General features: G+C 33.3%; 2 protein-coding genes across 4 annotated transcripts; one reads left to right on the forward strand and one right to left on the reverse strand.

The window, feature by feature from the left end:
* Positions 1-2,199: 2,199 nt before the first annotated feature.
* Positions 2,200-46,007, reverse strand: LOC127787901 (tryptophan N-monooxygenase CYP79A68-like). Of its 3 annotated transcripts, XM_052315987.1 has the most exons (3): positions 44,977-46,007; positions 44,119-44,617; positions 2,200-2,438 (listed from the first exon to the last, which is right to left on the reverse strand). In XM_052315987.1, the coding sequence occupies exons 1-3, from the start codon at positions 45,958-45,960 to the stop codon at positions 2,305-2,307; spliced, it is 1,617 nt and encodes a 538-aa protein (XP_052171947.1). In that variant the 5' UTR covers positions 45,961-46,007; the 3' UTR covers positions 2,200-2,304. The 3 variants fall into 3 exon arrangements, with proteins under 3 accessions (XP_052171947.1, XP_052171932.1, XP_052171939.1); XM_052315972.1 differs by lacking the exons at positions 44,119-44,617; positions 44,977-46,007 and adding an exon at positions 3,302-4,343 and having other exon boundaries at positions 2,200-2,937; XM_052315979.1 differs by lacking the exon at positions 2,200-2,438 and having other exon boundaries at positions 43,905-44,617.
* Positions 46,008-56,731: 10,724 nt separating this feature from the next.
* LOC127812535 (uncharacterized) lies at positions 56,732-60,130 on the forward strand. The gene is made up of 3 exons (XM_052352988.1): positions 56,732-57,437; positions 57,651-58,568; positions 59,322-60,130. Exons 1-3 carry the CDS (start codon positions 56,906-56,908, stop codon positions 60,128-60,130), a joined length of 2,259 nt encoding a protein of 752 aa, XP_052208948.1. The 5' UTR covers positions 56,732-56,905.
* The last annotated feature ends 3,535 nt before the right edge of the window (positions 60,131-63,665 follow it).

Below are 63,665 nucleotides of genomic sequence, written 5' to 3' on the forward strand. Positions count from 1 at the left end.
GTTCAAAAATTTGGTATGACTGAATGTAAAACTGTCAGTGTTTCCTTAGCTGGACATTTTATATTGTCTAAAATTCAATATCCATCATCTGAATCAGAATCTCTCAAAATGGAAAATATACCATATGCAAATGTAATAGGGACCATAATGTATTCTATGATAAGCACTAGGCCAGACCTAGCATATTCTATATCCCTACTAAGTAGGTTTATGTCCAATCTAGGAAAAATTTACTGGGAGGCCTTAAAATATGTATTAAAATATATTAATGGTTCATTACATGTTGGCTTAAACTTTGAGAAAAGAAATGACACTCTTGACCTGGTAGGATATGTAGATTCATATTTTGCAGGAGATAGGGACTCCCGTAAGTCCACCACAGCATATTTCTTCACATTGGGTGGCAACTGCTTTAGCTGAAAGTCCTAGTTGCAGCCTTTGGTTGCTCTGTCTTCCACTGAAGCTAAGTATGTGGCGGTCACTGATGCATTCAAGGAAGCTATTTGGCTTCAAGGTCTCTTGAGGGAAATTAAATCAATCTTCTACAAGGTAAGGTCAAGGTATTTTCTGATAGCTAGAGTGCAATTCATTTATGTAAGAATCCTGTTTATCATGAAAAAAACTAAACATGTTGATGTGAAGTTTCATTTTGTGAGAAATCTAGTAAGTAATGGAACTGTTGAAATCCTCAAAGTACCTATAGAGGATAATCCAGCTAATCTTGGGACAAAGGTAGTAACTGCAGCTAAGTTCAAGCACTGCTTAGGCTTACTGCACGTTGAAGTTGGTTAATCCAAACCAACTAGAGCAATGAAGGTAAGGATAGGAGTTTGCTGCACTTATCGGTGTTTGGTCCCGTGTATCGTTGATGCTTCAAGGTGGAGATTGTTGGCAATGAAGCACCCAACGACATCGTTTCTTTCTTAAGGACTCGGGCAGGAGGGTCAGCTGCAACCAGTGGCACGTGGCGGTGGAGGGCAGCTTGGCAACTGCTCGGGCGTCCTTCATCTCAATCGTGCTCCTTGTCTCGTCCTTATGCAATCTGGACCGTCAATGCTACCTTTTATCTGGTGGAATCCGAGCCTTTCAAATGCATTGTGCGACCCCTATTTATTTACTGTGCATCGGGATGTGTAATGTGACAGATACGGGAGAGTGTGTGTGTAGTCGCTAGGGCTTGAGGGGGTCTTTCTCATTCTTGATTGAGACTCTCTTCGTGGCTCCTTCTGGTCTTCTCTCTGGTTCGAATAAAGTAAGCCTCTGATCTATTTCTTATTATAATTTTGAGGCGTTTTTGATTGAGAACTTGTCTCTGTAAATACGAGTGATTGTGAAGCTTGTATTCAGTGTGTTTGTAAACTCTATTTTTAACTCCGATAATGCAGTGAGCTCTCCGTTACCGGATCTCAACGTGGACGTAGCCCTTTCAAGTGAACCACAATAAATCTCTCGTGTTGATTCTGCTTTTTATTTTTATTCGTATTTGTTTGTGGTGTATGTTGGTTTCCGATTTTGACTCTGTTATATGTTAGAAAAATGTTTTATTTTAGTGATTCAAAAAGTATGTGTATGGTTAGGTTGCTCTCTGTTTGCGCAACAATTAAGTTTGATGTAGATTGTGTGTTTTGTGCAAAACTCTAATTAATTAATGGTTAAAAAGAAAAAGTCATAGAATAATATGGGTTTAAATGTAAAATTAAAAAAAGTTCTTAAATTTCTAAGAGAATAGCTTGTTGCAGCTTTTTTTTTTAATTTAGATTTTGAGTTTCGTTCGATTAGTCCGCGGACGGCCTTTCTCCTGAGCGGTGAGTTTATGCACACACAAAACAGAATATTCAATTTACATCTTCACATGAGATAAATGTCACCACAAAAATTTAATTTTTGATACTCCTCGTAAAATTTCACATACTTTACTACTGATCCACAAGCTTGTTCGACTTTCTTTTCATATATTGATGATGCTCTTAATTAGCTGATCTGTTGAGGTATATAATTTGAAGAGTAGTTTTCTTTTTTAATTTTTACACCATAATTTAATTGTGTACGTTAAATTGTATTCTTGCTTTTTATTTATACACGTACGTTATTACCCATACTCAAAAGGTAATGCAACAGTACCCATCTTACCACGGAGAGCAATATTATCTTATCAAAACTACACGATCGGTAACGTAGTATTCAACGAAAGATCCCAAGTTTATTTATGTTTAATTTGATTTATTTATTTAACTTTGACAATAAAAGGTCCAAATGGACTTGCATCTTGCTAACTGCTATATGGATGCAAATGGAAATTATCTTTCAGACTGAAAGGTACAAGTTCTCAGGCAACCGGGGCTCTGCAAGAGCAAGCAATGGACTAGCCCGGGACATATTATTGGCGGACTCTTTCATGTCGATCTTTGAAATGTTGGGTGGCAATTTGAAAGTGAAACCTTGAAGAAGCCTAGCCATCAACATTGTAGTCAAGACGGATCCTAGGGTGACACCAACACATCCACGTCGTCCAATGCTAAATGACAAAATGCGTAAATCCGGGTCATTGAGCCCCACCTCGGAGCCGTCTTCTGTCAAGTGGCGCTCCGGCCGAAACTCGAGTGGCTCCTCCCAGACCTTAGGGTTCCGGCCTAGTCCTGGGCGACTGAGCAGCACATGGCTCCCCTTTGGGATGAAGTAGCCAGCTACGGTTGTGTCGGCAACAGAGACATGTGGGACATTAAAGGGTGCCAAGGGGTGGAGGCGGAAGGCTTCTTTGATGCAAGCTTTGACATAGTTGAGGTGCGGGAGATCTGATTCTTGGACAAGCCTTTCTTTTCCCACCACTCTGTCCAATTCCTCAATGGCTCGTTTGAATGTTTCCGGTTGGTTTAACATCTCAGCAAGTGCCCATTCCACGGCGTTTGATGGGTTGTCCACTGTTTCTATCATCAGCTCCTGCCAATATGGATAAACATATAGATCAAGAATCAGTACTGGTTATTATAAATAGTCTTGTTTATTGCAAATGTATTGTAAATATTCATCTAGGCAATAAATATGAGTATATATTATAAGGAATTAATCCGGCCCTTTTATATAAGTAACAATCATAACCTTAATTATTTCACCAAATAGGGTTGATAACTTGAACTTAATTTATACTTTAATCCATTAATTTCTACTAATATCCATGTTCTTTTTAACACCTTCATGTTATCCTGTTTAAGAATTAAATTTTTGTTGTCAATTTCTTCCTTTTCTGTGTGTTCTTTCCTCTCTTTGGCGAGTACAACTTCTGAATTTGGGGAGAGATACTTACCACAATCTGAGCTTTGATTTCTTCAACCGAAAGTAATGGGCTACCATGTGCATTTTTTAGGGTAAGAAGCACATCAAGCAAGTCTTCTTTCTCTTCCTTTGTACCCTTTTGCCATTCTCTGGACCTCTCTTCAATCAGTGGATCTTGGTATTTCCTGCATGTGCCAACGGCCTTTCTCATGATCTTCTCATGGCCGTCCAAGTCTAGTTTGCCTCGCAACCATGGAATATAATCCGAGATGCAAAACGCATAGAGATAGAGAAGAATGGTGAATAGAGCATCGATATGCTCTTCTTCCTCCACTCCGGGCCCGCCATCTTCCTTTCCCTCCCCGAAAAATCTCTTCCCAAAAATCATCTTTCTTATCACATTTCCACAGAAATGTTGCGTTGCGACTCTGATGTCCACAATACCACCGATCATGGAACTTTTACGAGTTTGATTGTACACAAAGCGGATAAGGTGATCGGCTTCTTCGACTCTCATATTATGGAGCCATCGAAATCTCGCCGGTGAAAGAACTTCGGAGACAAGGACTCTTCTCATCTTCTTCCATTGATCTCCCAATGGCGTAAGAGCCGTTGTAAGATATTTGCTTGTCAACTCTGCCGATAAGCAAATCGGCCTGGAAGAGAAAACAGAATCATGCTTTTTCAAGAATTCGCAAGCGAGTTGAGGAGAAGTGACGGGAATGACATGAACATTTCCCAGGCGGACACAGATTATTTCAGAGTCCAGTTCCTCCATTAATTTGTGTATCCACCGAAAGGTGGGCTTGTTTGTGAGCATCTCCGGGAGACATCCAACGATTGGCCATGGTTTTGGCCCCGGTGGAAGCGAGGCGGCCTGGTTTGATCTCTTGTTTCTCTTGGCTTTGTGTTTGTGAAAGACCAGAAAAGCCAAGGCCATGAAGAGAAAAGTCGAGCAAATGAAGAAGGGAGTAGTTGAAACGCCGTCACCATTGCCTGCGCGGCTGCCGGCCATTTTAATTTGGGAAAGATGGACAACAAAATTTATCTGCTATATATTGCTCTTGCACTTAGCACTTTGCACCCTGCGTCCCGAGAATTGCGCGGGCTTCCTTTATATACAAGTTGCGGAGCGCCGGATTTACTAGAGTGACAGCACGTATTAACTTCTGGAAATCACAGTCGAATCAAGCCCACTCATCCAATAGGAACAACATAAATTGGACCGTCAATTTTCTTCACTCTTCACCGACAAGAAGCCATTCGCCCTTGATTTGGATAGCGACCTGTGGATAAAGCCCAGCCGATCAAGTGGGTGAGCAGATGATGTAAAAGACCACAACGGAATTGCATTACCATGCAAACCTCCTTTTTAAGTTTTATACATATATCCCATTTCTCACGTTGGTCAATGAACCTTCCTTCAACGACAAGTAAAAACATTATTTATAAGCATACATTTTATTTTTAAATAATTTTTCTTTTCTGTGTTAAACATTTTACTGATTGATGAAATATTTTAAAACACGATGGATTCATTATCAATTATAAGATTATATTTTATAATTAAAAATAAGATGTGATAAATAAATATTGCACTCCATTAAATACCACTCTAACAATTAAGTTATTTCCGTTAAATAATCAGTGTTTTTATCCGTATATATAGATTTTAGATTTTAGATAGGAAATTATTTTTTATTTTTTACTTTTTCTTTTAGCCAGCTTGACCCTCCATTGTCGCCTTGCCGACACCTTTTCCTTAATATTTTTACAGACACTACACCTTTTTTAATATCTTATTTAATATTATTTCCATTGCTGCCTGTAGACCATGCCATTTGATGCAAATTCCACTGTTATTTTTTGAATGACAAATGATCAAATCAAATCACCATTGCCGCCAGCATGTTGCATTAACAATGAGGGTATTTTATTATTAAGATCACACTTTGATATTTGCTTTAATTTTGAGACATGCTGTCAAAATCAATTTGATTTCTACATATCTCAATTTGATTTCGTGAGATTATAAACTATATTTCTACATATTTCTACATAAATTCCCATTAATTTGATTTCTACATATTTCAATTTCTTAATTTTTTGCTAAAAAACTCATTAAAACAAAGCAACTTCACTAACAGTATTAGAAATAAAAAATTCTAGAGATTATAAACTATTGGATCTGAAAAAAAAATAAAAATAAAATAAAAATCAAAAACAAAAGAATTAACAATACAAAGCAAAATGAATTGTATACAAACGTGTTCCTCGTCCAAATGCCAGTTCAGTTAAAAACAATTGTTTGAAAGTTAAAACAAAACAAATTTCACTGCCACAGAGTCACAGCCTCACACATTAAGAACCTAATGTGTAAAGTTTTCCACAATTTTATTTGTTATGTTATAATTAAATTAAAATGTTATAATATGTAAAACAAATATCTCAGCCCCCTCTAACCAAACCCAACTCACTGGTAGTCGTCGCCGACCACCATGGCTGGTGATTTTTGGCGATCAAAGGCAACCACCCAATACCCTTATCCCCATACGTTGACCAACATACCCAAAAATTAACAAAATCCAACGGCCGAATCTTCGTAGATCTAAGCATAAACTTCTGGCCAAACCCAACACTCACATATATACATATATATCATGGATCTGTGATGAAAAGACTTACCTCGTTATAGATCGAGGCCACTTTGACGATGAAAATACGATTAGATCAAAGATCAGACGTCAATTTGTGGTCGGATTAGAGTGGGTTCTTGTTCTTGCTTCAGTGCGGTGCGGGAGAGAGAGAAAGAGAGAGATAATGGAGAGAGATAGAGACAGTAGCCGAGTGAGTGAGGTGGAGGAGACCCCGGTGACTGGCAGCAATGGGGGTGTCTGACGGACAGACTTCAAGTAGAGTAGGTGAGAGAGAGAAAGAAAATGAGGTTGAGTTGGGTGAGGGGGTGGGGTGGGTGCTGCTACTGCTCGATTTTTAGAAAAAAAAATTAAAAAAAATAAATTATATATATAATAATATTTTTAAAAAAACAGGGTGGGCAAGGGCAATTGCCCACCTTTGGCTGGGCGTAGCTCCGCTCCTGGATATGCATGCTCACTAACATGGTAATTTTCTAACGTCACTTCATCTCCTTTTCTAAACATAAAGTTTAGTGACGAATTTTATGTTTTTAGTGATGGATATTTTCGTCACTAAAATTAATTCTTCTTGTAGGATCAGTTTCTTCTCTCTTTCTCTTTCTAGTCTCCAATCTTTCTATCTAGTTGCATTTCTTTAGCTCCATCTCTTTCTGTAACTATGTCACCTTAGATTTAATAGTGTCTCCGATCTTCATCTCTCAATCCAAATGCGTCTCCTCAACTCTATCTTTTTTCGACGTCTCCTCAGCTTTCTTTCTCTTTGTTGTTGCTTGATTTTGATAACTATTTGGCTATATTTCTCCAACTCCATCTCTCTATGTGACTATGTCGCCTTAGATCCGATAACGTCTCCGATCTTCATCTCTCTATCCGACGTGTCTCCTCAATTCTCTTTCTCTTCATTGTTGCTTGATTTTGAGGACAAGAAAAAATGTGATTCTTCACAATTAGCCATGTATAATATCCGAGTAGCTTTGGTTTGGCCTTTTTCCTTCTTTCCCTTCCTTTTCAATCCTTATCTTATGCTATTAGCTATTCTAATTGTTTGAGCAAGAACTTTGTAGCTTCATTAGATAGAAAGATGGAGCTGAAGAAATGCAACCAAAGAGAAGGAGAGGCAATTGAGGGGATGTAAAAGAGAGAGAAGAGACACTAAAGAAGATACGACCATAGAGAAAGAGGGAGTTGAGAAAACATTGTTGGAGAGATAAACGAAGATGAGGAGATGTTGAAAGACTATCACGTCAGCTCACGTGTATATCACTTCTAATACAAGTTTTAAATGAATAATTCTATACAATTTACTGACACATTTAAAATCACTTAATAGGAACAACACAAATTGGATCATCAATTTTCTTCACTCTTCATCGAGAGGAAGCCATTCGCCCTTGATTAGGATAGCTAGGTGTGGATATAAACATCGGCCGATCGAGTGGGTGAGCAGATGATACATAAATTAAAGGCAACAACAGAATTGCAGTACCATGCAAACCTGCTTTTTTAAGTTTGATACATATCCCATTTCTCACGTTGTTCATGAACCTTCCTTTAAAGCCGTTGGCAACAAGTAAAAACATTATTTATAAGCATACATTTTATTTTTTTTATTTTTTCTATGTTAAATATTTTTACATTATGAAACACGATAGACTCATGATCAACTATAAGACTATTTTTAATTAAAAATAAGATCTGTTTATCTATATATTGTATCTTCGCCATTTATAAAATAATGTTAATTATTATTTTTAGATATAATAAATATAATTATTTTATTTTATTTTTTAAACTAAAATAACTATATTAATTGATGAAATGTTTTAAAATACAATATATCTATCATCAATTAATAAAATTATTCTACTATTAAAAACAAGTAAAATAAATATATACTATTTTTGTGAACCACTAGCTTTATAAAACACCTTTACTTTATACTGGAGGAATGCTAACCACACCTTTTTAAAAACCCTTTATTCTTAATACCCTCATCAAAATTTGTGTTTTTTGGGAGAAAAATCAAATAATTAAAATGAGATAATGAATTTTGTAATAAGTATAGTATCATTATTAATTAAGTAAATAAAGTATCAATTTAGAATTGCTAACAAAATTCTGTTTTTTAGGAAAAATATGTTAGCATTCCACTATAGTCTGTAGCATCTAAAAAATACTTTTAATATAACTGTATGTGTTAAACCAATGATTACAAAATTAACATTTATCAAAAATTATATTAAGAAAAGTGTTTATGTGTCTAATACTATATATTATGGTTAAGTATACGTTTTATAGGAATTGATCGGGGTAATTTTGTGTGTGTGTGTTTTTTATTTACTTAGGGTATTCGAGTTTCGCCTGACTAATCTTCAGGAGTATGTGACTTTCCTTTTTAATGCACTTCAATTCAATTTTGATGCAGGTATAATTTATACATATTCGGATATGAGCGTTCGGTGTAATTTATGGAGAACTTGATTTTCAGCTTTATTATTACCTTTCAACCATAATTCTACCCTTCAAGTAGTCGCATTGATTCAAATTTTGATATTTCATGTGAAATTTAAAGTGTTTTACTGCATCATGTTCCTAGAGACTATTTTTTTATATTTATTTGTGTTTATAAATCTGATCTCCAATAATTTAACTGCCTTTGGCTTAGGCGGCGATAATAATAATAATAATAATAATAATAATAATAATGTATAAATCTAAATCGTTTAGTCATGACGCTGTGTTATAGAGTGACGAATAGAGGAGCGCGATGGTGACGTGGGGCAAAACCAAAGTACTTGTGGAAAAGGACAGCCGTTATTGGATTGGAACATGGGACAGGGCCCACATTTTTGGAGTGGCAAACATTTTTGTTCACTAAAACGTGAATACCAAAAATCCAAGGTACCGCTTTGACTGGGCCCACCTATTTCTAATTTCTTTTTGTTTAATAAATTAATTTTCAATAACGTGTGGAAGACATTAAAGTTGTGGGTCTGCTCCTTAAATTGTTTCATAGCACGTGAAAGGTAGATGATTTTGCATCCGCAAGATGTTTATTTTTGTTTTTGAATTTTTATGTTATTTTTCGTGTGAAATTATAATTTTTTTTTTGTGATTTTAAATATATTCATGAATTATATAAAATTACTCTATTAAATACCAGTTCAATAAGCGATACGTACACAAACTCACATGTTAATTTTCTAATGTCTCTCCATCTCTCTCTCCTTTTCTTTCTCTCTGATATCTCTTCAACTCTTTTTTTTTTTTTTTTCCTCTGATTGCATCTAGCTAGAGTTGTCTTAAAAATATTTATGATTCTAGACAAGAGTTAATTTAGTGACCCTTTAATAATATAAATAAATATTAAAAATTATTTAATTCTTACTTTGTTTACTTTTTGAGGTACAAAATTACTAATTAAATTTTTGTATTCAAGTCTAGAAAAGAAATCATTTTCAATTGACAATATAAATAAGAGAAAAGGATATGAAAATGTAAAAATTAAATAAGTAAAAAATGTGAAGAATTTATAGTCAGGTCATTCAAATTAATAAAATTTCATTGATTTATTTATTTGTTTCTTTAATACTTAGGTCAGTGTAGATTCTCTAGATGAAATTTTCATCGTCCGAAAAATCATTTTATCAAAATTGTATTATTAAAATAATGCCACTTCTTATTTTTTTCGTTGCATTACTAGTTTACACCCTATTATTCATTGCTTAATATTAAAAAATGATATGTAGAGTTAGAAAGTTTGGAACTTTCTCGTTTAAATGATATTTCACTATATATTATTTAATATTAAAAAATAATTTGTGAGTTTGGGGAGTTGGGGGTCTCATCGCTCAAATGGAATAATAAAATAAATAAATCATGAATTTAAAGAAAATCATCATAAAATAAAATTAGTAATTTTGTATCTCAAAACATAAAAAAAAAATTAATTACTTATTAATATAGGGCCTCCTTCATGGGGTCCATAGGCATAGGCCTTAGTGGCCTATTGAAGGAAATCAAATGTACAATGGTATAGGTGAAAATGAAATTTTTAACATATATCAGATACAAGTAATAGAATATAATATATATGCCATACATAATTTGGTATTTAAACAACATGCATATTTAATAATTGAATATAAATAAATGTATATTTGTTGCTCGATAAATGGATGGAGTACAGAAACGATTTTTGTTCAGAGACTGAATCAACCTCAAGATATTGTGGTCTTAGTCGGTCTACACCTAGCGTGCTAAATAATACCATTTCGATCATCTCTTCCCATGCTAGACATAGAAGTTTCATATATCAATAGTACCCGCGTCTCAAAATTATTCACGTAACATTCACACGTATTAATTTCTAATAACAGAAGAAATTATTGAGGAAGTGGAGAAAGAAGAAGAAACAACAAGTGTGGAAAGAAGAAAAATACTAAAGAAGATCCCTTCCCTTTAATTAATCTTCTCCATTCAATTTGAACGTCTTCCTCTACTATTTAATCTTAAATTGATTTGAATTACAACTGAAATCTGCGAGGCCTCTCTCTTTTAATTGATTCTCTCTCAATAATTAATTATCATCCTGTATAACAATTTCAATTTCAATTGAATTGCAATCCACTACCACCCCCATCAACTGCACCAATAATTAAACTTCAATTATTACAATTTCAATTGAATTGCAATCCAATACCACCCTATCAACTGCACAAATAATTAAACTTCAATTATTAAAATTTCAATTGAATTGCAATCCACTGTCACCCCCAATAATTAAACTTCAATTATTAGCCATTAAGGGGTCTAAGGTCAACTTTTAACCAATCACTTTCAAAGACATTTTGGGCACAACTAAATGCAACACTATATAGTGTGTGATTTTTTAGGTTCACTATCTGTAATTTTTCAAATTTTCTAAAGGGTTTAAGAGTAATTTTAACGTGAGTCATAGGTGAAATTATCAAAAAATAAAGACTTAAGTGTAATTTCTTACAGTTATAAGTGCCGAATCAACTACAGAGAATGCCCCGGAGTGTAATTGTCTAAGAAAGCAGATATGGTCTCGACAAGCATCCTGAGATAGGATTTATGGTATTAAAAGTGTAACGACCTATCAGAGGGTTTAGTATTTATTTAGCATTGATTAATTTATTTCATTAATTTTCAGTTTAAGATATTGCGAGTTAATTACTTATTGTGGCAATTGAGATTTTATTTGAGAAAATAATATTTAAATAACATTAGATTCTTATTAAATTGTGAGGATTGAATATAAGGACATAACAGTTTTTTAGAGGTTTGTTAATTAGAATTAAATTATTTAATTAAGAGTTATTATGTTGAAAGAATCCTTGCAAGAAGAGGGATTAAGCCTTTATCCCTAAAGGAGTGTGAGTTATGGGATTTAGGGTTGTATTTCCTACTTATATATACATATATATAAGCCTTTAAACTCTAGCATAGAGTCACGCTGTGAAAAACAAAGAAAACAAATTGAAGAAGCCTAGAGTTCATCCAAGTTCCATCCATTGGTCTTCATCGGTTGATTGATCAAATCAAAAGGCAAGTTCTTCTCCTTGTAAATCATTCTTACGGGAGCATATGTAGCAATCAAACTCAACTTTTGTAGGATCTATATTGAATTACAGATCAGTTTTTACATACATATATATCAGCGTAACAGTGTGCATGATCAGATTATTCATTGGATCTTTATTTTTGATTCTTCAAGTTTTAATTCGTTGTTCATGCATATGATTGTTTCTTACCAATTGAGACTTGTTTTCTCAAGATTTTTTTCGGAATGGTGTTGTTATTTAACTTTAAATTGAATCCATGGCGTCTCTGTCAGTGTCTCGTTTCTGGGTTTGGAAGATGAAGGTATCCGGATACAAGAATTCAGTCTTCGGATACCTAGCATTCCAGAATGTTTTCGTTCTCTTGCGGGCAAATTTTGACCTTGATGGAGCCAGAATCTCAGAAACTTCAAAACATAAAATTTGTAGGTATTCCTCTTGTCGTTCCATATCAATTTGAATCAGCTCAATCGAAGTTCAGAGCAGAGAGTTATGGCTAAAATACGAAAGGGTATCAATCTGTCCAGCCAGCATTCCAGAAAGTTTTTGTTTTCTTACGGGCCAATTTTGACCTTGATGGAGCCCGAATATAGAAAAAATCAAAACATGAAAGTTTTAGGTCTTCCTCTCGTATTTCAATATCAATTTGAATCAGATCAATCGGAGTTCAGAACAGAGAGTTATGGTAAAAATACAAAAGGGTATCAATTTGTCCACTCAGCATTCCAGAAAGCTTTTATTCTCTTGCGGGCCAATTTTGACCTTTATGGAGCCTGAATCTCGCAAAATGTAAAACATGAAAGTTGTATTTATTCCTATTTTATTTCCATATAAATTTGAATCATCTCAATCGGAGTTCAGAGCAGAGAGTTATGACTAAAATACGAAAGGGTAACAATCTGTCCCGAATTCCGTGTTTTCTTAAAGTTGTCTCTTTTAGTATCTGAAAGCCTTTATCCCAGATTATCCAAATACCCTTCAAAGTATCCATATGCCTTTTTTCTAGTATCCGGATGGGTCTCCTCAGAATTTCAAGTAGGCTTCCAGAAAGTCCAATTCAAGTTTAACTTCGATAAAATAGTCAATACACCTATTGAATTTAAATGCCAGATTATATTGAGCTAATCATGCCTATGCCATAATACATAGTTCATGGAATCTTTGTATTCTAATACATTGAAGATTAGATTACATGTTTAGTATATTATTATGACATGGTCAGCATTATTTGTGAGATTATGTGCATACATTTTTGGTATGAACATTTAGCACGATTTTATATGGAGCACTACATATTGTGTGCCAGCATATATATGTGCACAACATTGCATTAAGCGCGCTAGGCGGCTTGTCCGCGGGGATCCCACTAGTTTAGTTTTCAGTTTTATTTTGCTCGCCTGTTGTCGACCAGGGAGCCAGGGGCATATTGCCCACAGTATGTGCTTACAATTTTTGTGTATGCAGGATTCAGATCAGCCAGGTATGTATTACAGTTATGTGGGCCTACGTGTCAAAGCTGCATACTTGCATTTAGTTTACAGTTTATGTGCATTACATCTTTTAATGCCATCCAGTGATTATTATATCTCTCAGTACAAGTTCAGTAAGTTTTAATCAGTATCGATATTTCTCGATTCAGCTTCAGTTTTTCTTTTCCAGTTTATTACTTGCTAAGCTTTGTAGCTCACCTTGTACTCTTCACCATTCCAGGTCCTAGCGGGGGAGTACCAGATGTGGGGCCTAGCAGCAGTGTCCAGTAGTGTGTGTACATGGAACCACTCAAGACCAAAGATGTCTGGGAGTTGTCAGTTTATTAGTTAGCGTTTGAGCAGTTTAAGTTTATTTTATATTCCAGTTTAGGGATTTCCCTTAGATGCAGTTTATGATTTCAGTTTTTTGTTAACTCAGAGTTTTATTACAGTTAATTGACATATACAGTATTGGTATCAGAATTCAGTTTATTAGTCAGTTTATTTTCTTTTTCCCGTAGCACCTCTTCTCGGGCAGATCTAGGAAATGGGGTGTTACAAAAAGAAATCAAATTGAGATAGTTTTTGGTACAACTAAAATACAGCTTCGATTTAGACTAAAAAATCAAATCATTGTAGGAGACTCCCAAGAAATCAATGGAACCTTAATGGGACTTCAGTTTTTCATAACGATCAACCTTGAAGTGGTTTTGGGATTAAACAAATGTCTGGTGATGGCGCATGGACGAAATTGTCCTTATTAAGTAAGTTTGAAATTATTAATTTTGGATTTATTGTATCGTAACGATAATTAATTGGAAATTAGAAGGTGTATTTGCAATTAAAGAAATTTCCAAGGTAATAAAGATGTAAAATGGGGATTAAATGTGTGAAATATATATAATATATGTGTATGAGACAAGGAGGGCAAATTTGTATCATTGAAGGACAAATTTGCACCATTTAAGGGCATTGGGCTGAGAGAAGTGCCGAAAGAAAGAGTGATGGCCAGAATTGCTGCAAATTGAAAGCTATTGGCTGACAAATTTGAGGAAATTTTGTAAGTAAATTTGGAGCAATTTGAGGAAGAAATTCGGGAGATTAATGTATATATATATATATGTACATATTTGTGATATGTGTGTATGTGTGTGTGTGAAGAAGTAGAGGGCTAAGAGATTTGAAATAAAGCAATGGCAAAAAGCATCTATGAGAGATCGAGAAAGATTGAATGAGAGTTATGCAAGAAGGAGAGGCTGGAGTTGGCCGGAGCAAGCGGACAACATCCATGGCCCCAAGCCGCGGCCATGACAGCTCGGGCGAAGCTTCCAGCAAGCCGACAGCAGCTATGGTGAGGTCCAACGGGGCAGCTGCGATTCTGAGGCAGTGGAAAAAGCCGGTGGAGGCCGGTGCGGCAACCAAAAAGGCCTGAGACGAGGCCATGGCCATGAGCAGCAAGCGCGACGGAGCAGGCTGCGATAGCGATGGCTCGCGGAAGGCTGGGGACAGCCAGAGGCAGCACAACAAGCAGTCGAAGCGGTCAATGGAGGCCCAGCTGGAGGTGCCAGCAGAGCTAGTTCTCGCGCGGGGGCTGCGCGAGGAAGAAAAAGAAAGGCCGAAGAAGAAAAGAAAAAAAAAAGAAAGAAAATAGAAAAAAATAAGAAATTGAGATTTATTAATATTTCAAAGATTTTGAAGAGAAAAATTGTTTGGGCTCGCATTTTGAAATCGAGATTGTGTGCAAGAATCAAAGTGGTGCACTAGAATTGGGGATTTGAGAAAATTAAATAGAAATAATTTTGGGGGTGTTTGGAAATTGAAAGAATTTCGCGCGGGGGTTGGGGGGAGGGGGGACGCGTGGCAGAAAGGGGGGGGGGGGGGGGGTGGTCATGTGGCTTGGCAGAGGGGGGGGAGGTGGGGGACGCGCGGGGGTGGGGAATTTTTATAAATTAAAAAATATAAATAATAATAAATTATATAATAAAATATAGTATTTTATAATATAATATAAAATAGAAAATATTGTATTATAAAATTAAATAATAAAAAATAAATATTATTTATTTTATTATTTAATTTTAAAATATTAAAATATAATATTTTATTTTTAAAAATTAAAATATAAGACAATATTATTAATAATAATAATAAATAAATAAATATTTTATTTATAAAATATAAATATAAAAATCATAGATATAAATTAATTTTAAAAATTAATAAAATATAAATACACAAATAAATCAAATATAAAATTAAAAATTATACTTTTCCTTAATCAAGATTATTTTATTAAATCTTTATGTCCCTTTATTTATGTTTTTGAGTTTGCACTATAAATGTTGGAGGCACTTGATTAATTGCTAGATTTTCAGTTTCATTTTTATTTGGTACAACATATCAAGTATTATCAAATATATGATCTCTGGTTGTGCTGATATTAGGGTTTTTTTTATAAATCTTGATCGATTGATTCATACATATAGAATTATAGAATATTACAAATAAAAATAATCTTAATATGGGTATTACTCAAAAAACTTGGTGCATCCATTCCAATGATAAAATAAATTTCTATATATTTTTTGGAAAGTGTCTCTTGATTCGTATAGAGAGCATATATCAAAATTACTTAAGTAATATTCTGTCCTTTTAGATGCATTTGTCCGTATCATAATTGATTAATATATTAATTTAATTTTTTTTCATGTGTGACTATATATTTTTTCTTTAGGACGTGAATGATCCCACTTATCTCTGCAATTTCATTTAAATTTTAAAATAATAAAAAAATTATTTTGAGATAATGATATGATCCAAATGTTTACGATGGATTTTTTATATTGAATCTCTATTTATAAAATCATTGTAACGTTTGTTGTTTAACTGAATGAGAGTTTATTCTTATTTGAAAAAAATGTTTACTTGTAATGCTTGTTGGATCTATGAGTGAACTTACTTGAACCAATAAAAAAGATGGCAATAAGATCAATAAGAAGACTTTACATGAGATATACAGTGCATAGCATGCATGCTCATATCAAATTAAAAAAGTGTCATATGCAATATCATATTTTAGTCTTTTAATTACTAGTATGTGCTGATTCATTAAATGCATTGAAGATGAGAAAATTAAAGACAAATCAAAAAGCTTAATTAAGAAACATGCCTAGTTGGATCCAAATAATTAAATTGGTATTATCAAATATTAATTTATAATCAAGAAAATTAATGATACATCAACATATTAGGAGAAAATTTTCTATAAGATGCATGATTTCATTTGGACCATAAAACCATTCAATAAAAAATTATTACATGAAAACTTATATTCAATTATATATAATCTTTTTGTCATGTAATCATACTTTGATTTGATGGCGATCTCAACCCGAATGAATAATGTAGTGAATTTTTTTTTCACGCTGCGAATTGCCCATATCTCCTTTTATGCTTGTTTTATTTAGAGTAGATAAGATTTTGGATCATATAACTCATCAAATTGACAAATTATTTCTCATTTTTTAATGCACTATTTGATACCAATTTGTTAAGTGGTCTGATTTATATATATTTAGTACACAACTTAACTTGATGGACAGATTTATATTTAATTTTATTTTTTTAATTATTTAGCAATGGAATATGTAGTCGCTAAATAAATTTTATTTTACTTTTATTTTTTAAATTATTTAGTGATCGAATATCCCATCGCTAAATAAATTTAATTTAATTTTTTTAAAATTATTTAGCGATGAAATATCCTGTTGCGAAATAATTTTATTTTTATTTTATTTTTTTAATTATTTAGCTACAAAATTTCCCGCCACTAGATTAATTTATTTTTTATTTTATTTTTTAAAATTATTTAGCAATGGTATATTTTGTTGCTAAATAAATTTATTTTTTATTTTAAATTCTTTAATTATTTAGCCATAGAATACTTGTCAATAAATAAATTTAATTTATTTTTTTTAAATTATTTAGCGACGGTATATCTCGTTGCTAAATAAATTTATTTTTTATTTAAATTTTTTTAATTATTTAGCAATGAAATACATGTCATTAAATAAATTTAAATTTTATTTTTTTAATTATTTAGCGACGAAATACCCATCACTAAATAAATTTAATTTAATTTTTATTTTTTAATTATTTAGCGACATAATATTCTGTCACTAAATAAATTTAATTTTAATTTTTTTTAAAATCATTTAGCGATGATATATCCCATTGATAAATAAATTTTATTTTAATTTTAATTTTTTAATTATTTAACGACAAAATCATCCGTCGCTAAATAAATTTATTTTTTATTTAAATTTTTTTAATTATTTAGTGTAACGACTTGTTAGGGGGTCTAGACATTTTTGGATATTTTATTTTGGGTTCAAAAATTTTTATTTTAATTAATTGAGGGTTGAAAATATTTTTCTTTACTTATGGAATGAAGAGTAAGTGAAAATGAGAATTTGGTAGCCCATCTAAATGGGATCTAAAAATGTGGGGAAAGTCCAAATAAATTGGGCCATTGTGATGTGTTCAAAATTTTTAATTATATTATGAATGGGCTTAGATGATGAAAATTTATTTGGGTTAGTGAGGCATGGGCTGACCCCAATTGAGAAATGAAATTTGAAACTTTTAAAAGAAAATCATAATAAAATAAATTGGCCATCAAATGTCAATAGTGCCCTTAGTCTTCCTTTTGACCATTGTAAGGGTGACGACCAATTAAGTAATCTGTTATGGAATGCAAGGGCAGACCTGCAACCACCTTTTTATCTCATCTGTTATGCCAAGGATTTCCTCCTTGGTATATCATTTCTGGCGTCCAACTTTTTCACTTATCCTCTCACTTCTTAGTTTACATCTCCTTATTCAACATCCTTTTTCTTCTTCTTCTTCTTCTTCATGGCTCATTTGTTGTGCTGCGTTGCGTTGTTTCCATTGCGCTGGGGGAAGTTTTCTGGATTTTTGAATCTTCATCAAGCAAGTTTCCTTGACCCTCATCTCTTCTCATTCATGCAAATTCTTCTTACACTCATCTTTTATTTTTAGTGCGAGTTTCTATTGTGCTCGTGCGAGCTATCAGCCTTTTCATTTTAGTCATTGTGAAGGATTATATATGTTTATATATATACATGTTTGTTGTTGTATGTGTTTCCCTTCTTACTATTATATCTTTGGATTTCTCTACTTATTTTCTCGTGGTCTTATTGATGTCTCTTTGGGGTTTAAAACACCTCAAGCTTTCTTCGTGAATGACATTTTATATAACTAGGTGAGGATGAGAACCTCTGCTCGTTATGTATCCAAAAAAGCAGTGTTAAATGTATATGTATATATATATATATGTGTGTGTGTGTGTGTGTGTGTGTGTGTGTATCATATCCGAATGAGCTCGATGTTCCAAATGCCTCTTATATATATATGTGTGTGTGTTGTGTCTAAATGTAAAATTCTAAGTCACCATTCGCATGAATTCATTGAGGTATTCAGAGGTCTCGCATCAATAGCAAAAGCTCAACTAAGAATATATATATTGTTTACCTATATATGAGACTCGCTTATAAATACACATATGCATACATGCATAACGAGTTGTTACCCCTCACTGACTTGTAAAACTTATTCGAGCCATGCCTTGCCTAGCCAATCCACCATATACTCATGCTTAAACAGTCGTTCGAATGCCCTTGCTCTGTTCTGCAAACCCAATTATATATATATATATACACGCTCAGATTTATTGATGTTCCAACGAGCTCGTTCCGAGCTCTTTTTGCTTGTCTTTTCCGCGAGCTCATTTCTCAAGCTCTTGGCCGCAAGCTCTTGCTGCATGCCTAACCTTAAGCTCTTGGCGCGAGCTCGTCCAGTGAGCTCTTGCCCAACTCCTTGACCGTGAGCTCGTTTAACGAACTCTTGTTCAATTCATGACCTCGAGCTCGTTCTCAGCTCTTTCCGCTTGTCCTTTTCACGAGCTCCCTCCGTAAGCTGCAAACTCATGACCTCGAGCTCGTCCCGAACTCTTCCCATAAACCTTTGAATGCAAGCTCTTAGCTCACTCCTAATCCATTTACAAGTAAATGTTTGCATTTTTCTTAATTTATATTTTATCTTTCATTTACTTTAATACATAAATGTAAATAAGAAAGTACCCCTCATTTGGATTCAATAAAAATATCAAAAAAATCAAAATCCATAACAATAAAAAGATAGAATTTTGGTTTTAGTACAAATTCACGAATTTGCAATTTTACCACCCTTAGAATACATAGTTTCCGTTTCTTGAAAAATTTATTAAAAATCATTCTTACAACAATGAATGCTAGTTATCAAAATATTAGGAGTTAGTTTTTCAAAATGAAGACATTTTCAAAATATGTTCTAGTTGGTCCTTCGCCTTAGAAAAATTTCAGATTTATGTTTGACCAGCAATTTGGCGTGGTGTGGTCATTTGATTGCATATGAACTAATCATGAATTTGAGCTATGAGCACAAATGCAAGTAAATGCATAATATCATTGGTTAAATGAAATCACAACAATCATACGATGGGAAAAATAGTTATTAAATTTATAATACTCCTCAGTTGGTGAATCGAGATTTAATATTAAATAGCATCTCTCAAAAATTATTCTTGTGTTGTAAATTATATCAAGCATTTCTGTGTCATAAATTACATCTTGAATGTGGTAAACGTTATGAAGTAAGATATGTTGAGTTTATCTGATGATGAAAAAATACCCAGTATGGGTAAGTGATGTTAATAGTATGAATATTGCGGAAACAAGAATTTAAATACATGTGGTTGGCAAATACATACATGTACATGTTACATATATATATGTTTTGCGCACCTATTATTTTGCGCGGAGGGAGAAAGGGTACCCTAGAACACTTGGTGCGGGACGAGTTGACCATAACCCGACAGATTGGCTCCATATTTATTTGTGAGGTTTGATGGAACTTATGCACTTTTGCATGCATCGATTTATGGCTTGTGAGCCGGGGAAATTGATATTAATAATGAAATGATGCACTCTTGCATGTATTGAATGATGGCTTGCAAGCCTATGAGAATTAATAATGATATTGAAATTTTATGCACATTTGTATAGTGATACATGGTGACATGATATATTAAGTTGAATTGATAAATTCATGATTTATGAATTTTGTATATAATTGTGGAGTCCTTGATTACTCTTCTTGGTGTCATCGTGTTCTTGGATCCTATATATTGTTCCTTGTTTCTCGAACTTGCTGAGCCTTGTGGCTCACTTGATCTTCTTTGCCATTCCAGGTAAAGGAAAGACGGTTATTGGGGGCGAATCTAATAGGACTGCAACCAAGGGATAGTGGTGTACGGAGATGCGTCCTAGTTTTAAAGATCCTAGCTAGTGATTTGGTGAGATTTGTAATAATGAGAATTTATTATATTATGGGCATTATGTTATTGGGAATGTAATTAAATCTTATTTAAATTTTCACTGCTAGAAATGAAATGAGTTGAGTTCAGTTTTGTTCTATATCATCTTTGTAATGACCTTTCGAGTATTCGCAAGCGGGCCTTACATTTAGTGACGGTATATTTTATCACTAAATAAAATTCATTTTAATTTTATTTTTTTAATTATTTGGTGACGAAATATTTCGTCTCAATAAATTTATTTTTTATTTTAAATTTTTTAATTGTTTAATAACAAATTACCCTTCACTAAATAAATTTAATTTTAATTTTTTAATTATTTAGCAATGAAATATTTCGTCGCTAAATAAATTTTATTTTTTAAATTATTTAGCGATAAAAAATTTAGTCTCTAAATAAATTTAATTTTATTTAATTTTTTTTAATTATTTAGCAATAGAATATTTTTCACTAAATAAATTTAATTTTAATTTTTTTAAATTATTTAGCCACGATATATCCCGTCGTTAAATAAATTTTATTTTTTTAATTATTTAGCGATTGAATGTTCCGTCACTAAATAAATTTATTTTTTATTTTAAATTTTTTAATTGTTTAATAACAAATTACCCTTCACTAAATAAATTTAATTTTAATTTTTTAATTATTTAGCAATGAAATATTTCGTCGCTAAATAAATTTTATTTTTTAAATTATTTAGCGATAAAAAATTTAGTCTCTAAATAAATTTAATTTTATTTAATTTTTTTTTAATTATTTAGCAATAGAATATTTTTCACTAAATAAATTTAATTTTAATTTTTTTAAATTATTTAGCCACGATATATCCCGTCGTTAAATAAATTTCATTTTTTTAATTATTTAGCGATTGAATGTTCCGTCACTAAATAAATTTATTTTTTATTTTTTAATTATTTAGCCATGGAATACCCGTCGCTAAGTAAATTTAATTTTAATTTTCTTTAAATTATTTAGCGACAGTATATCCGGTTGCTAAATAAATTTTATTTTAATTTTATATTTTTTAATTATTTAGCGACAGAATGTTCCATCGCTAAATAAATTTATTTTTTTTATTATTTAGAGATTGAATATTCTATCGTTAAATTTAAAAATTTAATAAAAAATTTTAAAAATATTTAGTGACGGAATATTCCATAACTAAATTTAAAAAATTAAAAATTTGGTGAGGGAATATTCCATCGCAAATCTGTTACTAAAATTTAACGATGAAAATTCCATAACCGAGCGAAAAAATTCCGTCACTAAATAATGGATTTTTTTGTAGTGTGTAACGATCCGTTACTCGATCGGATTATATTAATTTGAGAAAATAATATTTAATTAATTGAGTAATGACTTTGAGGCATTATATGTGTTATTTGTAGGTAATGCAACTAAAGTAAAAAGAATGTGAAAAAGTTCAAAGGATTGATTCTAATAGAAATGAGACCCACGACTTTGCAAGGTATGTAATAAGCATTTTATGGAATATGGGGTATTAGACATATTGTAAAATAAACTTTAGCTTAAGTGTGCATAAATATATGTAAGGGAAATGATTTATTAAAATAAAAGAGAGGGTTATTAGTGCATATATATATATATGATATTATGTTATAAGTATAAAAGGAAATTGGGAGAGAGAAGGAAATAGAAGGAAATTGAGAGAGGGAGCCGTGAGATTGAGAAAGGGGAAAGCTAGGGCTCCAACTCTTCTTCTTCTTCTTCTTGGATGATCAAAGTGCTAAAAGAGGTTGGTGTAAGATTTTAGTTGATTTTCATCTTCTCTTTCCTCTCTTAGCTTATTCTTGTTATTGAAGGTAGGTTGTGAACTCTTTTCTCTTGGTGGTTCTTTAAGATCTAATCAAAGAGATAACTTGATAAAGGCAAGTTCTACTCCTCTACTCCTCTTCTAAATCTTTAAGTCTTGATGTTTTGAGAGTTATTGTGTTTTATGCTTTTGGTTGAGATCTATGTAAAGATCTTTGTAAATCTCCCTAAATTCTTGAGTGTGATGGTTGGAATTATTTTGAGACTTCAATAGGGTTTGTTCCACAATATATTTGTTTGGGAATGATGTATTTTGGCTTTAGATATGAGTTTTGGGAGAGTTGGAGGAGTTTGGGGGTGTGTTGCTCGTCATTTTTGGGTTCTGGAGGTTCAACAGTCGACTCTAGGGTGTTAGGAGTTGACTTTGCATGGTGTTAGGAGTTGACTTTGCATGAAGGGTTCTCGGCTAGGTCGACTCTGGGCGTGTGACAGTCGACTTTTCCTTGAGAGTTGACTCCCGGGTGTCGAAAGTGGACTCTCACGGTAGACTACACTCAACACCCTATACTATTTTAGTCATAACTTTTTGTGTAGATATAAGATTGACAATCCGTTTAAAGCTTCATAAACTAGACTCGATAGGATTCGATTTGATATATTATGGGTATTATTTGGACAACATTTGAAGGGTCTCCCTAGGGTGGATTGGGAGCCAATCCACAATCTGTGGCATTTCTTGGTTTGAGTTTTGGGGTCTCATGAATGAATATTATGAGAGGTGGTTGGATTACATATTTGGGGGGGTGTTTCACGCATTATCATGTTATGATATATATAAATGTGTGGATTAGCCTAGGTATTGGGTGGAGTTTATTGGCCTCAAGGGTCGCGTGTGGTCGCAAGCACCGCCCTTGGAGTGGAGCTATCTGGACTCAATAACCTCCTGGCATTTTAAGGGGTTGTAACCTTGGGTGGGAGCTGACTGTCCTCGAGGGTTATTTGTGCTCATGAGCACATCCTTGGGAGTGGAGCTGTCTGTCCCCAAGCGTCCATTGCTAATTGTACAAGCTAATGGGAGTCATATGTGTGTATATATATTTTTTCTTGGTTTATGGGGAGGGGGTACATGACTTATCGGGCTTGTTCCTTTTTCTTTATAGAAAATTACACATGTTGTAATCTGATTTCCGTTATCATTCTTGTTATATTTGCTGGGTCTTGTGGCTCATTCTCTTGCTTCTTACACCATTCTAGGAAAGGCAAAGGTAAGGTTGAAGGCGAGCCTAGCAAATGTGGATCTCCAGGGACTTAGCTGTGTATAGAGACTACTTAAAGACAAGGTTATTAGAAGTCTTTTGTTGTGTTATAGAGAACTTATCACTCTTATATTTTGAAGGCCTATGTATATGTTGTTGTGGTCATGGCTTGGGGTTTTGTATCTAATGAAAGCTTAGAACTTCTATAATGATGTCATGAATGGATGTGCATATGTGTTAATACAAGGGGTGTTTATGGATGTTTCGATGTTATCCCTCTCTTGTGGTGGTTGGGTTGAATGTTTTTAATTGAGTTGTTTCTGTATCATTCTATTGATGACCTCCTTACGGATCCTCCATGCTAGCAGAGGCTCTGAGTGGCGGGCCGTCACATAATGTTAGCTCTCTATCTCTCCGACGTCTTCTTAGCTCTCTCTGTTATTCTTTCTCTGTCTCTTTTTGCTGTTACTTGATTCTAAAGATGAGAAAAAAGATAACTCTTCACAATCAACCATGTGTAGAGTCTGAGCAACTCTGGCTTTGGCCTTTTCCTTCTTGTTCTTCATTTTCAAATCCTTATCTTATGCTCTTAGTTGTTTCAATTGTTTAAGTAAGAGTTTTGTAACTTTGTCAAGTAGAAAGAGAGAGCCAAGAAAATGCTGTTGGAGAGAGAGAGAGAGAGAGAGTTAATGGGATGTTGAAAAGAGAGAAGAGATGCCGAAGGAGATGCAACCAAAGACAAAGAGAGAGTTGAGGAGATGTTGAACAATTTATTTATAGAAGAATGAATTATTTATGACAATTCCTTGTCGCAGAGAGATTGCTACTGCAAGATGAAAGAACCCAAATATTCATAAATCCACCCACCTGATCACATTTACTAGTGAGTCATATTGTGCTCAACGACATTAAACCACTTTATAGTATAATAATGGGTTATTAGAAATATGAAAAAAAATAATAATAAAGCACATTTGTTTAAAGAAGCAATTGTGAATGTATAAAGAAGCAATTCAAGAGTAAGAGAATTGAGATTTCATCTTTTTTAGGCCCATAAATAATTCCTGGTCTCGGTGGGACCACAAATCACGGTCCCCTTTTGCTTAATAAATTTAGCTCATGGGGCTCAACCCAATAGAGCTTGTGTAGCAGACAAAATGTAATAAAATGTTTGTACATTTTTATTTAGTGTTTCATCTACATTGTAAGTCTGATAATCACTTTCATTTTTGGTGCCTTGCATTATATATGGCCCATTTGATAGTCCTACCGCATCCATTACCATCTGTTCATACGGATTAAATCGATTTCTAAAATTGTCTTCTCTATATTATTCATTTTCAACAACCGATAGAGGCATTCCGGGCACTTCTTTACTATGATGCGTCCAGTAATAATAACCCTTCATGAATCCATGTTTGCAAATATCCATTTTCACTTCATTGACTGATTTGAATATCAGACACTCGCATTTCATACAAGAATACTTTAACTTTTCTTCTAGTCTTATGAAACCTTCTTGGGTAGACGCAAATTGAATAAACTCATTGACACCATTCTCACATTATCCCGCCCTTTCTTGGGTTACATCTCTTATCAATTCACTTACGATACGATGAGATTTCTATTTTAAATTCAATAATATATATGACCAAAAAAACTATTATGAAAATCCACAAAGTCATCTTTGAGTAGTATAGACCATAGTCATTGACAAATTCATATTTGAGTAATTAAAAAAAACTAACTTAGGAAAAAAAATAATATTATATAACCTTGTCGCTGATAAATCGCTTTCCATTTGTAGGATCTTTTATTATACATTTTAATTTTCAGATTTTATATTTAAATTTTCTATAATATTCATTTTTGCATTAAATAAGTTTATTTTTCAAGGCGTCGTAAGAAAAAGTCAAATAGTTTATAATTTACCTAAATCTAATTCATTTTTAAATCATCATAACAAAAATAATTTGTAATTTATTTTTAACTATTGAATGAAAATAAATATAATTTTTTATTACCCTTTTAGACATACACTTCTTTAATTTTTTTACCAAGTAAATAAATTTTTTAATCAAATAATATAACATTATATTTGTATTTCTAATTTTAAAATTGTATTTACTAAATAACTAACTTGACAACAATATTTATAACATTATAATATGAAAATTTTAATTTATTTATAAATAATTACAAAAGCCAAATAGTCTATAATCTAGTTAAATCTAATTAATTTTTAAATCGTCGTAAGAAAAATAATTTCCAATTTATTTTTTAACTATTGAAATGTATAAATTTTATTTTTTATTGCACTTTCAGACATACATAGTTTTAAATTTTTTCCTAAATAAATAATTTTTTTATTGAATTTTATAACATTATATTTCTATTTCTATTTTTAAAACTTGTATTTAATAAATAACTAAACTCACCAACAATATTTATAACATTATATTTGTACTTCTAATTTTAAAAGACAAATGAGAACTAATGAAAATACAAATATTAATCTTTTTATTTAAAATCATTATAATATATTTAATAAATAACTACTTAAAATTTTTTTTACAAATAAATTGTATATTCATTTTATTTTTTTTATATAATTAATATTTCATTAACAAAAAAAAATTGACATAATAATTTTTTATTTCTAGTTTATACTTTTTCTAATGATTCCTTGTTTAAATCATTAATAATATATATACAATACACAATAATAGATATAGAATATACAACTATATAAATATAAAATAAACAATAATATATATACAATATGTAAGCACCCCCGCCCAGATATCCCCAACCACCCGGACTACCCGAACGGGAGCGCTTACGGAAGGGAAAATGAATTAAACACAAGACAAAAACCACCTTAGCATGCATACACGAAAATAAGAACAGCGGAAGCGAAGCTAAACACATGCATGTACTACGGATACCCCGCTAGCATAGCGGTCACAAGATAAATAAATGAATACAGACTCCTGTGCCGACATACACGAAACTTGAGGAATAACCTGGTACAGTAAGAATAATAGAGTAAATCCTACTCAACTATCAGAGTTGACAGGAATTGACGGGACTGCTTGTACACCATACCGACTCTGCCGCTAAAAGATGACTCCCTTGCCATGGCCCACGCTGCCATTACCTAGAATGATGGAAAGTAAGGTAAGTTGAGAGACTCAGCAAGCATAAGAAAAGAAAGGTTGAAGGCTGAATAAATCCAATAAACTCTCCCCAGAACACCAACCCCCAAGTACACACAAACCATGAGACGCTATAGCATAATAGCATAGCATAATGAAAACACATACCGGTCATTGGGGCCTACACAAGACACATGGCACCGAAGTCCCATACCAATCTGCTGCTGCCTTGAAAGGCAACATGTATCTCCAACAAACCTGCGTGGGCTGTCCCGGGTCGGTGCTCCCATCACCCGTGCGTCCGTGTCGGTACTCCCGACACCCGAGCCATAGGCTCCCTTGGAACGGTCCTCCCGTCCGAGAACTAATAACTACCAATAACCATGCAATGCACATAAAAATGCAATGACGTAGTAAGCATCAACGTGATACACTGGCGCCCATACATCCAGGCATCAGGCCATGCTCGGCCCACATAATAAACCACACGCGATGCATATGCCCATGCTGGATGCGACCTAACCAAGCTAGAATGTCCGTGTCCAAGCATACTCAATAAATGAATATCCCAACATGCAACCTGTACCCATGTGCATATCAAATCATGAACAGTAATATAATGAATCTAAATGTGCAGTAAATCACATACTGATAGAGCTAGTCAGCAGTGCCTAGCACCGGTCAACATCCAGTGACTAGAAGTGTCCACTCGACGGTCCACATCAGGGCCGTACGATAGTCTACTCCACGTCACTTAACAGCTGACCCCTGCCCTACTGCTTGGTAGCTCTATCCGACGCATAAATAAATTCGTGGAAACCGTAAATAAACCTGCACATGTAGGAACCTAGTCCCTAAGCTGGGTTCAGCATCATTCCGAAAGGAATGAGGGCGAAACAAACCCCCGTAGGCACACAATAAATAAGACTCTAGAAGTCTCGGATTTAATTTAAATTAAAACAAATGAATAATAATTCAATAAATAATGCTAAGTGCTGAATTAGAGTAAGGGAGGGGATAAAATACGAGAAATCACGGGATCTCTCACGGGAATTAAAGAACAGGAGGATAGGGTTAGGAGCTTGCCTTTATACGGTCGTTTCTTACTTTTATTGCACTCCCGCTGCGAAGTAAAACGTTTAATAGCGATTAATAAAATTGTGGCTCACATTAATTAAATCTAACCGTGATATAAATAATTTAACCGTCTAAAATCCCACGTAGGCTCACCACAAATAAAACCCCAATGAGTCTCATATTTAATTTAAATTAAATTATACTAATAAAATTCTCAATTCGTATAATTAATACGTGATACCGAAATGAATTAAGAGAATACGAGGGTTCATAAAATGGAAAGAGATTGCGAAGGATAGGGGGAGCTTGCCTTTATTTAGCTGTTTACAGTGTTTCTACGCTTAAATACTACCAAAATAATACACGCTGTAAAATAGAATAACTCTCCAAATTAATAAAATTGGACCCAAAATGAAATTCTAACCGCACAGAATGTTTAATACATAATTCTTTACTTATCTAACAAATTAAATGACGATTAAATCCCATTTAATCTTGATTTTTCCCTCAAATTTCTCCATTTTCTTCACTGCGGCGATGCTGCTTCTTTTTCATTTTTTTCCCTTCTGTTTGCTGCTTTAGAAACGCCCGAAATGGGCTTTAAAATGGTGCAAAAAGGGTGGGCAGAATGGGGCCACGTGGCGCAACCTGCAGCCGCTCAAGCTGCCATCGCCATGGGCTGAAACGACATCGTTTCGCCCCCCGGCCGAATAAAATGGCAAAATCCCCAGCCTCGCGCACGCACACTTCGATCTCGCATCCCCCGCCCGCGCGCTCGCGTGCGACCGCTCGCGCCCGAGCTCGCCTTCAACATATATACACCGCGCATTAAATTTAAAGTGATTTGCGGCCACTTCTACAAATCGCATTCAACACCCCAGATTTACATTAATTGCACATACGCCCTCAAACTCCAATTCCTCTTATTATAGTTATACCCCAATTTTTTCAGAAATTATACTAAAATGATTTATTTTATTATTTTCCTAAATACTCTCCAATTAATAATTATTTTCTCAAAATAACATAAATACCCATTTTTTCCTTAACTCTCCAAATAATTTAATATTTCCTTTAAATTCCAAAACAAATAATTATTTTCTTGAAATAATAAATACTCAATAATCACCGAATAAAAATTAAATCAATATTTCATTTAAACCCACAAATATTTGTTCATCTCCACAAACACAATAATTAATAATTATTAATCATTTTCAAATTTCAAGATATTACACAATAAATATAAATTACAGAGATATTAAAATTAATAGTTAATGATTAAAAAGTAACTAACAGAGATATTAATCAAGTAACAACTAATTATTATAAATTAACAATTAAAATTAATAGTTAACAATAATATGTTGCGGTCATTTTATTTGTTTAATATATTAATTAAAATGAAACAATCTATAGTTAACATAGGTATTTTTCATCTAAAAAATATTTCAATATGCATTTAAAAGTTAAAATAACAAAATACTAAAAATATAATACACCAAAAAAGAAAAAGAAAAAGAAATAGAAAATACCTTATAGATCTTGGTGATGCTCGATCGTATCTTTCAAATGAAAACTAAATTGCAACAAAAAAATTGAACAGAACTCTGAGAGTGAGGCAGAGAGTGTGGAGGAAAGGAGAGGATGGGAGAAGAAAGGGAGTGCAAAGGGGGGAGGAGGGCGCAGGCGTGGGGAGGGTGGGGGGAATTCAAATAGCAAACAGCTTCAAATATTTTTTTAAAAAATCTTAAAATATAAATAATATATATACACAAAAAAATAATATTTTATATTCAATAATAAACATAAAATAATATATATAAATAATAAACAAATCCCGAATTTGGAGTATCATACTTTCACGCAATACACAGGGTTCAATAAGCAATCGATATTTCATAATTAAGGGTGTAGTACTCTTTGTAGTTGCGGTTCTTATATATCGTATTAACAATCGAAATATAGTTTAAAGAAAAAATCTCTATTTGATAGGACTTTTTCTTATATATATGAATTCCATTAGACCCATAAATGATACATTGGAAGACTCCTTTAAGTTTTTCAATATCAATAGATTGATTGTTTCGCTTCTATCTTCCAAAATGAAAAAAGATCTCTGAGAGTTGTTTTCTGATTCCGAAAGAGAGTACTTGGGTTCTCCCAATAACTAAAAAGTGTAGCATGTTTGAATCTAAATGAAGTTCACGATGGTGGAAGAACTGGATTGAAAAAAGTGAGATTCTAATTGTAAGATATCTAATGAAGCTGTCGTTGGAATTGAGATCTTATTCAAAGAGAAGAATTAATTCATATATAAGTAATATATAAATAATATACTAAATAAAAAAATAATAAACCAAAAATACTATATAAATGATATATTTATACTAAATAAACAAATATATATATATATATGAATAATATTTTTAGACTCCAACTTAATGTTAAACTAGAGAAAAAAAAAATGATTCACAATTTATATGTTAGAGAAATAATTTTGTAAGTAAATAATTTTAAATATTTGATAGAAAATATTTTCAAGTCTAACAAATTTTGTAAGTAAATCTAAGTTTATTTGTAGTAATAATTTTTGTACAGATAAACAATTATCGAGTGCCTTCCATGATATCCGAATATACAAATATATATTTGTGTCTTGTATCCAAATATGTTTTCTTGTTTGTGTTTTGTATCTGGAGATGTTTTATTTGTATTTGTCTTATATACGAATAGGTTTTGTTTTGCTCTTGTATTTGAATATGAGGTTCTTTGTTTGTCTTGTATTCAAATACAGACCAAATATTCTGTCGCTAATTCAATGGATATTAATTTTATTTTATTGCTAATTTAAATGAAAGTTTCATAAATTATTATATTAGCAGTAGAAAATTCTATCCCTATTTTGATTTTAATTTGTAATTTCATGCTTTATTAATTTTGCAACTTAACGATGAAATATTTCGTAACTAATTTTGAATTTAATTTGAATTTTTATAAATTCTACATTTAACTATGAAAAATTTTGTTGTTAAATGAGATTTTAAATTTAATTTAAATATTTTAAATTTTTATTTAAATTTTCTTCTACTTTAGTGACAATTGTTCCATCGTTGAAAAATTTTAAATTTAGTTAATTTTTTGTTACTAAAAATTATTTATATATAGCGGCATAATCTTTTCATCGCTAAAACTTATAATTTAGTTTTTAAATTTGTTAATATTAGCAGTGGAATTATTTCATCACTAAAAGATATAAATTTTAATTTAATTTTTTTTCATTTAGCGATAGAATTATTCTTTCGCTAAAAAATTTTAATGAAGTTTTAATTCTATTTTCTTTTAGCAACGAAATTATTCTGTAACTAAAATATTTTAAATAAAGTTTTAATTTTATTGTCCTTTAGCGACAGAATTATTCTGTCGCTAAAATATTTTAATTTTAATTTAAATTTTTTTCATCGCTCTTTCTTCACTAAAAAAATTTAAATTAAGTTTCCATCGCTAAATTAAAAAATTTAATAAAAAGTTCAAATTAAAAATTATATTTTAAAATTAAAATCACTAAAATTATTTAGTGACAGGTGTATCCGTCACTAAATTTTTAAAATATTAAAAATTATTTAGTGATGGGTCTTCCTTTCGCTAATTCCATCGCTAAATTAATAAAATATTAAAAAAAATTAGCACCGAAATAAATTGTCGCTGACTTGTTGCTAATTAGTGACAGAAAAATTTCGCTGCTAAATTTCGTCGTTGAAAGGTATTTTTCTTAGAATGACCTATCTCCATCTAATAACGACATCCACATGTTATATAGTGCTTAACACATCATCCTCTCATCAATATCCCCATACTGAATGAGGTAATAGCTTCTCTAGAGTTTCTTCTTAGACCTAACCTTAGGTTCTCGATGTATTATATTCTTCCCTCCTTGAACACATGACATCTTCGTTATGTGACCTTACAACTAGTCACAGATCTTCTCCCAGTTGAGGGCTATCATGTTAGAAGCCTGTCAGGAATCGCTCATTGTTTAGGCTTTCACACGCTAGTGCCACTCCCCGCCATTATCAGACCTCTTTCTCCAAGAGTTGGGTTTGATACCACCTTTAACATCCCGCATCGAGTCATAGGAATGGCTGAATCAACTTACCCTGATGGGTCTAGGTGAACTTCTCAGGGGTCATCCATTCTTGAGCTACTCTAACCCAAGCACGCTTAAGCCGAGAGTTCTTTATCCACATTCAACTCAAAAGATATCCAGCTGGTGTTGTTTCATTTTTTACTATCCTTGATATATATATATTAGCTTCTCTAGAGTCCTTTCTTAGACCTGACTTTAGACTCTCGGGGTATTACATCTTATCTTTCCAACTTCTCTTACTCTTTCGGCTGCGTCTTCTCTATCTCTCTTCAGTCTCCATTTTCTCTGTATCTTTGTTAACCAAGATATAGACAAGAGAAAATGGGATATGAAAAGCATTTTAGATAAAAAAAAAAATTCATTGTATTTTTTAAATTTATTCATTGATCCTTAGAAGAAGTCACGTGACTTCTTATCTAAGTTTTTTCACATAAATTTATGCTGCGTTCTCTTTGTTGTTTTTAAGTCATTTTTAGTTTTTGATTTTCTAAAATAATGAAAACGTATTCTCTTTGTTGTTTTTAAAAATGCATTTTTGAAAACAAGAAAAAAAGTGTAAAGAAAATTTAAAACAACAAAAAGTTGTTTTGAGTGTTTTCATCCAAAACAAACTCTAAACTCAAAACACGTTTATTTATTTATTCATATTTTATTATTATAATGAAAAAAATATTACACAATTCATTAACTTTAAAATTTATATATTTTTTTAATAATATATTAACATTAAAAAATTTTAATTTACTGAATAATCAAATTTATTAAATAAAATATCATTAAAAAATTATTTTCAAAATTTTAAAGAGAACACATGTAAGGGCCCACTCTCGAATATTCCCGCTAGCATAGGATATTCGAAAGGAGGTCATCACAGAGATGATACAGAACAAATCATAATAAAATAAACAACTCAATTCATTATTAGCAACGGAAACTAAATTAAGATTCAATTACACTTCCAATATCCCACAAGTTTGGGGCTTGAAGGCCATACCAATTAATTAAGAGGCTCTAATGTTAACCAACAGAATAATAATCATTTCATCTCAAACCTCACCAAAATGCTAAACAAGATCTTCAAGTTAGGACGCGTCCCCGTACACCACTATCCTTAGGCTTTAGTCCCACTGGACTCGCCCCCAATAATAGCCTTCCCTTTACTTGGAATGGCAAAGAAGATCAAGTGAGCCACAAGGCTCAGCAAGTTCTAGGACAATAAACAATGAACAAGAACCAAGAATAAGGTGACACCAAAAGAGAGTAATCCAGAATTCAATAGTTGTATACAAGTTTCACAATTTAAGACTTGGTCAATTCCAAGTTAAATGTATCATACCACCATGTACCAGTATGCAAATGTGTATATAAATTTAATATTAGTATCCAATCTCATAGGCTCGCAAGCCATTAAACAACATATGCCAAAGTGCATCAAGAGAGTAAAAACTCACATTCAATATGGAGCCAACCTGCCGAGCTATGGCCACCTCGTCCCGTGCTAGGTGCTCTAGGGTACCCTTCCCTCCGCGCAAAATAATAGGTGCACAAAATTTAATAACAATGGTATATATATCATATTCGACATGCCATTTATGAAATCACGCAAGGTTACCAACTTGAATGCTATGCTCTTAAATGCATAAATAAGTATCCTCATGGTTTAATACCATGTATTGATGACAAGTATACCTCCACAAAAAGTCTCAAATTTATGATTAGAGTTCCCATGCAACTAAAAGAACCACATCATGAACATTAGAGCTATTAATCTTTACACACCGTGGCATTTAATTTATTGGCCATATTCCAATGACTATTAAAAATGCAAGGAAAATTTTGATATAAATTCTCATAAATTTAGGCATATTAAAAATTCATTTAATAGATAATTAAATAATGCTTATGGCAATAAACAATGGTGCGTACATATGTATACGTAAACATATGTATATATTTATATTATTTTATTTGGGTGGGTTTAATTCTTTACCGTGGGTGCTTTAACATGTATATATACATATATATTATTTTTGGGTGCCTTGTGCTCAAAATGGGTTTACATATTTGATAGCATATAAAGATATTAAACAAAACAGAGGCTAAATGGATGCTAAACGTGCATATGCAAATATATATATATATATATATTATTGGGTGACTTCAATTTACAGTAGGTGTTAACATGTGTAAGCCTTTATATATATATATTATTTATATATATTATTAGAGTGCCTCAAGTGCTAAACATAAGTAAACACTACACTAATTAAATAGGCAAGCGTATATGTATATATATGGTACTGCAGTAAGCATATATAGACATATATAGAAGTGGGCTGAAACTGGGAGGGGTGGGTCTGCTCGATGAACCAGGGCAGCTAACTTAGGCGCGGATTTATGCATATAAAAGTGGTTTACTCGGCTAGAACAAAAGATTCAAAGTAAGCTAAAAGTGCATATATATATATATACATGGTCCGAATAAAGCACTGGGTATGAATAAACAGCGAGAGAGAGAGAGACAGAGAGAAACTCCCAACAAACAGCTCATCTACAATTGATATATATAAATATATTTATTATGTATATGAGTGGATCAGAACAGAGGCGTTTAAACAGAGGGCATATGCATATGCATAGTATTTATCTGGGTTAAATAAGAATAGGGGAGAATACGAACTAGGTGTATACCTATATATATATAATATAAGTGGGTCTTTGATTTTTGGCTAGTACAGGGAAACCGAACAAGGGCGTATGTGGGTCACTGGGTTTCTTGGCTGAACAGGGGAACAACTGAATGGAGTAAGTGAATATACATATATATATATATATTACAAATGGGTCACAGTGAGTTGCTGAAACAGGGGCGATGTGCATATAACTATATATATACGAATCTATATAGTTCAGCTTTTTAGATACAAATGAAGAAGATTTGTACCCTTACCTACCAAAATGCCATTCACCGAAAGAAATAGGGGTGATGCTATTCCTCGCTGTGCCTTTAACAAGACTGTGCATATGTGTATATTTTTATATCTATATAAAGCTTCCTTACACGATGGATCAGAGCAACAGGGAGACAAATTCACAATTGAGAAGGCTAAGGAAACTTGCCTTAGGAGCTATCCCAACCAGAAAGAAGTAGCTAAACCCTTCCACTGAGCTCAGGTTATCAACAACAAAATGGGAGAAGAAGAAGATCAAACAGAAGATGGATGGAGAAGAAGATGGCAGGCAATGGAACAATGTGAGGGAAAGAAGTGATATGCACTGCCTAAAATAGGAGATGTGTTCTAGCTAAAAGCAGAAAAACAAGAGACAGAAGGAACAGTTGCAGGCTGAGGTGCCCCATCCCCAAAAGATTGATTTGCCCCTCCTTTATCTCATTACAAAGAATCTTTTTAGGGCATTCTTGATATTTGACACATATTTTAAATTTTCATTTTTCCTTTTCTGACTCACATGGAATTCAAATCTCCTTCATCATTGGGCCCAAGCCCAACCCAACAATTTATTTAACCCACCTGATAAACCCATGAACTCATTTAACTATTTAAATAGAGCCCAAAACATTAATTTTCTAAATTCTTAAAAATTAGACCCATACACTTAAATTCATGATCACATGTACTAAGAAAATTTCATATTAATCCAAAATCATTTTATGCCATCAAAATAAATTGTTAAAATACTTTCACCCACATTTAGAATGCCCTTGAGTTAAAATTAAATAATAAAAACACCTAGACCCAATTTAGGATCATTACAACACATTTTTTAATTTTCTATTTTGAGAAATAGTTTTTTAAAATGATAAAGAGAACGCGTTTTCAATTTTTTTAAAAAAGACTACCAAAATAGAAAACTAAAAATAAATTCAAAATTCGAAAATTTAAAAGTAATGAGAACACAACCTTATCTTTTCTATTTAGATAAATTTATCTTGTTCCTTATAGATAAGAAAAAATGACGCATGAGTCCTCAAATGCATTTCAAAAATTTTAATAAATAGTTTGATAAAAATATTAAAATGCTTCTCAATCTTATATTAACCATTCTATATTTTGATCCAAAAATATTACAATCTTATCTTAATACAATTTTATCTTATGCATTTTAATAAACGCTACCTAAATAAATAAAGTATCAATTTAAAATTGTTAAGAAAATTTTGTTTTTTAGGAAAAATATGTTAGCATTCCACTACAGTCTATAGCACCTAAAAAAATACTTTTAATATGCATGATTGTATGTGTTTAACCAATGATTACAAAAATAACATTTATCAATAATAATAATAATAATGTATAAATCTAAATCGTCAAAATTATTATGTTACTCATGTGCCGTAATATAACATTTGTGAGAAGGGGCGTCCGCGTCATGGGAGTGGTGTGGCCATGTCGAGCGATGCGGGCAACATTTCATTATCTGCCTAAATTGTTTGGTCATAAAGAGGAGCGTGATCGTGACGTGGGGGAAACCATTGTACCTGGACACCGAAGGGAAACAAAACAATCCTTCAATGAACTGAAGATCATACCCCCGTTTTTGAAGTGGCTAACGTGGATACCAGAAATTCTGCGGTAGCACTATTTTGAATTTCTTTCAGTTTAATAAATTAATTTTCATTGAATGTGTGGAGGACATTTAAAATGTGGGTCTCCTCAAATTATTTGATAGCATATGAAAGGTACATTATTTTTGTATTCATCAAAATTATATTTTGGTTTCTAAATTTTTATTTTTTTCATGTAAAACTTAATTTTTTTTATAATTTTAAATATGTCCTTAAACTGTTTAAAATTATTCATTTAAATATTTATCTAATAAGTGATACGTACGCGTGTTGATGTAATAGTTTTTCAGCATCTTCTCATATCCCTTCTCACTCTCTTTTGCATCTCCTTAGTTTCCTCTTTCTCGTTAGTGTTTCTTCAGCTTCCTCTCTCTTTCTCTCCAGTTGTGTCTTTTTTCTCTCCAACGTCTCTTTTGTCTCCTTTAGCTACGTCTCATCTCTCTCTCAAGCATCTCCTCAACTCTTTCTACTTTTTTAAATTTATGTCACCTCAGATCCATCAACGTCTCCAGTCTCTTTTCTCCCAATCTAACTACATTTCCCCAGCTTTATTTCTCTTTTCAATTGCGTCACCCTAGATTCGATGGCGTCTCTAATATCCCTTTCTTTATCCGACTACGTCTCCTTCTCTCCCTATCTCTCTAGTGTCTTTTTAGCTCTCTCTCCCTCTTTCTCTGTCTCTTTTCACTGTTATTTGATTCTGAGGATGAGGAAAAAGATGACTCTTCACAATAAACCATGTGCAGAGTTTGAGCAGCTCTGGCTTTGGCCTGTTCCTTCTTCTTCTTCGTTTTCAAATCCTTATCTTATGCTCTTAGTTGTTCCAATTGCCTAAGTAAGAGCTTTGTAACTTTGTCAAGTAGAAAGAGAGAGCCAAGAAAATGGCATTGGAGAGAGAGAGAGAGAGAGCTAAGGGGATGTTGAAAAGAGAGAAGAGATGCCGAAGGAGATGCAACCAAAGACAAAGAGAGAGTTATGGTTTAAACACATTTGGAATCATAAAATGTTTAAGGTTTCAAAAAAAAAAACATAAAATTGAACAATTTATAGAAGAATGAATTATTTATGACAATTCCTCGTCGTGGAGGATTGCTACTGCAAGATGCAAGAACCCAAATATTAATAAGTCCACCCACTTGATCACATTTACCAGTGAGTCATATTGTGCTCAACGTAGGGGTGTGCAATCGGTTATAACCGAATCGAACCGCCCAAAAATTATGAACCGAACCGAACCGACCAATATATAATAACTGAACCGAACCGAGCTGACTAACCCCACTAACCGAACTAACCAAAACCTAAATCATGATAACTAAACCAACCTAGAATACTAAAGAGACCGAGCATTTGTTACCGCCGGGCACCTGGCCGGCCGGTGATTCTAATGATCGGAACCGATCATTGGATTCCCCCAACCATGGTGATTCATATATCAAAAAATGACTTTGATCGGACAGTTGATTTTTTGTAGATCTAAAAATTAATTCCATAGTTAATAAACTCAAAGAGGAAGAGGAAGAGAGAGAGTGACGAAGAGAAAATAAAATGGCAGTGAGACATGGGGTGCTGCGCCCGCGTGGGGGGGGTCACAGTTCAGTTCCCGCAAGGAAGGGGGGTTTTGGTTTATTCCACGGTTTGGTTCGATTTTGGGCTATTTTTATCAAAATAATCAAACCGAACCGAACCGAAAAACTGATTTTTTTAAAAATAAATAATTGAAACCGAATTGTGTATTATGGCTAATCAAATCGAATCGATTCGATTCAATTAAATCGGTTTATCCGATTTTTTGCACACCCCTAGTTCAATGACATTAAACCACTTTATAGTGTAATAGCGGACTATTAGAAATATGAAAAAATAATAATAAAGCACATCTATATATATATTATAACAAAACAGCCGTCAAATTTTTTCCCGCCCATTTCCAATTACTATTTTGATATTTTATTATGTTTTTTTAATTTTTTTTGCTTATCCGAAATGAAATTTTTATAGGTCATTAATTAAATCTATATTTGTGAAAAACATGTAGTTGTTGGAACATGTAAATAATTTTTTTCATGGTTAAATAGTGTTTGGAGAATGTGTAAGGTATATGAAGAGTCAAGATAAATATTATTAATTTATTCATATTATTAATTTTTAAATATTAGCATAAAATTTTAATTAAAATAAATTACAAAAAAATAAGACTTTTTTAAATCGGGAGAAATCTTGAGATATTAGATAATATTGTCGAATACCGACTGTTAAGTAAATTTTTTATTTTTTTTATTTATATATAGTTTAATTAATTTAAATTTATTTTTTTTAATTTTAAATGTTATAATTTTATATATAACTTAAATGTTATAATTTTATTTTTTAACTTTATTTTTTTTGTTGCTTTTTTAAAAATGTAACTTGTCATAAATGTGATAATTGATTGTTATGAGGAATATGTAAAGTCATGTATGGATAATCAATTTTAAAATTTTGATTATTATTATTTATATAATTAATTATTTATTTAAATTATCTTTATTTTATATATAGTTTAATTATTTTAATTTTTTTATAATTTTATATATAACTTAAATATTATAATTTTATTTTTTAACTTTATTTTTATTTGTTGCTTTCTTAAAAATGTGACATGTCTTAAATGTGGTAATTGATTGTGAGGAGAAATATGTAAAGTCATGTATGTATAATTAATTTTAAAAATTTGATTATTATCATTTATATAATTAATTAATTATTTAAATTATCTTTATGTTATATAGTTTAATTAATTTAAATTTATTTTTTTATAATTTTAAATGTTATAATTTTATTTTTTAACTTTATTTTTTTTATTGCTTTCTTAAAAATTTGATCTATTTTAAAAATGGTAATTGATTGTCAGGAGAAATATATAAAATCATGTATGGATAATCAATTTTGAAAATTTAATTATTATCATTTATATAATTAATTGATTATTTAAATTATTCTTATTTTAAATATAGTTTAACTAATTTATTTTTTTATATTTTTAAATGTTATAATTTTATATATAATTTAAATATTATAATTTTATTTTTTAACTTTTTTTTGGTTACTTTCTTAAAAATTTGACCTATCTTAAATATGGTAATTGATTGTCAAGAGAAATATGTAAAGTCATTGATAATCAATTTTGAAAATTTGATTATTATTATTTATATAATTAATTAATTATTTAAATTATCTTTATTTTATATATAGTTTAATTAATTTAAATTAATTTTCTTATAATTTTAAATATTATAATTTTATATATAACTTAAATTTTATAATTTTATTTTTTAACTTTATCTTTTTGTTGCTTTCTTAAAAATTTGATCCGTCTTAAATGTGGTAATTGATTGTCACGAGAAATATGTAAAGTTGGATAATTAATTTTGAAAAATTGATTATTATCATTTATATAATTAATTGATTATTTAAATTATTCTTATTTTATATATAGTTTAATTAATTTAAATTTATTTTTTATATTTTTAAATATTATAATTTTACATATAATTTAAATATTATAATTTTACTTTTTAATTTTTTTTATTACTTTCTTAAAATTTGACCTGTCTTAAATGTGGTAATTGATTGTCAGAAGAAATATGTAAAGTCATGGATAATCAATTTTGAAAATTTGATTATTACCATTTATAATTAATTGATTATTTAAATTATCTTTATTTTATATATAGTTTAATTAATTTAAATTTTTTTCTTATAATTTTAAATATTATAATTTTATATATAACTTAAATGTTATAATTTTATTTTTTAACTTTTTATTTTTTTTACTTCCTTAAAAATTTGACATGTCTTAAATGTGGTAATTAATTGTTAGGAGAAATATGTAAAGTCATGTATGGATAATCAATTTTGAAAATTTGATTATTATTATTTATATAATTAATTGATTATTTAAATTATTTTTATTTTACATACAATTTAATTAATTTAAATTTATTTTTTATAATTTTAAATATCATAATTTTATTTTTCAACTTAATTGATTATTGTCATTTATTTAATTCTCTGAAGATGTGCTATATGTTAGACTTGGAAAAATTAAATGCAAATTAAATTTGTGTTTTGAAAGTTATGTTGAGTAAGATTCAAATTGTGTGGCAAAGCGTGGGAAAAAAGAGAAACTTAGAGTGTGTTTGATTGCACACATTTACCATGAAAAATATATAATTAGTACACATTTTCTATGGAAAATAATCAAACACTCTTAACTTTTCTATGAAAAAATATGTATGATACAAGCATTTAAAACTTCTTTCCATGGAATTCATTTTCCTAGGGGGTGGGGTGATTTTTGTTTTCTAGGCAATATTACCTAGAATTAAATTCTAGGTAATGCAATCAAACACACCTTTTGAGTGTGTTTGATTGCACATATTTACCATGAAAAATATGTAATTATTACACATTTTCTATGAAAAATAATCAAACACTCTTAATTTTTCTATGGAAAAATATGCATGGTACAAGCATTTAAAGTTTTTTTCATTGAATTTATTTTCTAAAGGTGTGAGGTGGTTTTTATTTTCTAGGCAATATTACATAGAATTAAATTATAGGTAATGAAATCAAATACACCTTTAATGATGGCATGTGATTTAATAAATTGAGAGAAATAGAAGAATTTGAAGGAAGAGAAATTAATAAAAGAAAGTAAATATCTCTCTCTTTTCTTCCTCTCTATTCCTGTTCAATCCTTCCATTTCCTCTCTTCTCCTTTCTCGATTATTCTTCTCAAATTTTCTCTTCTTCTTTACTTTTATTTAGTAAATTTCAACCTTATTTTTTTACCCAGTTTGGTTTTCTGGTGTAACATAGCACCACTATTCTGTCAAGTGAATGATGTGAATGCAACTAAGAAAAATTAGGCCTTGAGGGTTCGTGTAGTATGCACATATGAGACAAATACACGTAAAATCCAACAAAAAAAAAATGTCTACCCTTGAATGCATATTTTAGAATAAAGAGGTTGGTTATCGTTTATTTTTTTTTCTGTTATAGTGTAATTTTTATATTTTTTATGCATTGCTTATTTATTACATCTTAATTTAGGTTTATTTTTTACATGGTTTCGGGATAGAGTTATGTGCTTTTAATTGTTCATCTACCCTTTAATGCATATAAAAAAATCTTTCAAAATCTATAATCTTTTTGTTATATTTTCATGATTGTAATACGATTATTTTATTTATTTTTTACTTCTTTATTATGATTTTCATTTATTGTAACTACTAAATTATATAACTTTCACTTTAACATTTTTTTTTTTTACGATATCCATGCATCGCATGGGTGATCCACTAGTTTGTTTAAAAAAGCAATTGTGGATGCATAAAGAAGCAATTCAAGAGCAGGAGAATTGAGATTTCATATTTTTTAGGCCCAGAAATAATTCCTGGTCTCAGTGGGGACCAGAAATCACGGTCTGTTGATGCATGAATCACACCCAGGCTGACTTTCTTTAAATCATAGTACTTTTTGTTGGTTAGGGGAAGGGCGGTTGACGTTTCGTCGGAGTTGCACTACGTACACTGCTAATTAATTGAATAATATATTTCTGGTGTCTGGTGGGCCATGCAATCACGTTTTAATTTCATATATTAAAATATTAAGTGCACATTTAGTTTAGATCGATTTGTTTAACGTTCACTGCCTTACGTGATCAAAACGACGACGTCATTGACGTAATACTTAAAAAAATTTAAGACTTTTTAGATATTTAAAAATTAATTCCAAATTGTATTAAACTAAACTCAAAGGGGATTTTGTAGTAATTTGCCAAATTATGGGGTTTTGAAGGGAAATAAAAAACGTAAATTTATAAAGGAATATACCTAAATGTAATTTGATGAAAATTATAAAATAGACCAATTTTATCAAGTTAAAAGGGGCCAACTTTGACCGTAAAATTGGACGATACCAAATTAAATTACATTAAACCCAATATTAAGTTTTGTAGATGGGAGTATGATGAATTAGTTGGATTCAAGTAGGATTGGTAATGGTTCGGCTTTGTTTTAGTTTTTGTCAAAATCATAACCAAACCAAACTTAAACTATTAAAATCAAAACCAAATCATTCGATTTCTATTTTAATCATAATTTTTTTTGTTTGATTCATACCAACAAATAAAAATAAATTCTAATAAAATTACCTTCTTCTTGCATAAAGTTACAAATTAACTTCAAACTTCTTAGATATAATTATTTGATTGATAAAAATAAAATAATTTAATATTAAATTTTATTTTTATTTGTTAATTACTTTATAAATGTTAAATATTTTATATATTTGTAATGCATTAGTTAAAATACTTGTAAAAAAATACATTAGTCAATATATATATAATGTGTTTATATAATATATTAAATAAATAAATATATATTATCTATATGTATATTCGGTTCAGTTTGGTTCGATTTTTCACACATTATATTCAATTTTGGTTTAGGTTTTGGTTTAGATTTAGTAAAAACCATAACCAAACCATACACATTGAAACAGTGTTCGGTTTTTCTCCAAATCAAACCATTATCTAGTCAAACGATTTTTAACTGCGTTGACCGGTTCGGTTTCGGTTCGATTCCCTACAATTTCGGTTGCAATTACTATCCCTAGATCCAAGTTTGATAAAAATTAACAAGTGAATTAAAAGTTATTTAAGTTGGAAGTTAGTTAAAATATATACTGAGGAATTGGTTAAATAGTCTAATTTGGACCCAAATAAAATCCGAACAACATTCCAAGAAAAATTAGAAGGTGGTTGGATTAAAAGATTATTTTTTGGTATTAATTTTTTGTACGTCATTTTTTTTTATAATTCTTGCAGTTAACTAAACTCTATTTGGACATGTAATAACTTTATTTTAACGTTCAAATTTCAGTTGTTGCATGTCAATTAAGTTTGATGTAGATTGTGTGTTTTGTGCAAAACTCTAATTAATTAATGGTTAAAAAGAAAAAGTCATAGAATAATATGGGTTTAAATGTAAAATTAAAAAAAGTTCTTAAATTGTTAAGAGAATAGCTTGTTGCGGATTTTTTTTTTTTTTTTTTTAATTTAGGTTTTGAGTTTCGTCTGATTAGTCTGCAGACGGGCTTTCTCTCGAACAGTGAGTCTATGCACACACAAAACAAAATATTCAGTTTACATCTTTATATGAGATAAATATCACCATAAAAATTTAATTTCTAATACTCTTTGTTCCAACTTTCTTTCATATATTGATGATGCTCTTAATTAGTTGATCTGTTGAGGGTATATAATTTGAAGAGTAGTTTGCTTTTTTAATTTTTACACCATAATTTAATTGTGTACGTTAAATTGTATTCTTGCTTTCTATTTATGCACGTACGTTAACTTATTACTCATACTCAAAACTGCACGATCGGTAACGTAGAATTCAACGAAAGATCCCACGTTTGGTTATGCTTAATTTGATTTATTTATTTAACTTTGACAATAAAAGGTCCCACATGGACTTGCATCTTGCTAGCTGCTATATGGATGCAAATGGAAATTATCTTTCAGACTGAAAGGTACAAGTTCTCAGGCAACCGGGGCTCTGCAAGAGCAAGCAAAGGACTAGCCCGGGACATATTATCAGCGGACTCTTTCATGTCGATCTTTGAAATGTTGGGTGGCAATTTGAAAGTGAAACCTTGAAGAAGCCTAGCCATCAACATTGTAGTCATGACGGATCCTAGGGTGACACCAACACATCCACGTCGTCCAATGCTAAATGACAAAATGCGCAAGTCCGGGTCATTGAGCCCCACCTCGGAGCCGTCTTCTGTCAAGTGGCGCTCCGGCCGAAACTCGAGCGGCTCCTCCCAGACCTTAGGGTTCCGGCCTAGTCCTGGGCGACTGAGCAGCACATGGCTCCCCTTTGGGATGAAGTAGCCAGCTACGGTTGTGTCGGCAACAGAGACATGTGGGACATTAAAGGGTGCCAAGGGGTGGAGGCGGAAGGCTTCTTTGATGCAAGCTTTGACATAGTTGAGGTGCGGGAGATCTGATTCTTGGACCAGCCTTTCTTTTCCCACCACTCTGTCCAATTCCTCAATGGCTCGTTTGAATGTTTCCGGTTGGTTTAACATCTCAGCAAGTGCCCATTCCACGGCGTTTGATGGGTTGTCCACTGTTTCTATCATCAGCTCCTGCCAACATGGATTAGCACATAGATTGAGAATCAGTACAGGTTATTATAAATGGTCTTGTTTATTGCAAATGTATTGTAAATATTCATCTAGGCAATAAATATGAGCATATATTAAGGAATTAATCCGGCCCTTTTATATAAGTAACAATCATAACCTTAATTTCACCAAATAGGGTTGATAACTTGAACTTAATTTATACTTTAATCCATTAATTTCAACTAACATCCATGTTCTTTTTAAAACCTTCATGTTATCCTTTTTAAGAATTAAATTTTTGTTGTCAATTTCTTCCTTTTCTGTGTGTTCTTTCCACTCTTTGGCGAGTACAACTTCCGAATTTGGGGAGAGATACTTACCACAATCTGAGCTTTGATTTCTTCAACCGAAAGTAATGGGCTACCATGTGCATTTTTTAGGGTAAGAAGCACATCAAGCAAGTCTTCCTTCTCTTCCTTTGTACCCGTTTGCCATTCTCTGGACCTCTCTTCAATCAGTGGATCTTGGTATTTCCTGCATGTGCCAACGGCCTTTCTCATGATCTTCTCATGGCCGTCCAAGTCTAGTTTGCCTCGCAACCATGGAATATAATCCGAGATGCAAAACGCATAGAGATAGTTAAGAATGGTGAATAGAGCATCGATATGCTCTTCTTCCTCCACTCCGGGCCCGCCATCTTCCTTTCCCTCCCCGAAAAATCTCTTCCCAAAAATCATCTTTCTTATCACATTTCCACAGAAATGTTGCGTTGCGACTCTGATGTCCACAATACCACCGATCATGGAACTTTTACGAGTTTGATTGTACACAAAGCGGATAAGGTGATCGGCTTCTTCGACTCTCATATTATGGAGCCATCGAAATCTCGCCGGTGAAAGAACTTCGGAGACAAGGACTCTTCTCATCTTCTTCCATTGATCTCCCAATGGCGTAAGAGCCGTTGTAAGATATTTGCTTGTCAACTCTGCCGATAAGCAAATCGGCCTGGAAGAGAAAACAGAATCATGCTTTTTCAAGAATTCGCAAGCGAGTTGAGGAGAAGTGACGGGAATGACATGAACATTTCCCAGGCGGACACAGATTATTTCAGAGTCCAGTTCCTCCATTAATTTGTGTATCCACCGAAAGGTGGGCTTGTTTGTGAGCATCTCCGGGAGACATCCAACGATTGGCCATGGTTTTGGCCCCGGTGGAAGCGAGGCGGCCTGGTTTGATCTCTTGTTTCTCTTGGCTTTGTGTTTGTGAAAGACCAGAACAGCCAAGGCCATGAAGAGAAAAGTCGAGCAAATGAAGAAGGGAGTAGTTGAAACGCCGTCACCATTGCCTGCGCGGCTGCCGGCCATTTTAATTTGGGAAAGATGGACAACACAATTTATCTGCTATATATTGCTCTTGCACTTAGCACTTTGCACCCTGCGTCCCGAGAATTGCGCGGGCTTCCTTTATATAAAAGTTGCGGAGCGCCGGATTTACTAGAGTGACAGCACGTATTAACTTCTGGAAATCACAGTCGAATCAAGCCCACTCATCCAATAGGAACAACATAAATTGGACCGTCAATTTTCTTCACTCTTCACCGACAAGAAGCCATTCGCCCTTGATTTGGATAGCGACCTGTGGATAAAGCCCAGCCGATCAAGTGGGTGAGCAGATGATGTAAAAGACCACAACGGAATTGCATTACCATGCAAACCTCCTTTTTAAGTTTTATACATATATCCCATTTCTCACGTTGGTCAATGAACCTTCCTTCAACGACAAGTAAAAACATTATTTATAAGCATACATTTTATTTTTAAATAATTTTTCTTTTCTGTGTTAAACATTTTACTGATTGATGAAATATTTTAAAACACGATGGATTCATTATCAATTATAAGATTATATTTTATAACTAAAAATAAGATGTGATAAATAAATATTGTACTCCATTAAATATCACTCTAACAATTAAGTGATAGGCATGCTCACTAACATGGTAATTTTCTATCATCATTTCATCTCCTTTTCTAAATATAAAGTTTAGTGATGAATTTTATGTTTTTAGTGATGAATTTTTTTGTCACTAAAATTCATTTTTCTTGTAGGATCGGTTTCTTCTTTGTTTCTCTTTCTAGTCTCCCATCTTTCTATCTATCTGCATTTCTTCAACTCTATCTTGTTCTGTAACTATGTCACCTCAAATTTAATAACATCTTCGATCTTTATCTCTCTATCCAACTACGTCTCCTTAGCTCTCTTTCTCTTCGTTGTTGCTTGATTTTGAGGACGAGAAAAAATGTGATTCTTCACAATTAGCCATGTATAGGATCCGAGTAGCTTTGACTTTGGCCTTTTCCTTCTTTCCCTTCCTTTTCAATCCTTATCTTATGCTATTAGCTATTCTAATTGTTTGAGTAAGAGTTTGTAGCTTTGTTAGATAGAAAGAGGGAGCTGAAGAAATGTCACCAAAGAGAGGGAGAGGCAGTTGAGGGGATGTAAAAGAGATAGAAGAGATGCCAAAGAAGACACAACCATAGAAAAAGAGGGAGTTGAGGAAACACTGTTGGAGAGATAGACAAAGATGAGGAGACGTCGAAAAACAAAAACTATCCCATTTCATGTGTGTTTTACTTGTTATACAGGTTTTAAATGAATAATTCTATACAATTTACTGACACATTTAAAACCACGTAAGAGGAACAACATAAATTGGATCATCAATTTTCTTCACTCTTCACCGAGAGGAAGCCATTCGCTCTTGATATAAACCTCGGCCGATCGAGTGGGTGAGCAGATGATATAAATTAAAGACAACACAGAATTGCAGTACCATGCAAACCTGCTTTTTAAGTTTGATACGTATCCCATTTCTCACGTTGTTCATGAACCTTCCTTTAATGCCGTTGGAAACAAGTAAAAACATTATTTATAAGCATACATTTTATTTATTTTTATTTTTTCTGTGTTAAATATTTTTACATTATAAAACACGATGGATTCATTATCAACTATAAGACTATTTTGTAATTAAAATTAAGATGTAATAAATAAATATTATCAAAAAATAAGATATGTTTATCTATATATGTATCTTCGAAGTTTATAAAATAATGTTAATTATTATTTTTAGATATAATAAATATAATTATTTTATTTTATTTTTTAAACTAAAATAACTATATTAGTTGATGAAATATTTTAAAATATGATATATCTATCATCAATTAATAAAATTATTCTACTATTAAAAACAAGTAAAATAAATATATATTATTTTTTTGAACCACTAATAATTTTATAAAACACATTTACTTTATACTGGAGGAATGCCAGCCACACCTTTTTAGACACCCCCTTTTTTTTAATACTCTCATCAAAATTTGTGTTTTTCGGGGAGAAATTAAATAATTAAAATGAGATAATCAATTTTATGGTAAGTAAGGTATCATTATTAATTAAGTAAATAAAGTATCAATTTAGAATTGCTAACAAAATTCTGGTTTTTAAGAAAAATATGTTAGCATTCCACTATAGTCTGTAGCTTCTAAAAAATGCTTTTAATATGCATGGTTGTTAGATTCCCGATTTTACGGGTATGATTTTACGATTTTGAATTTGAATCGCATTCAATTTTACGATTTTATATGTCAAAAACCCTCTTACAATTTTACGATTTTAACAATCTTAACTGTATGTGTTAAACCAATGATTACAAAAATAACATCTATCAAAAATTATATTAAGAAAAGTGTTTGTGTCTAATACTATATATTATCGTTTATATTATCGTTAAGTATACGTTCTATAGGGATTGATGGGGTAATTTTGTGTGTGTGTATTTATTTATTTAGGGTGTTCGAGTTTCGCCTGACTAATCTTTAGGAACGAGTGATTTTCCCCCCTAATGCATCCCAAGTAAATTCAGATAAAGATATAATTTATACATATTCAAATTTGAACATTTGGTGCAATTTATGGAGAACTTGATTTTCAGCTTTATTATTATCTTTCAGTCATAATTCTACCCTTCAAGTAGTCGCATTGATTCAAATTTTGATATTTTATGTGAAATTTAAAGTGTTTTACTGCATCATGTTCATAGAGACTATTTTTTTATATTTATTTGTGTTTATAAATCTGATCTCCAATATTTTAACTGCCTTCGGCTTAGGCGGCAATAATAATAATAATAATAATAATAATAATAATAATGTATAAATCTAAATCGTTTAGTCATGACGCTGTGTTATAGAGTGACGAATAGAGGAGCGCGATGGTGACGGGGGGCAAAACCAAAGTACTTGTGGAAAAGGACAGCCGTTATTGGATTGGAACATGGGACAGGGCCCACATTTTTGGAGTGGCAAACATTTTTGTTCACTAAAACGTGAATACCAAAAATCCAAGGTACCACTTTGACTGGGCCCACCTATTTCTAATTTCTTTTTGTTTAATAAATTAATTTTCAATAACGTGTGGAAGGCATTAAAGTTGTGGGTCTGCTCCTTAAATTGTTTCATAGCACGTGAAAGGTTGATGATTTTGCATCCGCAAGATGTTTATTTTTGTTTTTGAATTTTTATGTTATTTTTCGTGTGAAATTATAATTTGTTTATAATTTTAAATGTGTTCTTGAATTATATAAAATTACTCTATTAAACACCAATTCAATAAGTGATACGTACCAAAGTTGATATCTCCTCAACTCTTTTTTTTTTCTTTTCTTTTTCTCTTTGGCTGCATCTTCTCTAACTAGGGTTGTCTTAATAATATTTGTGATTCTAGACAAGAGTTAATTTAGTGGCCCTTTAATAATATAAATAAATATTAAAAATTATTTAATTCTTTGTTTACTTTTTGAGGTACAAAATTACTAATTAAATTTTTGTATTCAAGTCTAGAAAACAAATCATTTTCAATTGACAATATAAATAAGAGAAAAGGATATGAAAATGTAAAAATTAAATAAGTAAAAAAATGTGAAGAATTTATAGTTAGGTCATGCAAATTAATAAAATTTCATTGATTTATTTATTTTTTTCTTTAATACTTAGGTCAGTGCAGATTCTCCAGATGAAATTTTTGTCGTCTAAAAAATCATTTTATTAAAATTGTATTCTTAAAATAATACCATTTCTTATTTTTTTTTTCGTTGCATTACTAGTTTACACCTTATTATTCATTGCTTAATATTAAAAAATGATATGTAGAGTTAGAAAGTTTGGGACTTTCTTGTTTAAATGATATTTTACCATATATTATTTAATATTAAAAAATGATTTGTGGGTTTGGGGAGTTGGGGTCTCATCGTTCAAATAGAATAATAAAATAAATAAATCATAAATTTAAAGAAAATCATCGTAAAATAAAATTAGTAATTTTGTATCTCAAAACATAAAAAAAAATTAATTACTTATTAATTTATGGCCCACCTTCATGGGGCCATGGGCATAGGCCTTAATGGCCTATTGAAGGAAAATCAAATGTACGATGGTATGGGTGAAAATAAAATTTTTAACGTATATCAGATACAAGTAACAGAATATAATGTACACGCTATACATAATTTGGTATTTAAACAACATGCATATTTAATAATTGAATATAAATAAATGTATATTTGTTGCTCGATAAAGCGACGGAGTATAGAAACGATTTTTGTTCAGAGACTGAATCAACCTCAAATAAAAAATAAAATCCCCTTTTTTGGGAATAATATTTTTCTCTAAACCTACACCAACCCTTACAATTAACATGAAATTTAAAATATAATACATAACTTCAAAATCATTCAATTAATCACATAAAATAAAATTAATGTCGACCACAATCTTCACCATGTTTTGAATATGGCTAGTACATAAAACCAATACGTGTAATATTGATAGCAACATTAAATTCTAAAATGAAAAGTTAAAAATTGACACAACGAAAATGTATCTCGAAGTGTCTTTCTTGTTTTCTTCTTTTGCTGCTTACGCTTTCTTCCTCTACTACTTGTGCACGGCAAGAACCTGGAAAAAAAAAGTCAACACAAATTAAAAAAAGAAATAAATAAAATACTTTTTGAACTCAACTCTTTGATGGAAAAAGAAAGGGTCATGCATACATACTGAGAGAATTACTCTAGTAATTCTAATAGAATTAAGATCCCAAAGCAAGAAACTTGAAAAATTTTAGTCTAGGATATATTAGAGTTGTAGATTAGAAGTAAAAGCCAAAAATAACTTCATCTATATTATTACTTGAACCAGCAGTTTAGGCTATGGAGAGTTTCAAGTTCAGTATGGTTAAGTAGATAAAACAAAAAATAAGAAGAAAGCAAAAACACAATCTATGTTTAGAAATTCCAAAAATGAATAACACCCTAAGTTTAGAAGTCCTAAACCTAGATTTCTTTTATATTACCTAAAGTTTTACAGAAATTTCGGTAGAGTCCCCCCTGTAAATTGGACTTAGCCAACCTGTAAAGGGACACCACATCCACATCACAACTAAAGACACCTAATCACACTCATCCAACATCTCAACAACCACCAAATAATTCAAGTTTCAATCCCCAACTCCACAACAATAAAAATATTAACCAACTAAGTAAATAACTTAGTCCAAATGGAAGATTTGGATCCAACCAAACCAAAACTAATTTATTCAAAATTTTAGGATTAAACAATTAAAAGAATGGGTAAATAAATGAATGCAATACACCATCAAATCACTTTACATTATTTATCTCAACCAAGACTTCATGATTAAACATCTTTTGTGCTCCTCCTGTTTTACATTATTTATCTCAACTACCAATATTCACAACACCACTAATTCCAACATATACAATACACAATTGAAGAATTAACAATGTGAAGAAGAGGAAAAGGAATAAGATAGCATTCAAATCACTTACCATGAAAAATTATTTGGTAGAGTCAAAATCAGATCCAAGTAACCTCTTAAAAAGGAGATCATGTTGCTCTAACTTTGCCATGGTAGTGTTCAATTGTTCCCGTTCTGCTTCAGATTGTCTAAGGGCCTCTTCCAATTCCAACATTTTTTGTCTATTTGAGTTTGTTGTTCTTGTTGGTTTTGGTCCATATCCGAGTCCCTTGATATATCTTGACTTTGTGCCAAGGACCATGTCACAAATTTCAGATGGACTTAATAAAGTACCATCAGCAACTGATTGAGTAAGAAGTTCTTTGCATTTCATTATGCAAAAGTATAAGAATTAGAATGCTGAAACCTCAAAACTTATGTAATCAATTATTGAAATTAGAATGTAAAATTGTTATCCAAAGAAGTAACTTACATAATTTGCTTCTGCTGCTGGATTCGTCCATCCTTTCCCTTCACTATAGTAAGTGCGTTTATAAAATGTTATTCGATCACATTCCTCTCCATCAAGCTCGTTCAAACTCTACATGTTTTTATATCAATAAGAAAAAGTTTGTTGTACAAAGGATATATATTGAATAATAAAATTAATTCTTACAATTTCATTTCGAAGAGTGACAAAGGCTCGTGAACCTTGGTTGTGAGATGTAATTCTTTTTTTCCTATTCTCCTTATTCTTCGCACATCTTTCCTGTACAGGAACAAAATCATATGAAATACCAAAAGGAAAGTGGAGAATTTGAGTTTGAACATTAAGGCGATACACACCCGAACCTTGGGGCTCGACCAATATGCACAAAGATCATCCCAATTCTCTTGGGTAAACCTAGCAGGTTTGTTTTGTTTTGCTTCTTCTAATGTCTTAAATTTTTGAAAATGCTTGTGAAGATGATATCTTTGATCCCTACTTCTATTCTTCAATATATCTTCCACTTTTTTTCTTACATCTTCTTCTCCTATATCAATAATGTCCAACCTCATCTAGAAAAAAAAGTAAAATAATTTAAGTTATTACACATATAATTGAAATAACCTAAATTAAAAATTAAAAAAAAAAAACAAAATGGTGATAGTTAAAGATAAAAAAATAATTGAGTACAAGTTTACTTACATCAAGCCGGTCATATGCAAAAGTTAAATTATCATGATTGTTTTTAAGATCCTTCCACTTTGTTGGCATGGGCAAAACGTCTCGAGCTATAATACCAAGCTCACTTGATAGCTTTGCAGATTCAATTCTATCAACTGGTCGTCCTTTATCCATGGAAATATGTATAGGCATTTTTTTCTTAATTATTTTGTTAATCTTTCTTAAGCCCTTGCCTTTTGTCAAACCTCGGCCTGTACTAGTTGCATTAGAAGTGGAACCTACAATAGACATCACTATTTAAGTAGATATAAAGCAAAATAATTACCATATTACAACCACAACTTAATGTTTTAGAAATACCAGTATTGTCTGATGGAGTCAATGGAGTGCTACCAGGTTGAGGACCATCTGTGTAACGACCCATTATTGGGTTTAGAATTTTAGAATGATATATTAACTTATTTTAGTTATTATATAAGTTGAGCAAATTTGATTCTTAATGTTGAAATAGATCTATGGGCTTGTATGTATGGGTTTAAATTAAATGGATGTGATAATGAGTTGGGCTTCAATTTATTTAAGGCAAATGGGCTAAGAGTTGGGCTTGGGCCTTTAAGGAAATAGAAGATGGGCCATTTATTTGGGCTTAAGCCCAATACAAAAAAAAAAAAAAAAACATCCACCATCTACGCATCATTACTTCCCAACTCCCCTTTCTTTTTCTTCTTTCACCTTTTCTTTCACTTCTTCTTTATTGTTTTTCACTCCCTCTTTTACTTCTCCTTTCTTCTTTCACTCCTCCTTTTACTTCTTCTTTTTCCTTTTACTCCTACTTTCTTCTTTCACTTCTTTTTTTACACCTTCTTTTTCTTCCTCTTTATCTCCTTTTCTTCTTCTCCCTCCCGACTTCTTCTTCTTCTTCTTATTCTATTCTTCTTCTTCTTCTTCTTCTTCCTCATCTGATACGCATTCTTTTTCTTCTCTACTACTTCTATTCTGTTAAATTTTCTGTGGCAATTGGAGCTTCTATGCGGGTGCTTCATCTTGATTTATTCATCCTCAAGCAAGTATCCTTTCTTCTTCTTCTTTTATTTTTCTCCCCTTCCATGTGTAGCATCTCTATTAAATTTTTTCTATCTACATAGTATAAAATTCCTAAATATTGTGAGTCTATTTGATGTCTCAAAAGGGGTTTCATTCACCCCAATATTATTCTGTGAATGGCATTTTTCACCTCCATTATGATGGGAGTTTGTTCACCTTCATTGCTCATTGTAGTGTATTTATTGGTATATCTTATATGTGAATGATGTCTGGATAATTAATGTCTATACCCGAATGTCCCATGAAATTGTGGAAAAATATCAAGTTAATGTGTGAAAAATTCGGATGCTACAGTACCATATAGTACCTATACAGTATCTCAATACAGTACCTATACAGTATCTCAATATAGTACCTATACAGTATCTTGATACAGTACCTATACAGTATCTCAATACAGTACCTATATAGTATCTCAATACAGTATCTCGATACAGTACCATACAGTACCTATACAATATCTCAATACAGTATCTCGATACAGTACCATACAGTACCTATACAGTATCTCGATACAATACCATATGGTATCTCGCTATAGTATGATACCGTATTCGTACAGTATACATACAATATCTTGCTATAGTACCATACCGTATCCGTATAGTACCCCGCTACAGTACCCATCCGAAAATTTTTATTAATATTAATTAAACATTTACTTAATGTATTAGAGCGATTGTATGGTGGAAAAATAACAATTTTTGCCATAACATTCTTCAATGGTATTAAATGTATATTGAGAACGAGAATTTAAATTTTACATTGCTGGTAAATGCATACATGATGCATACATGTACATGATGCTCATATATATATGTTCTTAGCGTACTTATTATTTTGCGCGGAAATAAAGGGTACCCTAGGAGCGCCTGACGCGGGACGAGGTGGCCATAGCCCGGCAGGTTGTGCTCGATACGTTATGTGTTGATTTACTGATATGATGATTAACGCATATTTTGCATCGTGGCTTATGAGCCTATGGGATTTATACTTATGATGTATGCACTTGTATGATTATACATGAACAAAAATTTGAAATTTATAATTCTATGAGATATGATTTCCGACTCATATAATTGAATATTGATATGAAGTCATTGTACACTCCTCTCGGTGTCATCATGATTTCTCTTTCTTCATACTGCTCCTTTGTACTAGAACTTGCTGAGCCTTGTGGCTCACTTGATCTTCTTATGCCATTCCAGGTAAAGGTAAAGCAGTCATTAAGGGCGAGTCCAGTGGGACTACAACCCAAGGGTAGTGGTGTACAGAGGCACTCAACTCGGAGATCCTAGTTGCGTTTTGGTGAGGTAGATTGATGAGATTTTAAATTGTTGTTTTACATTAGAGCCTCATATTCGGTTTGTATGGCCTAAGAGCCTAGATGTATCAACATTGGTTTGTAACGAAAGTTATTGATATTTCGCTGCGTGAAAATAGATAAATGTGTGTGTTTATTATGAGGTATTGTTCTATATCATCCTTGTGATGACCTCCTTTCGAATGTCCTATGCTAGCGGGCACATTCGGGAGTGGGCCCTTACAGTTTTGGTATCAGAGCGATTAGGTATAGGAGTGAGGAGAGTCTCTGTACACTTAGGATTGGTGGGTAGAGTAGATGTGTGTTTAGTAGTCTAGTGAGACTAAGTTAAGATGGAGTACTAAAAGGTCTTTTGGTTGTACAGGAAATGAGTGGACGTCGAGGAAGGCCACCGACACGCGCCCGAGGCAACCGGGCAATTCTTGCTCCAGGTCCTGATCCCATTCCGGAGCCTGCACCTGTACCTAACCCTACACCACCCCCAGCATCGCCTACTCCTACAGATTCAGTGGCAGAGTTGCGCCAAGAGGTTAGTGAGTTGAGGGGCACGATGGCTTCCATGTTGAGGAATTTCGAGGAATTCATGGCCCATCAGGGCAGGCCAGGACAGGCGCCGCCGGTAGCAGGGAATGAGCCAGTCTTACAAGAAAATGTTAGTGGTCAGACGTCGAACCCAGTGCAGCAGGAGGTCGAGCCTCAGGGTATGGATGGTAATGCTGGCAGTCAGTTGGTGAGGAACTTCATGGCACTCAGGCCATCGGAATTCAGAGGGGGAAACGACGTTCTGGTTGCAGAAGAGTGGCTGATGGCAATAGAGAAACATCTGCGGACCATAGGATGCACTGATGCACAGAAGGTACAGCTGGCCACATACCTACTTCGGGGAGCAGCTGAGAGGTGGTGGGAGACGGCCAGACTGCGATTCAGGAACAGGGAGCCATCCTGGGTTGAATTTAGGGAGCTCTTCAACGCCAATTATTTTCCTGCCTGGGTTCGTAGCCAGAAGACATACGAGTTCATCGAGTTGACCCAGGGCAACATGTCAGTGGCTCAGTATGAGGAGGAGTTCACCTCCCTAGCACGCTTTGCCCCCGAGTTAGTAGACACTGATGAGAAGAAAGCGACCAAGTTCTTGAGAGGGTTGCGAGTGGAGATTCGATTTCAGCAGGCAGGTGCGCAGTTCACTGACTATTCTACACTGGTACATCGGGCATACATCATTGAGAGGGAGAGGAGCGAGCTGAGAGCAGCCCTGACAGCTACTAGGGGGTCAGGCTCAGCCCAGGGACAGGGCAATGACAGGAAGAGGAAGGGTGCACTAGGGCCTTCGAAAGGCACGCCAGACATCCCCCCATGCAAGACATGTGGAAAGAGGCATCGTGACCCATGCCGCTACGACAGAGGGGTGACATGTTACACTTGTGGTCAGGCGGGGCACGTACAGAGGGACTGCCCTCAGGGGTCAGGTAGAACAGGCAGCCAGGAGGTGACATGTTTTAAATGTGGGCGCAAGGGCCATAAGGCCAACGTTTGTTCAGTGCCACCCCAGCGAGGAGGCCAAAGGCCGGGGTATCAGAGTGATAGATCTGGGCAGAGGCAGTCAGTGCCTAGACTTCAGGGGATGGCACCATCATTGGCACTACCATCAGGATAGAGCACCGCAGATGCTGATAGACCCCACATCCAGGGGCGAGTGTTCGCCTTGACTACAGCTGAAGCAGAGCAAGGGAATGACACAGTGCAAGGTATCTTATCCTTATATGATATTGATGTTTGTGTTTTATTTGATACGGGATCCACACACTCTTTTGTTGCACCTCGGGTGGTATGTCATATTCCAATTTCCAGTACATTGTTACCATATTATTTGATTGTAACTGCTCCGGGAGATACGAAAATGGTGGGTAGTGAGGTGTATAGGGATTGTAAAATCATAGTGCACGATAAGGAGTTTCCGGGGAATTTGGTGGTGCTAGACATAAAAGATTTTGATCTTATTTTGGGCATGGACTGGCTATCCCAACACTATGCTAAGGTTGATTGTCGGCACAAGGTAATTCATTTTGAGTTGCCTCATCAGCCAATTGTTGTGTATAGAGGCATTAAACCAATGAGCTCCACACCCTTGATTTCGGTGATGAAGGCGGAGAAATTAATGCGACATGGTTGCGAGGCATATTTGGCTTTAGTGACGACTGGTAATGAGGACAAGATGGAATTGCCAGATATTCCGGTGGTCTGTGAATTTCCCGATGTATTTCCTGAAGAGTTGCCAGGATTGCCGCCATCGAGGGAGGTTGAGTTCTCTATTGACTTAGTACCAGGTACGCAGCCAGTTTCTAGGGCTCCTTACAGAATGGCTCCAAATGAATTGAAAGAGCTAAAGGTGCAGTTGGAGGAATTGATTGAGAAGGGATTCATCCGCCCGAGTGCCTCATCTTGGGGTGCTCCAGTTTTATTCGTGAGGAAGAAGGATGGATCCATGAGATTATGCATTGACTACCGGCAGTTGAATCAGGTGACGTTGAAGAACAAGTATCCCCTCCCCCGTGTTGATGACTTGTTGGACCAGTTACGTGGAGCATCCGTCTTTTCGAAGATTGACTTGAGGTCTGGATACCATCAGGTGAGGGTCAGAGAAGAAGATGTAAAGAAGACTGCTTTTCGCACTAGGTACGGCCATTACGAGTTTGTGGTCATGCCATTTGGGTTGACTAATACCCCGGCAGTCTTCATGGATTTGATGAACAGGGTGTTTAGAGAGTATTTGGATAGCTTTGTTATAGTATTCATTGATGACATACTCATCTACTCGCCGAGTTTGGAGGACCATGAGACCCACCTTAGGCTGGCATTGCAGAGGCTGAGGGAGAGGCAGTTGTATGCCAAGTTCAATAAGTGTGATTTTTGGCAGCGACAGGTTGGCTTCTTGGGACACGTAGTATCTGGTGAGGGTATTTCAGTAGACCCTGAAAAAGTGAAGGCAGTGATTGAGTGGCCACAACCGACTACAGTGACCGGCATCAGGAGCTTTTTGGGGCTAGCAGGTTACTATAGAAGATTCATTGAGGGTTTCTCTAGGCTTTCATCTCCTATGACAAAGTTGACTCAGAAGGGAGTCAAGTACGAATGGAACGAGGCTTGTGAGCGTAGCTTTGAGGAGTTGAAGAAGAGGCTAACCTCAGCACCGGTATTGGCTATTCCTAGGAGTGGAGAGACATTTTCCATCTTCAGTGATGCGTCACACTTAGGTCTCGGATGTGTATTAATGCAGGATGGACGAGTGAATGCCTATGCCTCGAGACAATTGAAGAAACATGAGGTGAACTACCCTACCCATGACTTGGAGTTAGCGGCAGTAGTGTTTGCTCTCAAGATTTGGAGGCATTACCTTTATGGAGAGAAGGTGGAGATTTATACTGACCATAAAAGTTTAAAGTACCTTTTCTCCCAGAAGGAGTTGAACATGAGGCAACGTAGGTGGATGGAGCTTTTGAAGGACTATGATTGTGAGATCTTGTACCATCCGGGGAAGGCCAACGTGGTGGCCGACGCATTGAGTCGCCGAGGGGCTTATATGGCTGCTATGAAGACCCAGGAATGGATGCTTTTGAGTCAGATGGGGGAGTCATCTATCTCTGGACCCGAAGAGAGACCTACGGGGTATTGTTCGTACCTAAGGGTACAACCTGATGTGATGGAACAGATTAGGGTGCAAGAATCACACGATGTGAAGTTGGCCCAGATCTTGGCAGATGTGGGGAAGTTTTCCCCAGTGGGTTTCGGCCAAAGGGGCGATGGGATGCTACTATTCCAAGATCGGATTTGTGTACCAGATCATGCGGAGATCAGGAACGAGATTTTGGCAGAGGCTCATAAGTCCCGCTATACGATTCACCCCGGCACGACGAAGATGTATCAGAATCTACGGAGGCAGTTTTGGTGGGATGGTCTGAAGAGAGATGTGGCAAGATATGTATCCCAGTGTGCAGTGTGCCAGCAGGTTAAGGCAGAACATAAAAAACCAGCAGGTCTCCTACGGTCGTTGCCCATTCCAGAGTGGAAGTGGGATAACATATCCATGGACTTCGTGTCAGGGCTACCAAGGACAGCGAAGGGGTGCGATGCTATTTGGGTGATAGTAGACCGTTTAACGAAATCAGCCCATTTCCTACCGATTAAGAAGACTTACCGTTTGAACCACCTTGCGAAGTTATATGTGGAGGAAGTGGTGAGATTACATGGAGTTCCCTCTAGTATCGTGTCGGATCGGGACCCTCGATTTACTTCACACTTTTGGGGAGCGTTGCAAGATGCTTTGGGGACGAAGCTAAAGTTTAGTACCGCGTTCCACCCTCAGACAGATGGACAGTCAGAGAGGACCATCCAGACATTAGAGGACATGTTGAGGGCATGTGTGTTGGATTTCCATGGTAGTTGGGATGATCATCTGCCACTAGTAGAATTCGCTTACAACAGCAGTCACCACTCTAGTATTGGTATGCCGCCTTATGAGGCACTTTACGGCAGGCCGTGTAGATCACCCATTTGTTGGGAGGAGATTGGAGACAGAGCATTATTGGGGCCAGAGATTGTTGAGCAGACATCAGAAAAGATTCGGATTATCAGGGCTAGAATGAAGGTCGCACAGGACCGACAAAAGAGCTATGCGGATAAAAGACGTCGAGACTTGGAGTTCTCAGCTGGGGACCACGTATGGCTGAGAGTGATGCCCATAAAGGGCGTACGCAGATTTGGGGTGTCGGGGAAGCTTAGTCCTCGCTATATTGGACCGTTTAAAATCTTGGAACGAGTTGGCCCTTTGGCCTATAGGTTGGCCTTGCCACCACAGTTAGCTGGCGTTCATAATATCTTCCATGTGTCCATGTTAAGGAAGTACGTGCCGGATCCCCAGCATATCATCGACTATCAGACTATAGAAGTCAAGGAGGATGTCACATACGAGGAGAAACCTGTTAGTATTTTGGAGCGGAAAGAGAAAGTGCTACGAAATCGATCGATTCCATTTGTTAAAATTCAGTGGCAGCGTCACTCTTTAGATGAGGCTACCTGGGAGCGCGAGGAGGAGATGAGGTGTCTTTTCCCCCAGCTATTCGAGTGACCAGACAGGAATTTGGGGACCAAATTCTTTGAAGGGGGGAGAAACTGTAACGACCCATTATTGGGTTTAGAATTTTAGAATGATATATTAACTTATTTTAGTTATTATATAAGTTGAGCAAATTTGATTCTTAATGTTGAAATAGATCTATGGGCTTGTATGTATGGGTTTAAATTAAATGGATGGGATAATGAGTTGGGCTTCAATTTATTTAAGGCAAATGGGCTAAGAGTTGGGCTTGGGCCTTTAAGGAAATAGAAGATGGGCCATTTATTTGGGCTTAAGCCCAATACCAAAAAAAAAAAATCCACCATCTACGCATCATTACTTCCCAACCCCCCTTTCTTTTTCTTCTTTCACCTTTTCTTTCACTTCTTCTTTATTGTTTTTCACTCCCTCTTTTACTTCTCCTTTCTTCTTTCACTCCTCCTTTTACTTCTTCTTTTTCCTTTTACTCCTACTTTCTTCTTTCACTTCTTTTTTTACACCTTCTTTTTCTTCCTCTTTATCTCCTTTTCTTCTTTTCTCTCCCGACTTTTCTTCTTCTCTTCTTATTATTCTTCTTCTTCTTCTTCTTCTTCTTCTTCTTCTTCTTCTTCCTCATCTGATACGCATTCTTTTTCTTCTCTACTGCTTCTATTCTGTTAAATTTTCTGTGGCAATTGGAGCTTCTGTGCGGGTGCTTCATCTTGATTTATTCATCCTCAGGCAAGTATCCTTTCTTCTTCTTCTTTTATTTTTCTCCCCTTCCATGTGTAGCATCTCTATTAAATTTTTTCTATCTACATAGTATAAAATTCCTAAATATTGTGAGTCTATTTGATGTCTCAAAAGGGGTTTGATTCACCCCAATATTATTCTGTGAATGGCATTTTTCACCTCCATTATGATGGGAGTTTGTTCACCTTCATTGCTCATTGTAGTGTATTTATTGGTATATCTTATATGTGAATGATGTCTGGATAATTAATGTCTATACCCGAATGTCCCATGAAATTGTGGAAAAATATCAAGTTAATGTGTGAAAAATTCGGATGCTACAGTACCATATAGTACCTATACAGTATCTCAATACAGTACCTATACAGTATCTCAATATAGTACCTATACAGTATCTTGATACAGTACCTATACAGTATCTCAATACAGTACCATACAGTACCTATATAGTATCTCAATACAGTATCTCGATACAGTACCATACAGTACCTATACAATACAGTATCTCGATACAGTACCATACAGTACCTATACAGTATCTCGATACAATACCATATAGTATCTCGCTATAGTATGATACCGTATTCGTACAGTATACATACAATATCTTGCTATAGTACCATACCGTATCCGTATAGTACCCCGCTACAGTACCCATCCGAAAATTTTTATTAATATTAATTAAACATTTACTTAATGTATTAGAGCGATTGTATGGTGGAAAAATAACAATTTTTGCCATAACATTCTTCAATGGTATTAAATGTATATTGAGAACGAGAATTTAAATTTTACATTGCTGGTAAATGCATACATGATGCATACATGTACATGATGCTCATATATATATGTTCTTAGCGCACTTATTATTTTGCGCAGAAAATAAAGGGTACCCTAGGAGCGCCTGACGGGACGAGGTGGCCATAGCCCGACAGGTTGTGCTCGATACGTTATGTGTTGATTTACTGATATGATGATTAACGCATATTTTGCATCGTGGCTTATGAGCCTATGGGATTTATACTTATGATGTATGCACTTGTATGATTATACATGAACAAAAATTTGAAATTTATAATTCTATGAGATATGATTTCCGACTCATATAATTGAATATTGATATGAAGTCGTTGTACACTCCTCTCGGTGTCATCATGATTTCTCTTTCTTCATACTGCTCCTTTGTACTAGAACTTGCTAAGCCTTGTGGCTCACTTGATCTTCTTATGCCATTCCAGGTAAAGGTAAAGCAGTCATTAAGGGCAAGTCCAGTGGGACTACAACCCAAGGGTAGTGGTGTACAGAGGCACTCAACTCGGAGATCCTAGTTGCGTTTTGGTGAGGTAGATTGATGAGATTTTAAATTGTTGTTTTACATTAGAGCCTCATATTCGGTTTGTATGGCCTAAGAGCCTAGATGTATCAACATTGGTTTGTAACGAAAGTTATTGATATTCCGCTGCGTGAAAATAGATAAATGTGTGTGTTTATTATGAGGTATTGTTCTATATCATCCTTGTGATGACCTCCTTTCGAATGTCCTATGCTAGCGGGCACATTCGGGAGTGGGCCCTTACAATCTGTCATTAAAGTAAGGGACGGTCCACATGGCTCTTGAGGAGGTGAGTCATTTGAGGTATTAATAGGTTGAGGTGGCCCAGTTGAAGTCCTTGAAATAGGTGGTCTATGTATCCCTTGAGGCATGTCACTAGATTTCTTAATCACTTTTTGCTTTCCAATGTTGAGTGGAATATTGAATGGAGATGATGACTTTGTAGTATGGGGTAGTTGTGATGCTTCATTTGGATTACCATTACAAGATGGGACAACTTGATTGCCAATGGGGCTAACTCCGGTAAGAACTAGATTAAACAACATCTGAGAAAGGATAAATTTGGATGATTTATGTGATGTATCTTTTAGCTGATGGAATGACTCTGTTCAGTTGACCTTGACGAATTTGACAATCTAGATATCCCTTGAGGTTTAGGCTTGAAGATGTAATTTCACTAGAAGTAGACTTTTTGAACTTACCATGACATAATGCAGATGCCATGATCAACTAAACCTATAAAACCATAAGAATTACCTTTAGCATGAAATATTTATAGCAAAATCCTAAGTGTTTACAAAATAACAAGTAAAATCCTAAATATTTAAGCTCATACTATTTTTCTGCTTCAACAAATTAACACATTCTGCCAATATTTTAAATCAATAAAAGTCCAAAGAACCTTTAATATAAAAGGAAACTCCAAGGATTTTAACAGAGTGAGTATGTTTACAAGTTAATCAAGTTAACTATCCATCTATCTACATATAAAAAGGTGATAAAACAGAAATTAAACCTATGTAAGTTGCAATTTCTGGGTTGCCAAAGCCAATTGGTAGAAATTATCAAGCAATAGAAAGAAATCACCTATTGTCTCTTGCAACTAATAACAAAACTTGAGAAGTTGATCTTGTGTAGAAAACTTGACAAAAACTTATAAAATAAAATAATTAATTAGAAACTAAAGTAAATAAAGAGTTCAATTAATGAGAAGCTCTCAATACACATTTAAGTAATTCTCTAAAATAAATTACTATTGAAAAATCCATTACATTAAATTAGAAGAAAAGAAAATTTCATATAGAATATTAAACTAAAAGTACAAATCAAAGTTCAAGGTCATTATATTCATCAATGCTCCAACTCCTCATTGTCACTACAATTGCTGGCTGTGTCATCTTCATCATCATCATCCAAAATGAAATCATCAGCTTCTTGCTCCATTTGCATGTTGCCTCCCAAGTTGTGGACACCACTAGCTTC

This window comes from Diospyros lotus, chromosome 1 (assembly GCF_014633365.1).
Source record: "Diospyros lotus cultivar Yz01 chromosome 1, ASM1463336v1, whole genome shotgun sequence".
Classification (NCBI taxonomy): Eukaryota; Viridiplantae; Streptophyta; class Magnoliopsida; order Ericales; family Ebenaceae; genus Diospyros; species Diospyros lotus.

Excerpts from the sequence above, each read along its gene's own strand:
- LOC127787901 (XM_052315987.1), bottom strand. The coding sequence starts at position 45,960 with ATGGCCGGCAGCCGCGCAGGCAATGGTGACGGCGTTTCAACTACTCCC. Across the intron at positions 44,618-44,976 it reads AAATCAAAGCTCAGATTGTG|GAGCTGATGATAGAAACAGT; the intron begins GTAAGTATCTCT and ends CCATGTTGGCAG. Across the intron at positions 2,439-44,118 it reads GATGGCTAGGCTTCTTCAAG|GTTTCACTTTCAAATTGCCA; the intron begins GTTTCACTTTCA and ends GGCTTCTTCAAG.
- LOC127812535 (XM_052352988.1), top strand. The coding sequence starts at position 56,906 with ATGGTGGGTAGTGAGGTGTATAGGGATTGTAAAATCATAGTGCACGAT. Across the intron at positions 57,438-57,650 it reads GAAGGGATTCATCCGCCCGA|AAGATGTAAAGAAGACTGCT; the intron begins GTGCCTCATCTT and ends GGGTCAGAGAAG. Across the intron at positions 58,569-59,321 it reads CGTGGTGGCCGACGCATTGA|ATGCTTTGGGGACGAAGCTA; the intron begins GTCGCCGAGGGG and ends GAGCGTTGCAAG.